This window comes from Triticum urartu, chromosome 1, assembly GCF_003073215.2.
Source record: "Triticum urartu cultivar G1812 chromosome 1, Tu2.1, whole genome shotgun sequence".
In the NCBI taxonomy this organism is placed as follows: domain Eukaryota; kingdom Viridiplantae; phylum Streptophyta; class Magnoliopsida; order Poales; family Poaceae; genus Triticum; species Triticum urartu.
Genome location: NC_053022.1, coordinates 17,562,051 through 17,634,139, shown reverse-complemented (window position 1 = coordinate 17,634,139; position 72,089 = coordinate 17,562,051). Strand labels below are relative to the sequence as shown.

Sequence of the window (72,089 nt, the reverse complement as noted above, 5' to 3'; positions counted from 1 at the left end):
TGCGTATCCTCGCATCATGAAATTTTATAGCATTCTGATCATATTTTCTACATGTTTCTGACCCATCTCTCTTTTAGAAAATAAGGTTAAACGATACAAGACTTCCTCCATTGGGATCGTATTCGAGGAAAATATCTTGCGGGAATTCTCTGTAATCCAATGCTGATGTAAGTACCTGTTGTATATCACTAATTTTTACATCAGCATGTATTTTGTTAATCTGCGTGAATCTAACCTTTATCTGATCTAAAATTAGTTGTAGAAAAATTTTAAAGGCGCCAATGTTGATTTTTGTAAGGAAAACTGCCTGGTAGTTTTGCATACTGAGTTGCACGAATGTACTATCTCATATCACGCACATTACTGAATTGTAGTGCTTCTCTGGTTGCCCATTCATTCATTGTGTCAATGTTGCTTTCGTATTACCTTACCTGGCTAATGATAGCTGTGCCATATTGTGTTAATGTTGGAAATATGCCCTAGAGGCAATAATAAAAGCATTATCATTATATTTCCTTGTTCATGATAATCATCTTTATTCATGCTATAATTGTGTTATCCGGAAATCGTAATACATGTGTGAATAACAGACACCAACATGTCCCTAGTAAGCCTCTAGTTGACTAGCTCGTTGATCAACAGATAGTCATGGTTTCCTGACTATGGACATTGGATGTCATTGATAACGAGGTCACATCATTAGGAGAATGATGTGATGGACAAGACCCAATCCTAAACATAGCACAAGATCGTATAGTTCGTTTGCTAGAGTTTTCCAATGTCAAAGTATCTTTTCCTTAGACCATGAGATCGTGTAACTCCTGGATACCGTAGGAGTGCTTTGGGTATACCAAACATCACAACGTAACTGGGTGACTATAAAGGTAGACTACGGGTATCTCCGAAAGTGTCTCTGTTGGGTTGACATGGATCAAGACTGGGATTTGTCACTCCGTATGACGGAGAGGTATCACTGGGCCCACTCGGTAATGCATCATCATAATTGAGCTCAAAGTGACCAAGTGTCTGGTCACGAGGATCATGCATTACGGTACGAGTAAAGTGACTTGCCGGTAACGAGATTGAACGAGGTATTGGGATACCGACGATCGAATCTCGGGCAAGTAACATATCGATTGACAAAGGGAATTGCATACGGGGTTGATTGAATCCTCGACATCGTGGTTCATCCGATGAGATCATCGTGAAGCATGTGGGAGCCAACATGGGTATCCAGATCCCGCTGTTGGTTATTGACCGGAGAGTCGTCTCGGTCATGTCTGCTTGTCTCCCGAACCCGTAGGGTCTACACACTTAAGGATCGGTGACGCTAGGGTTGTGAAGATATGTATATGCAGTAACCCGAATGTTGTTCGGAGTCCCGGATGAGATCCCAGACGTCACGAGGAGTTCCGGAATGGTCCGGAGGTAAAGAATTATATATAGGAAGTGCTGTTTCGCCATCGGGACAAGTTTCGGGGTCACCGGTATTGTACCGGGACCACCGGAAGGGTCCCGGGGGTCCACCGGGTGGGGCCACCTATCCTGGGGGGCCCCATGGGCTGAAGTGGGAGGGAACCCAGCCCATAGTGGGCTGGGGCGCCACCCCCCAAGGGCCCATGCGGCTAGGGTTTGGGGAAACCCTAAAGGGGGGCGCCCCTTGCTTGGGGGGCAAGCCCCCCCACCCTAGGCCGCCGCCCCCCTAGTAGATGCCATCTACTAGGGCCGGCGCCCCCCCTAGCACCCCTATATATAGTGGGGGAGAGGAGGGACTTCATACACCAGCCCCTGGCGCCTCCCTCTCTCCCCGTTACGTCTCTCCCTCGTAGTATAGGCGAAGCCCTGCTACTGTGACGCCCTACCATCCACCACCACGCCGTCGTGCTGCTAGATCTTCATCAACCTCTCCTTCCCCTTGCTGGATCAAGAAGGAGGAGACGTCTCCCGTCCCGTACGTGTGTTGAACGCGGAGGTGCCGTCCGTTCGGCGCTTGGTCATCGGTGATTTGGATCACGTCGTGTACGACTACATCATCACCGTTCTTTGAACGCTTCTGCACGCGATCTACAAAGGTATGTAGATGCATCCGATGCCTCGTTGCTAGTGAACTCCTAGATGGATCTTGGTGAAACGAGTAGGAAAATTTTTTTTCTGCAACGTTCCCCAACAGTGGCATCATGAGCTAGGTCTATGTGTAGTTCTTCTTGCGCGAGTAGAACACAATTTGTTGTGGGCGTAGATTTGTCAACTTTCTTGCCGCTACTAGTCTTATCTTGCTTCAGCGGTATTGTGGGATGAAGCGGCCCGGACCAACCTTACACGTACGCTTACATTGAGACCGGTTCCACCGACTAACATGCACTAGTTGCATAAGGTGGCTGGCGGGTGTCTGTCTCTCCCACTTTAGTTGGAGCGGATTCGATGAACAGGGTCCTTATGAAGGGTAAATAGAAGTTGACAAATCACATTGTGGCTTTAACGTAGGTAAGAAGACGTTCTTGCTAGAACCCTAAATCAGCCACGTAAAACTTGCAACAACAATTAGAGGACGTCTAACTTGTTTTTGCAGCAAGTGGTTTGTGATATGATATGGCCAAAGTTGTGATGAATGATGAATGATCTATATGTGATGTATGAGATGTTCATGCTATTGTAATAGGAATCACGACTTGCATGTCGATGAGTATGACAACCGGCAGGAGCCATAGGAGTTGTCTTTATTCTTTTATATGACCTGCGTGTCATTGAGAAACGCCATGTAAATTACTTTACTTTATTGCTAAACGCGTTAGCCATAGTAGTAGAAGTAATAGTTGGCGAGCAACTTCATGGAGACACGATGATGGAGATCATGATGATGGAGATCATGGTGTCAAGCCGGTGACAAGATGATCATGGAGCCCCAAGATGGAGATCAAAGGAGCTATGTGATATTGGCCATATCATGTCACATTTATTATTTGATTGCATGTGATGTTTATCATGTTTTGCATCTTGTTTACTTAGAATGATGGTAGTAAATAAGATGATCCCTCATACAATTTCATGAAGTGTTCCCCTAACTGTGCACCGTTGCGACAGTTCGCTATTCAAAACACCACGTGATGATCGGGTGTTTATTTCAGACGTTCACATACAACGGGTGTAATGTACAGATTTACACATGCAAACACTTAGGTTGACTTGACGAGCCTAGCATGTACAGACATGGCCTCGGAACACAGAAGACCGAAAGGTCGAGCATGAGTCGTATAGAAGATACGATCAACATGAAAATGTTCACCGATGTTGACTAGTCCGTCTCACGTGATGATCGGACACAGTCTAGTTAACTCGGATCATGTAATACTTAGATGACTAGAGGGATGTCTAATCTAAGTGGGAGTTCATTAATAATTTGATTAGATGAACTTAATTATCATGAACTTAGTCTAAAATCTTTACAATATGTCTTGTAGATCAAATGGCCAACGTAGTCCTCAACTTCAACGCGTTCCTAGAGAAAACCAAGCTGAAAGACGATGGCAGCAACTATACGGACTGGGTCCGGAACCTGAGGATCATCCTCATAGCTGCCAAGAAAGATTATGTCCTACAAGCACCGCTTGGTGATGCCACCCGTTCTCCCTGCAGAACAAGATGTTGAACGCTTGGCAGGCACGTACCGATGACTACTCCCTCGTTCAGTGTGGCATGCTTTACAGTTTAGAGCCGGGGCTCCAAAAGCGTTTTGAGAGACACGGGAGCATATGAGATGTTCGAAGAGCTGAAAATGGTTTTCCAAGCTCATGCCCGGGTCGAGAGATATCAAGTCTCCGACAAGTTCTTCAGCTGTAAGATGGAGGAAAACAGTTCTGTCAGTGAGCACATACTCACTATGTCTGGGTTGCATAACCGCTTGACTCAGCTGGGAGTTAATCTCCCGGATGATGCGGTCATTGACAGAATCCTCCAGTCGCTTCCACCAAGCTACAAGAGCTTTGTGATGAACTTCAATATGCAGGGGATGGAAAAGACCATTCCTGAAGTATTTGCTATGCTGAAATCAGCAGAGGTAGAAGTCAAGAAGGAACATCAAGTGTTGATGGTCAATAAAACCACTAAGTTCAAGAAGGGCAAGGGTAAAAAGAACTTCAAGAAGGACAGCAAGGAGGTTGCCGCGCCCAGCAAGCAAGCTGCCGGGAAGAAGCCAAAGAATGGACCCAAGCCCGAGACTGACTGCTTTTATTGCAAGGGAAGCGGTCACTGGAAGCGGAATTGCCCCAAATACTTAGCAGACAAGAAGGCCGGCAAAGCAAAAGGTATATGTGATATACATGTAATTGATGTGTACCTTACTAGTGTCCGTAGTAGCTCCTGGGTATTTGATACCGGTGCAGTTGCTCACATTTGTAACTCAAAGCAGGGGTTGCGGAATAAGCGGAAACTGGCAAAGGATGAGGTGACGATGCGCGTCGGGAATGGTTCCAAGGTCAATGTGATTGCCGTCGGCACGCTGCCTCTACATTTACCATCGGGATTAGTTTTAAACCTTAATAATTGTTATTTAGTGCCAGCTTTGAGCATGAACATTGTATCGGGATCTCGTTTAATTCGAGATGGCTACTCATTTAAATCCGAGAATAATGGTTGTTATATTTATATGAGAGATATGTTTTATGGTCATGCTCCTATGGTGAATGGTTTATTCTTTATGAATCTCGAGCGTAATGCTACACATGTTCATAATGTGAGTACCAAAAGATGTAAAGTTGACAATGATAGTACCACATACTTGTGGCACTGCCGCCTTGGTCACATAGGTGTCAAACGCATGAAGAAGCTCCATGCAGATGGACTTTTGGAGTCTCTTGATTATGAATCATTTGACACGTGCGAACCATGCCTTATGGGTAAAATGACCAAGACTCCGTTCTCAGGAACAATGGAGCGAGCAACCAACTTATTGGAAATCATACATACTGATGTGTGCGGTCCAATGAGTGTTGAGGCTCGCGGTGGCTATCGTTATGTTCTCACCCTCACTGATGACTTGAGTAGATATGGGTATGTCTACTTAATGAAACACAAGTCTGAAACCTTTGAAAAGTTCAAGGAATTTCAGAGTGACGTTGAAAATCAACGTGACAGGAAAATCAAGTTTCTACGATCAGATCGTGGAGGAGAATACTTGAGTCACGAATTTGGCACACACTTAAGAAAATGTGGAATAGTTTCACAACTCACGCCGCCTGGAACACCTCAGCGTAACGGTGTGTCCAAACGTCGTAATCGCACTCTATTAGATATGGTGCGATCTATGATGTCTCTTACCGATTTACCGCTATCTTTTTGGGGCTATGCTTTAGAGACTGCCGCATTCACTTTAAATAGGGCTCCGTCGAAATCCGTTGAGACGACACCGTATGAATTATGGTTTGGGAAGAAACCTAAGCTGTCGTTTCTAAAAGTTTGGGGATGCGATGCTTATGTCAAGAAACTTCAACCTGAAAAGCTCGAACCCAAGTCGGAAAAATGCGTCTTCATAGGATACCCAAAAGAAACTATTGGGTACACCTTCTACCTCAGATCCGAAGGCAAGATCTTTGTTGCCAAGAATGGGTCCTTTCTAGAGAAAGAGTTTCTCTCGAGAGAAGTAAGTGGGAGGAAAGTAGAGCTTGATGAAGTATTACCTCTTGAACCAGAAAATGGCGCAACTCAAGAAAATGTTCCTGAGGTGCCTACACCGACTAGAGAGGAAGTTAATGATAATGATCAAGATACTTCTGATCAAGCTCCTACTGAAATTCGAAGGTCCACAAGGACACGTTCCGCACCAGAGTGGTACGGCAACCCTGTCTTGGAAATCATGTTGTTAGACAACGGTGAACCTTCGAACTATGAAGAAGCGATGGCGGGCCCGGATTCCGACAAATGGCTAGAAGCCATGAAATCTGAGATAGGATCCATGTATGAAAACGAAGTATGGACTTTGACTGACTTGCCCGTTGAACGGCGAGCCATAGAAAATAAATGGATCTTTAAGAAGAAGACAGACGCGGATGGTAATGTGACCATCTATAAAGCTCGACTTGTCGCTAAGGGTTATCGACAAGTTCAAGGGGTTGACTACGATGAGACTTTCTCACCGGTAGCGAAGCTGAAGTCCGTCCGAATCATGTTAGCAATTGCCGCATTCTATGATTATGAAATATGGCAAATGGACGTCAAAACGGCATTCCTTAATGGTTTCCTTAAGGAAGAATTGTATATGATGCAGCCGGAAGGTTTTGTCGATCCTAAGAATGCTAACAAGGTGTGCAAGCTCCAACGCTCGATTTATGGGCTGGTGCAAGCATCTCGGAGTTGGAACATTCGCTTTGATGAGATGATCAAAGCGTTTGGGTTTACGCAGACTTATGGAGAAGCCTGCGTTTACAAGAAAGTGAGTGGGAGCTCTGTAGCATTTCTCATATTATATGTAGATGACATACTTTTGATGGGAAATGATATAGAACTCTTGGACAGCATTAAGGCCTCCTTGAATAAAAGTTTTTCAATGAAGGACCTTGGAGAAGCTGCTTATATATTAGGCATCAAGATCTATAGAGATAGATCGAGACGCCTCATAGGTCTTTCACAAAGCACATACCTTGATAAGATATTGAAGAAGTTCAATATGGATCAATCCAAGAAGGGGTTCTTGCCTGTGTTACAAGGTATGAAATTGAGCTCAGCTCAATGCCCGACCACGGCAGAAGATATAGAAGAGATGAGCATCATCCCCTATGCATCAGCCATTGGTTCTATTATGTATGCCATGCTGTGTACCAGACCTGATGTAAACCTTGCCGTAAGTTTGGTAGGCAGATACCAAAGTAATCCCGGCAAGGAACACTGGACAGCGGTCAAGAATATCCTGAAGTACCTGAAAAGGACTAAGGAAATGTTTCTCGTTTATGGAGGTGACGAAGAGCTCGTCGTAAAGGGTTACGTCAACGCTAGCTTCGACACAGATCTGGATGACTCTAAGTCACAGACCGGATACGTGTATATTTTGAATGGTGGGGCAGTAAGCTGGTGCAGTTGCAAGTAGAGCGTCGTGGCGGGATCTACATGTGAAGCGGAGTACATGGCAGCCTCGGTTTGGGTGAAGGAGTTCATCACCGACCTAGGAGTCATACCCAATGCGTCGGGGCCGATCAAGCTCTTCTGTGACAACACTGGAGCTATTGCTCTTGCCAAGGAGCCCAGGTTTCACAAGAAGACAAGGCACATCAAGTGTCGCTTCAACTCCATTCATGAAAATGTTCAAGATGGAGACATAGAGATTTGTAAAGTGCATACGGACCTGAATCTAGCAGATCCGTTGACTAAACCTCTCCCTAGGGCAAAACATGATCAACACCAGAATTCCATGGGTGTTTGATTCATCACAATGTAACTAGATTATTGACTCTAGTGCAAGTGGGAGACTGTTGGAAATATGCCCTAGAGGCAATAATAAAAGCATTATTATTATATTTCCTTGTTCATGATAATCGTCTTTATTCATGCTATAATTGTGTTATCCGGAAATCGTAATACATGTGTGAATAACAGACACCAACATGTCCCTAGTAAGCCTCTAGTTGACTAGCTCGTTGATCAACAGATAGTCATGGTTTCCTGACTATGGACATTGGATGTCATTGATAACGAGGTCACATCATTAGGAGAATGATGTGATGGACAAGACCCAATCCTAAAGATAGCACAAGATCGTATAGTTCGTTTGCTAGAGTTTTCCAATGTCAAAGTATCTTTTCCTTAGACCATGAGATCGTGTAACTCCCGGATACCGTAGGAGTGCTTTGGGTATACCAAACGTCACAACGTAACTGGGTGACTATAAAGGTAGACTACGGGTATCTCCGAAAGTGTCTGTTGGGTGACATGGATCAAGACTGGGATTTGTCACTCCGTATGACGGAGAGGTATCACTGGGCCCACTCGGTAATGCATCATCATATTGAGCTCAAAGTGACCAAGTGTCTGGTCACGGGATCATGCATTACGGTACGAGTAAAGTGACTTGCCGGTAACGAGATTGAACGAGGTATTGGGATACCGACGATCGAATCTCGGGCAAGTAACATATCGATTGACAAAGGGAATTGCATACGGGGTTGATTGAATCCTCGACATCGTGGTTCATCCGATGAGATCATCGTGAAGCATGTGGGAGCCAACATGGGTATCCAGATCCCGCTGTTGGTTATTGACCGGAGAGTCGTCTCGGTCATGTCTGCTTGTCTCCCGAACCCGTAGGGTCTACACACTTAAGGATCGGTGACGCTAGGGTTGTGAAGATATGTATATGCAGTAACCCGAATGTTGTTCGGAGTCCCGGATGAGATCCCAGACGTCACGAGGAGTTCCGGAATGGTCCGGAGGTAAAGAATTATATATAGGAAGTGCTGTTTCCGCCATCGGGACAAGTTTCGGGGTCACCGGTATTGTACCGGGACCACCGGAAGGGTCCCGGGGGTCCACCGGGTGGGGCCACCTATCCTGGGGGGCCCCATGGGCTGAAGTGGGAGGGAACCCAGCCCATAGTGGGCTGGGGCGCAACCCCCCAAGGGCCCATGCGGCTAGGGTTGAGGGGAAACCCTAGAAGGGGCGCCCCTTGCTTGGGGGGCAAGCCCCCCCACCCTAGGCCGCCGCCCCCCTAGTAGATGCCATCTACTAGGGCCGGCGCCCCCCCCTAGCACCCCTATATATAGTGGGGGAGAGGAGGGACTTGATAGACCAGCCCCTGGCGCCTCCCTCTCTCCCCGTTACGTCTCTCTCTCGTAGTATAGGCGAAGCCCTGCTACTGTGACGCCCTGCATCCACCACCACGCCGTCGTGCTGCTGGATCTTCATCAACCTCTCCTTCCCCCTTGCTGGATCAAGAAGGAGGAGACGTCTCCCGTCCCGTACGTGTGTTGAACGCGGAGGTGCCGTCCGTTCGGCGCTTGGTCATCGGTGATTTGGATCACGTCGTGTACGACTACATCATCACCGTTCTTTGAACGCTTCCGCACGCGATCTACAAAGGTATGTAGATGCATCCGATGGCTCGTTGCTAGATGAACTCCTAGATGGATCTTGGTGAAACGAGTAGGAAAATTTTTGTTTTCTGCAACGTTCCCCAACAGTTTAATTTGGTGTAGGCTAGTTGCCCAAATGTTCGTTGTGTCAATGTTGCTTTCCTATTATCTGACTTGGCCAATGATAGCAATGCTAGCGTGTTAATTTTGTGCAGGCTGCTGAAGATAAGAAGACAAACTCTGAAAATAGCAAGGCAACCCCATTGTTTCTTTCCAGTAAATCTAGGCCAGGTAATATGGCAATAACTCATGATTAATCTGTTTGTTCCCGTCCTAATTTATGTTATGATGCAGTGGTCGAGACACTCTCCACTATCAATAATACAAGCCTGCGAAAATCGCCATCTGAATCTGTTCAGTATCCTCTGTCTCGAATGCAACAGAATAAATGTATGTTTGTGAACCAATTAATGGCTGAAGCAATGATGGAAATGGTGGATGAATCAAAGGTGCAGAGTCGTGCGACACAACAACTGATCAATGTTTTCAGAGATAGTTTAGCAAAGTAGCAATAACTTGCCCACATGCTTATGGGCGTCATCTGTGCTGAGGTTGCAGATTGTGACGTTGTAGATGGTTAGGTTCTGCTCATTTATTTGCACTGGCATTAATCTTTGATTGCCCAATGGATGTAATTTCCTGTAATATATGCTGGAGGTGCAACGTTATTCCCTGTATGCCGTACCTTTGCTCGTCGTAATGGGCTCAAATTATCTATTTTGGCCTAAAGACATGAACGAACTTTAGTGGGCCCATTAAGTTAATGGGCCGTTACTAGGCCGAAAGTTGATGGTCGACCCTCTTACCTCCCGGGTCGTTAACAGGCCGACATCGAAGCGGGCAACAGGTGGCCCCAATTTATTTCACGGACCATTAACAGGCCGTTACTAAGTTTGGGCTACATATGGCCCAACTATACTATAGGCCTTTAGCAGGCCGAAAGAGACAGCGGGCTTGTACTGGACCCTGAAGAGCATGGGCCGCTAAGAGGCCGAAAGTCAGGTCGTATTGTAAATGGCCCAACTGTGTTGTGGGCCTTTAGCAGGCCAAAAGAGAAACCGGGCTGGTATTGGACCATAAAGGGCATGGGCCGTTAAGAGGCCAAAACTAAGATCCGACTACAAATGGCCCAACTCATTTATGGTCCATTAACAGGCCGAAAGGCACACATGGCCGGGAATTGGCCCAACACTTAAATGGGTCGCTAAAAGGCCAAAACTCAGGTTCGACTACAAATGGCCCAACTGATTTATGGGCCGTCAACAGGCTAAAAGTGACACCGGGCCAGAAATTGGCCCAACACTTAAATGGGCCGCTAAAAGGCCGAAACTCAGGTCCGACTACAAATGGCCCATCAGATTTATGGGCCGTCAACAGGCTGAAAGACACACCGGGCCGGAAATTAGCCCAACATTTAAATGGGTCGCTAAAAGGTCGAAAGATGTACATCCTGAAAATTGGCCCATCCATTAAATGGGCCGTTAACAGGCCAAAATCTCATCGGGCCGATATTGAGCCCAAATATACAGCGGGCTGTTAACGGGCTCGAACTGACGATGGGCTGCAATGGTGTCAAATCTTTAACGGGCCGAATTGGCACATATCGTATGGGCCGTGGGCTTAAATGGACCTGACACAAGTAGGCCTTATATGGGCCGGCCTGCTAATTTTTACTGGGCCGGCATTTTTCACCGGAACGGGCCACTGTTGGGCCGTGCCACGTGTCAACCTATCATAGGCGCATCCTGTCCGAGTGGATGACATATGTCCCAACGATGAGCCGACACGTGTTTCCTCTAGCCAATGATGATTTTACACGTGGAAAATCCCCATTGGTCGGGGCTGTTAACGGGTTATCGGATCCAAAACCCGACCCGATAGCTTAACGGTGTTCCGTTACGGTGGATGCCACGTGTCGGTCACCCTTGGCGAAAGCACTTCTGTGACGCGTGATTTATCGTCATGGAAGTGGACACTTCCGTGATGATAATTTTGGTAATGTCATGGAACACTTCTACGACAGCACAGGTATGACTATCTTGATTCTGTCATAAATTTGTCATGGATGTACATGCATGACAAAAAACGCGACCTACTATGACAAACACGTATTATCACAGAAGTATATTTTTTTGGTGATATGACTATGGTAATGTGTCTATCCTTTCTGGACTAACCCCTCCGGTTTATATAGACACCGGGGGGATCTAGGGTTTACATGGAGTCGGTTACATAAGAAGGAATCTACATAATCGGTTGCCAAGCTTGCCTTCCACGCCATGTAGAGTCCAATCCGGACACGGGTAAATTCTTCGGTCTTCATGTCTTCACAGCCCAATGGATAATAGGCAGGACGCCCGAGGACCCCTTAGTCCAGGACTCCCTCACCCGAGGCAATCCAATGGCCGTTGGACTGGGTCAGACATAGCCTCGGGTTATCCAACCCTTGAAAAATTCTCCAGAAAGAGTAGACCCGACGCTCTCTTCTCACATGGGGTGTGGGTATTATTTGGCTTTGCTTTTCTCAATGATTCCACACTATATCCATGCCGTATGTCCTATTTATAGCACGTCGTACCTATGACTGAAAAATAAGATATCCTTGGTGAAAATTAATGTGTCATCTTCTTTTAGCCTTTTAGGTCGGGGAAACACCGACTAAGCATATGCTTCAGTTCCATAGACATATACACCAAAAGCACACTCAAAACATAGTTAGCCATCTAATCACTATTGCTATTAAAACCAAAACCCTTATTAAAGGCACATGTCCTTTCACTAACCCTACATCACCGAACCGTAACCCCTGGGGTCACCGGAGTGACAGATGGAGTGGGATTGGGCTTGCGACCTCTGGGGTGAGTATATGTAGATTGGACGCCGCCTGTCTCCTAGGCCACGAGAGCAAGGGAGCAACATTTTGTGTCACTAGGTTCACTTAAGGAAAGATAACATAGTATTGCATTTATGCACATACTTCCACCTACAACTCCTTGTTTGCTTGTTGTCCAAGCATAGAACAAATATGGAACCCATGTGTGCACAAATACAATACATATGATGTAGAACAATTAATTAATCTGTTTATCGAAGCAGTGTCATTTCTGCATGGTTATATAAGGGCCAACATAAAGCAATTGCAGAAACTGGTATTTTCCTCCCACTTCTGCCTGTTTTCTCTCAAAACAACCTCAACTGCCCATAAAATCGTGTTTTGGGTATGCAATCACATTAATAATAAAATGTCTGGTAAATAACAGACTAATCTATTAGAATATTTATGCCCCATTGCAACGCATAGGCAATTATCTAGCGTGACAATAAAATACTATCAAGTGTTTATGGAAACATAGAAACAAGCACCACAAACAAGCGAGAGGAGAAGATAATTCAATGACAAACTACTAGTTGGCGCTTTGTACATTGTAGAGTTCTCTATTCAGTTACACCTAAACAGACTTATACGATCAAGAAAATTTGTCAAGCTATTTGCTAGATTCATACATACAAGTTTCTAGATTTTTATATTAATATCAAAGTGATAACCTATACATTCGGTGTTCGTAATGACACGATATAAAGAGCCAGTTAAGACATGCAGATGCTATAGAAACACACAAGCTAAAGGTTCACTATAACATGAGAAAAAAGGACTTGTAATGATAATATTGGATACAAAACAAGAAGAGATGTATCTAAATAAACATTGGCATGTTTTTATTTTTTTGTATCAAAATGGTTTATGAAAAAGAAAACTAAATTTAATCACAAGATAATTTATGATTAAATAAAAAAGTTCAATATAAATTGCTACTATAGAAACGCAAAAACTAAACTATCATTCTAACACCAGTAAAACAGGCTTGTAATAATAATATTAGATAGGAACAGAAAATATGTACTTAAATAAACAGGGCCATTTTTGTATTTTTTTGTATCGAAATGATATATATATCAATAAGAAAACTAAATTAAACACATGATAATTTCTGAGTAAATAAATGTCATCATAAACATGTGAGAATTCTCTACACCAAACAAAATTTCTAAAACTGAACATGATATTTCATTTTAAAAAGAGAAAATGTATTGGAATTATACTATTAGACTAGTATGACTAATAAAAATCTAAAAGATATAACTTTGTTTATGTCTCTAGATCTTGTATTGCTGACTCTTAAAATCATGTATTAAATAAATGGATACATTTTGTTACATAAATTACGAAAGAAAAAATGAGGAGGTTAATGCCATGATTTTCAAATATTTTCTATTTTGTATTGTAAGTTTCTCGCCGAGGATAATTCATTCGGTTGTTGTGGTTGGAATTTATTATGAATTTCTGACCAGATTGTCTATAGATCTCTATTAGATCATATTTCACCAATTTTGGATTAGGGGAGAATAAGATATTCATGACTACTGGCAGTTTTCATCATGATGCAACTTATGATCTTCCCATTGATATATTATATATCTTCGTATTTGTTATTTTTAGCTAAACAGGTGTAAGATCTAACCAATTTGGTTATATCAAAGACTGAAAAAAATCTAAATTTTGTAAAAATGCAAGATCTTCACATGTATCACTTTTTACGATACCTAATAGGTGGAATAGGGATTTCCGAGTCATTTCACATTAGTAAATGGTTTCCATTATTATACCAAACTATGGCCATTGCAAAGAAGAGAAATAATATTAGTATCTAATAGATCGAAAATGTTACAAGATTTGGATTAATTGAATCAATATAAGTTCATGACATAATAGAGTTTTAACCATGTTTTCGCTTGTGGTCTATCCAAAGATACTAACCAGAAATAAAAAGGCACTAGAAGTCATATCATGTAGCATCATTAACTAACTCCTTACCAATATCTATTGATGAGACTTGCTATTTTCAAAGGTCCAACTCTAGAAGAAGTTAGCAAAAACTAGGAATCTACTTACAACATTTAGTGCCTTGGGTTCGGAACCAAGAGATTGTCTTTGAGGAATGGCCAACTAGAGACCTACAAATCATTGGTTGATTGCACGCATGATAAAGTAATATGAGTTTCATGTCGTAGTGTCACATTTTCTGAATCAATGAGGTTTCCCTTCCTACTCAAGCTGCACCTCAAAAGATTTTCTCATGGGATATTTGGATTGGATGTTGCTTTTATAAAGTTTTCCTTGTCTCTGATTTCATAGCTATTACTAAATTTGTATAAGCATCAATCGATATTTGTAGATCCATGTAAATAAAGTTGTGGAATATGGAATGTGTCCACCACTTAAACCGGGTGGAGTAGTGATTCCGAAAAGTCCTAGAGAGGAAAAGAAAACAATTCAAATAAAAACCAATAGCTAGATTTCCCACCTTTGATTGTGTAGAAATCTTTGTGGGTGTTTTCTCGAACAAACACCACAAAAAGTGTGATAATGATGAACAACATAAGAAGCGCAACAGGCTTGCCTTGCCAATCAAGAGGATGAAAAGAAGTGAGGTCATGATAATGGTCCACAGAAAAAGAAGGGTGATAGTAACCATGAGAAACTAAAATAAAAAAATCCAAATATGGTTTTTTGCTCCCACGATGCCTTATTTAAAACTGGTCACTCGATTGGCAAATGTATTTGCATAACGCATCTGGTTACTTGCTACTGGTCACTTTAGTAAATAGATAAGTACTCCCGACATTTCAAAACAATTGAAGTTCTAGGTGTTTCCCAAGTCAAACTTCTTAAATTTGACCAACTCTATAGAAAATGTGCTAAGATCTACCACACCAAATACACAAAATACAGAAATATATGTCATACAAAATCTCAAGAGACTAATTTAGTGTTCTAGATGTTAAACCAAGTGGAGTAGTGATTCCAAAAAGTCCTAGAGAGGAAAAGAAAATTTTTCTACGAATGTAGAATAAAAACCAATAGCTAGGTTTCCCACCTTTGTTTGTGTACGAAACTTTGTGGGTGCTTTGTCGAATAAAGACCACAAGAAGTGTAATAAGAATAACCAACCTATGAAGCACAACAAGCCTGCATCTCTAATGAAGACAATGAAAAGTGATGTGATGATAAGGATCCATGGAAAAACGAAGGATGAGAATAACCATGAGAAACTGGAAAACAACAAGAAAAGTTCTTCAATATGGTTCTTTGAGGCTCCCATGATGCCTTATTTAAAAGTGGGCATTTGATTGGCAAATGTAGACATATAAGCATACCGGTCACTTGTTACTGGTCACTTGAGCAAATAGATTTAATCAGTATTCCCTTCTTTTCAGAATAACTGAAGTTCTAGGTGTTTCCCATGTCAAACTTCTTACGTTTGACCAACTCTACAAAAAATGTGCTATGATCTACAATACCAAATACACTTAATACGAAAATATATGTCATACAAAACGTCAATAGACTAATTTAGTATTCTAGATGTTAAACTGAGTGGACACTAGTAGAAAATGGGCCTTTAGTCCCGGTTCTGGAACCGGGACTAAAGGGTTGGGACTAAAGCCCAAAACCTTTAGTCCCGGTTCGCTTACGAACCGGGACTAAAGTGGCTCCACGTGGCCGCTGTCTGGGGCTCCACCTTTAGTCCCAGTTGGTGTTGCTAAAGGAATTTTTTTGATTTTTTTTATATTTTTGGGATTTTTTTAATTTTTTCCTAATTTTCAAATTTCTGAATTATCTAACAATTTAATCTCTAATCACCCCTCATCAGTGCTCAATTTAATCTCTACTATCTAATCCCCCCTCATCATTCCAAATCGTCTAACTTCCCGGCCAGTCACCCATCCTCTCACTACTCCAGCCTGAGCATGCTTAACTTCCAAGTTCTATTCTCCCTTGTTTCCAAGTCTGCACTTGTTGTTTTCTTGACAATAGTAAGGTGCTAATCCTATTAACCCTTAGGAGATGAACTTGAGCATGAAGTCACACATTTCACCGTTTTAGTTTGAAGCTATTATTTAGTAACACTAATATTTCTTGAATAAGTAGTTTGACCAGAGTTTGACCAAAAATTCAAAAAAACCATAAATTTGAGCATCACTTTTTCCCTTTTAGAATTTGAGGATTCTAAAAATTTGCAAAATGGCCTACGGTAGTCCAAATCGGATGCGGATTTTCGTGCTGAATATTTTGATATATTATACGTTTTTATTCGACATCGTATGCAAAAGTTATAGCCGTTTTAGTTTTTCATAACACTTTTTTTGCAAAACTTGTCCAAATGTAAGTTTTTTAATTTTCCTAACTAGTAGATGTAGTAACGTAACCACATCTCAAAGGATTTTAATTTTTTATCATATCTTTTGTTTTTTTCAAAACTGAAATGGCGATACAAGGGGCGGGGAGTTTGAACCCCTTTAGTCTGAGATGGTGTCCATCCAGTCCTACCGTCGACTACATCTGCTAGCACCGTCCCAGCCAGAGTCACAACTAAGGTTAACGAAGCGAGAGTCACGTTCTATTAAAGTGGAAAAAAGAATTACTTTTTAACTAAAAATAATTGAAAACAACAATTAAAGGACTAAAACAACCATATAAGCAAAGCAGTATACTGTTTTAATTAAAATCATAATTAAAATTATTCTAAAAATAACCAAATAAATCTTACTGTGACAATAATATGACATGTGACTAGGAGCAAAAAGAATTAAATTAAGAACTATTTTTAAACTCAAATCATTCACAGTCTAGGGTTTGAAGCAAATTTGAAAAAAAAATCATATTTAAATCATTCAAATTTGAAAACTAATGGCGTAAACAGAAACTATACAAAATTTTGAATCTAATGCAAAAAGAATCACTCAAAACATCAAATATCCTAAAATATATAAGCAATTTAAAATAGAAACTACAAATAGAAAACAAATGGAAAAAGATCGAGACCCCTTTAGTCCCGGTTTGAGACACGAACCGGGACTAAAGGGTAAGGTCACACGAACCGGGACTAAAGGACATCACACCCTTTAGTCCCGGTTCGTGTCTCAAACAAGGACTAAAGACCTCTAGTACATGTTTGAGACACGAACCGGGACTAAAGGGTGCGATGCCCTTTAGTCCTGGATCGTGTCTCAAACCAGGACTAAAGGTCCCATTTGAACCGGGACTAATGCCTACCCGACGCCCTAGCCGCTCGAACTGGGATGAATGCTCACATTCCTTTGAGGCTCCCACGATGTGTTATTTAAAAGTGTTCATTGGATTGGCAGATGTAGATGCATAATGCATGTCGACTACTTGTTACTGGTCACTTGAGTAAATAGATATAATGTGTACTCTCTTCATTTCAAAATATATAATTGAAGTTTTAGGTGTTTCCCAAGTCAAACTTCTTAGATTTGACCAACTCTATAGAACAATGTGTAAGATCTACAACACCACATAATACAAAAATATATGCCATAAAGTATCTCAACCGACTAATTTAGTATTCTAGATGTTAAACTGAGCAGCGTAGTGATTCTAAAAAGTCCTACAGAGGTAAAGAATTTTGTTCTACAAATGTAGAATTAAAAGAAAGAGTTAGGTTTCCCACCTTTCATTGTGTACGAAACTTTGTGGGTCCTTTGTCAAATTAATTCCACAAGAAGCGTAATAAAAATGACCAACCTAAGAAGCATAACAAGCTTGCCTCTCTAATCAAGACGACGAAAAGAAGTGATGTGATGATAAGGGTCCACGGAAAGAGAAGATGAGAATAACCATGAGAAATTATAAACCAATAAAAAGGTTCTTCAATATGGTTCTTTGAGGCTCCCAGGAGGCCTTACTTAAAAGTGGTCATTGGATTGACAGATTTTAGATGTATAACACATGTTGGTTACTTGTTACTGGTCACTTGAGTAAATAGATTTAATGACTACCCCTTTCAATTCAAAATAATTGAAGTTCTAGGTGTTTCCCAAGTCAAACTTCTTAAGTTTGACCAACTCTGTAGGAAAATGTGCTAAGATCTACAACACCAAATAGTCATAATACGAAAATATATGCCATACAGAATCTGAAGAGACTAATTAGTGTTGTAGATGTTAAACTGAGTGGATTAGTGATTTCGAGAAGTCCTACAAGGAAAAAGAAAATTTTACTATAAATGTAGAATAAAACCAATAGCTAGATTTCCCACCTTTGATTGTGTACAAAACTTCATGGGTCCTTTGTCGAATAAATACCATAAGAAGCGTAACAAGGAGGAGCAACCTTAGAAGAACAACAAGCTCTCCTCTCCAATCAACACGATGAAAACAACAACAAAAAATTCTTCAATATGGTTCTTTGAGGCTCCCGTGATGCCTTATTTAAAAATGGTCATTAGATTGGCAGATGTAGATGCATAAAGAGTGTCGGTTACTTATTACTGGTAACTTGAGTAAATAGATTTAAAGAATAGATTTCAAGGCCTCTACTTGGACTCCATTACTCTATTTCTGACCTCTGAAGTAAGAGAAAACTAGCACATATGCCCGTGTGTTGCAACGGGAAGCAAAATTGATGTGGCCATCAAAATGCCCATCAGCACGAACATCATCCTCGGAGGCAGGGCGACGCATGCCAAGGTGTAGAAGAAATTAATATCATGCTTTAATCGCCATTAACTGCGGTGGATGCATGTCATGACCATCGAATAAGTAGGAATGTTTTTTTTAACATCGGTAAAGACGCAAATGCTCATACATACGCGCATACACTCACCCCTATGAACGCACACACGCACACCCTACCCCTATGAGCACCTCCGAGAGACTGAGCCGGCATGTCATCTTGAAATTAAAGAAGTCACCGTAGGTGCCTCGTCGTCGACAGGAACGTCTCCTCCCACTAAAAGCGCATCGCCGGAAATCCTGAAATAAATCCAGGAATAATGCGAGCACCAGGACTTGAACCCCTGGTGGGCTGGGGATATCACTGTCCCTCTAACCATACAACCACATGTTGGTTCACAAATAAGTAGGAATGTTGGATGGTCAGTTTTCTTTTAATTCTTGCATGAAAGATTTTAATGCATGTCATAATCTAAACAGATGAGAGAAAGAAACAAAAATAGGACTTACAAACAAAATAATAATGAGATTGGCTCAACAAAAAGATAATGTATCCATCAAAACGCTCATCGACGTGGCATCACAACATCCTCGGATGTAGGGAGGCGCATGCCGAGTTGTATAAGAAATGCATATCATGTTTTAATCTCCATTAACTGCGGTGAATATATGTCATGACCACCGAACGAGTAGAAATGTAGCATGGTCAGCTTTTTTAAATCCTTGCATGCTGAAATTTAATGCATTTCATAATCTAAGAAGATGAGGGAAAGAAAAAAAGTTAATACTACAAACAAAAAAAGCATAATGAGATAAGCTCAACAAACCGGAATGAAGGGAGAGTTTGTGTTACCCCACACTTAGGTTATACTCCTTGGGAATGCATTTTGAATCGCTGGGCAGGTTGTGGTCTTGTTTCAGTTTCTGGATGAGCCCACAATTCTATTTCACTGCCTAAATCCACTTCGTACATTTTGAGTCCATTTGGGTTTGGTTTTGTTAGGTTTTAAATGCAAACGTGTTTGTATTAAATTGAACTTGTTTGAACTGTTGTGTTTTAAGAAATACCCAAACCACTTAATTTAAGTTCTCATATTTCTATGAACCCAGATAAATAATTACCGTTTCTTCAATTTTCTGTTTAATTTTGTAGTGTTATTCTGTTTAATTGAAAAAGCAAAAAGGAGAGGTCCATCAGCCAGCACACATTGGCCCAGCTAACTTTCCAGGTCGGCCCACCCACCCCCACGCTAAAGCAGCCAGGGAGACTGATACCGCTAAAAAAAGCCAGGGAGACCGATCCCCATTGAAGTCTCTCCCTTCTCCTCGTGTCAAAATTTCAGGTTTTGACCCTTTTGGAGAAGTTGTTCGAGATCTAACCCTCGTCTGCAAAAAAAATTGGGATCTGACCCCTTTTCCTACCACCAAGGGGCATGGCAGTAGGGTATAACAACCTGCCGCCGAGGTCCTTAGCAGTGGGGTTGCACGCCTTACCGCAAAAAAAAATTCTAAGTTTCAGACACAGTGCGTGTGCGCACCTACCGCCCGGCACCTTGGCGGTAAGGTTACACATGCTACCGCCATCCCCTGTGGCGGTAGGGATGCATTGCGCTGGCGTGGTCAAGTTCCTTACCGCCAGGAGCCTTGGTGGTAGGCTGCTATACCCTACCGCCATACCCCCTGGCGGTAGGAAAAGGGTCAGATCCTGATTTTTTTGCAAACTCGGGTCAGATCTTGAACAACTTCTCCAAAAGGGTCAAAACACGAATTTTAGCCCCTCCTTGTGTCTGGACGCCGTCACCTCCCCACCCACGGTTGCTGCACCCCTGCGCCTTCGTTGCCCCGCGACCGGTCCCGCCGCCAGCGACGAGTGGCTCTTCCTCCTCCACAGCTCCCTTTCTGTTTTCTGATTTGCAGCCACAAGCACACCAATTTGGTGACCTTGTTCCTCTTTAATTCCTCTATTTGTTGATTCTCTAGTCAGCTTGCTAATTTTCAGGCAACTCGCGATTGTATATAAATTGGTGTAATTTGATGAGAAAAGGCAAGGTGGGACTACTATAATTCGGCAGTGAATACTATTTCTAGCACAAGCATAACCTTCTTTTTTAGAATCAGCACAAGCATACCCGTTCTCAATTGGTTGTAGCCTTCGGGAAATTATATTTTTGGCTGCTCGGGCCATGGGTCCCACCCAATTGCATGAAAAAAGATGTGTGGACCCAGGACCACCCAGGTGCATATCTAGGCCCAATAAGGATGAAACTCAGCACGTTAGAACTAGAGATAAATGGGTCGACGTACAGACGAAACGAACGAAAATTAGGAAAATTTGACGTACGGACCAAACGGACGACAATTACGGTGGTAAGAAATGATAGCCCTTTTATTATGGTTGTAGCCTTCACGAAATTACTTGCGGACACACTTACATCTGAACTTTCAGGCATGTCACTCAGCACAGTAACCAGACAAGCTCAGCAATCTCAAAGGAAACATGTGTTCGCACACGAACACGTTACGTGTACCCTCGACGCCGGGGGTGATGCACCGCAACTCACATCGAAGGAGTCTCACCGGAAGCGCGATTCACAAGTCGACCGGCGAGAGCTTTTGAGGACCCGAAATCCTACACTCCCGGGAGGGACCCCATCGGCGAGTGCGGCGGCTATGGGCTGCCCTAGGTCAGCCAAGCCGCCCCTAGAGCCTCACGATTCGCAGCTCTCCAACACGAAGAACGACGAAGAACGAGGGAAGGACAAAACGTAGATGAAAAAGCTGTAGATGTGTTTGCGATTGTGTGTTGTTATTCAATCGGCCGTCACTCCTTAGATATATATGAGGCGAATGGACTTCCCGTGCAAGGAAAGGTTACAATTCACGTTCAAAACCCTAGTTTGGGTCCAACTCGGAATCCAACTTTTCAAAACGGTTCAGTTTACAACCTGGCTGCACCTTGCGGGTCATGTTTGAGGCAGTAAACGACCTTGGATGGAAACGAGTCCAAAAGCAATCTTGACAGTTTCGACGAGACAAACAATTTTTGTGTTGAACATTTTTTGATCAGAGGTCATCTTAAAGGTCAAATCGCTCTCACAAAATGGACTGTCACGCAAAACATCTGTTCCCTCGTGCTACCCATCAGACATGCGTCTCGTAGGGCGCGCCACATCTCGCCTCATGATAGGGCTGCACTCCGATTGCTCTAATTTTTGCATATGAACTCGGATTTGGATGATTTTTAAATTAGAATCGATCGTTTCGACGAGACGAATACAATTCGTGTAGATCATTTTTCCATACGAGGCGGTCTTGAGGGCGTAATGAGCCGAATAGTGTTCTAAATACAAAATCTCAGTATTTCGAACACAACTTCGGCCTTCGAGATGAGATCGGATGGCGATGGCCCGAACATCAAAGATGTTCATATCGACAATACGAAACTTTTTTATGTAGATCACTTCTCCATTTGAGGCCATATTAATTAAGTTCTTGACCGTGCCAAAATCTGGTGTCAACACATGCCCTCCTGTTTTTCGGCAAAGCTAGCGTGCCGAAAAATAACTTGTACCATGTTTGTTCTAAGGACGATGTCAACACTCCATCAGCCATTTATAGTTTCTTAGGGCGATAATTATATATCGGCCATGTTTATGCTAAGGGCGATAGTTATATATCGGCTGTTTGCATATCTAGGCTTCTTGCCACACACTTGGGTGATATTTCTTTAAATATTTGCCATTGAGAGCTCGAGGTAATAATGTGCCTTGTATGAATTCCACCAAATATGAGTTTTCAGGAACCACTCTTGTAATCTTAAAAGGACCTTCCCAACTTGGAGCCCACTTCCCGAATTTTATATCTTTTGAACCAATTGGTAGAATCACCTTCCACACAAGATCGCCAACTTGAAAATTGTTCAACTTGACCTTCTTATTGTAAGCTCTTGCCACCCTCAACTTATCTCTCTCTATGGCATTCAAAGCAGACAAACATTTATCGGCGACTTCATCAATATTGTCCATCATCAAGTTATAGAAGTCCACCGCCGATAAATCATTTTGTTTGGCTATTCTCAAAGCATTCAAATTCACTTCCACTGGTAAAATGGCCTCTTGACCATATACGAGCTCATGTGGAGTTACTTTTGTAGCACCATGCCTTGAGATTCTGTGTGCCCACAAAGCTTCGGAAAATAGCTCATGCCATCTCCTTGGATTATCCTCAATCTTCTTCTTGATGAGCTTGATTAATACTTTATTACTAGACTTAGCTTGTCCATTGGCTTGGGCATAATATGGAGAGGAATTGAGCAACTTTATCTTATATGATTCGGCAAATTCTCTGACTTGATGTGACATAAAGGATGAACCTTGGTCCGTAGTTAATGTTTGAGGAATGCCGAATCTATGAATAATATGCTCAGTTATGAATTGAATTACCTCTACATGCGTCATATTTTTTAGTGGTATTGCTTCAGACCATTTAGTGAAATAATCAGTTGCCACCAACACAAACCGATGCCCCTTTGAAGAAGAAGGATGAATCTCTCCAATAAAGTCCAATCCCCAACCTCTAAAAGGCCACGGCTTGATAATAGGGTGTAACATAGCAGCGGGAGCTAACTGAATATCACCAAACTTTTGATAAGCTTCACATCCTTTATAGTACCGGAAGCAATCATTAACCATTGTTGGCCAATAAAACCCAGCACGTCGTAGTAATCATTTCATCTTGGGAGCCGACTGATGAGTGCCACAAATACCTTCATGGACCTCTCCCATAGCAACTCTCGCTTGGTCCTCGTCCAAACATTTTAAAAGAACATCATCAACCGATCGGCGATAGAGACCATCATCTCTCAGTGTGTATTTGAAAGCCATACGCCGAATAGTCCTGTCCACCCTTTTACTACGATCACACAAATAATCAATAATGGGCTTCCCCCAGTCTTGATTTTCTCCTGCATTAAATATTTCATTAGTGGGCGAAACGGTGGGCTTCGGTTCGGCCTCCCCTATGTTGGTAAGACTAGACATCGGCCTTTGAGAAATATGAAACATGCCACGATCAACATGATAGCCAGATGCTTGTTGTGCCAACTCATTTGCTCTCCAATTGTCATGTCTAGATATATGAGCAATGCTAAAATAATCCAAAGTAGAAATTATATCTAGACATTTATCAAGATAAACATTAAGTGATTCGTCAAAACATTGAAAGACTTTGGATATTTGTTGCACTACTAATAACGAATCACCAAAAGCCTCAATATGTGTAGCACCTATGGCAAGCAACATCTCTAAGACGAATACAAATGCTTCATATTCGGCTTGATTATTTGTGCAAAAGTATTCTAAGCGGCATGAGGCTTAAAAAACAGCACCATGAGGAGATATATAAACAATACCAACACATTGGCCATTACTACAAACTGAACCATCAAAATATAATCTCCATGGTACTAATGAGACAAGGTTTATATCAATATCATGCTTTTCATCAATCCGATGCTCAACAATAAAATTAGCAACAATTTGGCCTTTCATGGATTTCAGAGATTCATAAGCCAAATCATATTCAATTAAAGCATAAGCCTACTTGCCAATTCTACCACTAAAAATTGGCCTATGCAACATGTATTTGATGACAACGGTTTGACAAGCTATAATGCAAGTACTAGGCACTAGATAATGTCTCAATTTTGTGCAAGCATAATATAAGCAAAAGCATAATTTCTCAATAAATGTATACCTTGTCTCGGCGTCTAATAAGCGTCGGCTCAAATAAGTAATAGCATGCTCCTTTCCTTCGGTCTCTTGAGTCAAAACAGCACCAATAACACCTTCCTCCGCTACAATGTAAAGTCTAAATGGCTCCCTGTGCCTGGGCGCTTTCATAACCGGAGGAGTGCACAAATATTTCTTAATCATATCAAATGACTCTTGCTGTTTTGCCCCCCAAGTAAAATCAACATCATTCTTTAACCGAAGGATAGGAGTAAATGCATCAACCTTCCCTGATAGATTGGTTATGAACCTCCTCAAATAATTGACCTTGCCAAGGAATTTTTGCATATCTCTCTTGCATGTTGGAGCCTCTACTTTCTGTATAGCTACTATCTTTTTGGGATCAATTTCCACGCCATCTTCATGAATAATGAAACCCAGAAACTTCCCATCCGATACACCAAAGGCACACTTCAAAGGATTCATTTTTAGCCCATATTTCTTCATTCTTTCAAAAGCCAAACGCAAATCGGCTAAGTGAGATTCAAAAGCATCTGATTTGACAACAATATCATCAATATAGACCTCAAGTATAACACCAAGTAAATCATGAAAAATTAAATTCATGGCCCTTTGATACGTGGCGCCGACATTCTTTAATCCAAAGGTCATCACTGTCCACTCAAATAAACCAAGGAAACTGGGGCATCGAAAAGCTGTTTTGGACATGTCCTCTTCAGCCATAAAAATCTGGTTATACCCCGCATTACCATCAAGAAAGCTAATGACCTTATGTCCAGAAGCATCATTAATAAGCATATCGGCTATTGGCATAGGATACTCATCTTTAGGTGTAGCTCTATTCAAATCTCTGAAATCAATGCACACCCTCAACTTGCCGGAGCCTTTCTTCTCTACTGGTACAATATTAGAAATCCACTCGGCATACCTGCAAGGCCTAATAAAATTAGCTTTAAGCAAATGACCGATCTCTTCCTTGATCCGGTCATACGTTTTTGGATTAAACTTCCTGGCCGATTGTTTGTATGGTCTAAAACTGGCCTTTATAGGTAAATGGTGCTCCACTAGCTCTCGGCTTAAACCAGGCATTTCATGATATTCCCATGCAAAGCAACAAACATATTCTTTCAACAGCTCGATCAACTTAGCCTTACGACCGGCTCTTAAATTTTTATTTACAAATGTCGGCTTAAGAATTGAACCATCTCCTATATCTATCTCTTCTAATGGATTGGCTGATGTAAAACCTTGTCCTAATTTATCCATATCATCTAACTCTTCTATGGACTCATACATATCGTTCTCATTGGACCGATATTCTACAAGACGCTTTTGTAACCACTCTGAGTTAGGATCCATTTAAATACATCAGACCTTGGAGCCGATTATCGCCAACCAGCTTTAAAGAAACGGGAACGAAACCACTATTTGGCGCTAAGAAAATCAAATTATGATAAGTCACGCCCCGTCAAGCAAGTAGCATTGGGATGTTGCCAATCCACTGATGCATCGGCCAAAGCAACACAAGCCGAATTATCCGAATGAATAACTTCTACCTCATCATCAACCCATTGAATTAAAAACTGGTGCATAGTAGATGGCATGCATTGGTTGCATGAACCCAATCGTGGCCTAATATCACATTGTAGTTACCTTGCACCTCGGCGACAAAGAATGCGGTAGCCAAAGTTTTGCTTCCCACCGTAAGCTCCTCATACATTACACCTTTGGCTTCAGTTTTCTCTTTTCCTTCAAACCCATTAAGCACCATGTTGGTCTTTATTAACTCTTCATCAGGAAGCCCCAATTTTTTGAAGACCGAATATGGCATAAGATTCACCACAGCACCACCATCGACAAGCATTCTAGCAACCGGCGATCCATTAATATGACCTTTAAGGAACAATGGCTTGAAGTGCGTCACCGGTTCTTTTGGCTTCTAGAATATAGCATTTTCAGGACAAAAATCTACCTGAGCTACTTCCCCTTCTTCATCTATAGCACGAAATTCAGCGGGTAAGTTTTACACCATATTAATATCCATACCTTCATGAACCGGTGTAGACTCGTAATCAAGCATTTCATCTTCTTCCTCAAGCATGTCCACTGACTCTAAAATATCTCCAAGTGAAGAGGAAGTAGTAGGCAAAGTGGACGATGTAATAGTAGCCGCATCGTCCTCCGTTGATGGTGTAGGTGTTGCTATGGTCAATGCAAAAGCTGCCATGTTTTCCTTTTGCTTTGGCCTCCAAACTTGTTTTGGGGGTACCATGGGACGACTTTCATTGAATAATTTATCCCTTAACTTTTCTGCTTCTTGTTCCTCCATCTCATGACTCCTCATGCGCTACAATATTCTTTTTTTCTCCTTGGTCAGACTAGAAGGACACCACTTAGGCTGAGTATATTTTGGATCCCTCGACTTGGCCTTGCTTGTGCTAGCTTCATGATCATTAGCCATGGGACCCTGCTAGACAGCAGCCACATCTTTATTAGAATCAACTGGATTATCAACAATAATCGGCTCTTTGATTGTTAATTCTTTAGTGCCTATCATAATAGTTTCAGCACTAGTATTCTTCTCCCTTTACTTGCTAGGCTCTGAAATTTCAACACTTGGTGATTTAGCATGCCACACTTGCTTGCCAACCCTTCCATGATTATCTTGCATTGGCCGATTGGCACCGTTGTACAAACGGCCTCTTGTGGGATAAGAGAGCCTCTCACGAATGGGCCTCCTTGATTTTGCCCGCCCCAGATGAAAAGCATAAGGGGCCATTGGGGGCTGCCCCCATCCTCCATTGAAACCACCCATGTAGTATGGCGCATAGGGGGGTGGCGCCATCCATGGTCCCGGTGCCCATGACCCATATGGCCTTGCATGGTGCTGAAATTCTTCCCGAGGAGGTGACCTTGAGCGCTTCAAATTTGATGACCGGTTAGAGCTAGAACCGGCCGCTTGATTGGCATACTTGGACAACAAGATATCAAAAGTTGGCTTGATTTTCTTGCGTTGTACTTTAGCCTCATTTGTCTTCCACTTGCCAACCTCTGGACTCTTGGGCTTAACAAATTTGACACGAGTGTTCTCTTGCACTTGTGGTTGCCCCCCGAGTATCGGATTCTTGATGGTGATCTTGATTATCTCCTTGCCATCGGGTTGCTTATCAAGCACAATTTGTCTTCCCAAGACCTTGTCGCTCTCCTTATTTTTCCTGGGCTCACCAATGACAATATTATTCTTATTAGCTGATTCGGCTATGCTGGGCCGAATTAACATCTTTTCCCCCTCCAAATCCATGGTGTTCATTGGGAAAGGCTGCTTATCAACTTGCATCTCAGAAAAATTCAATCGTCTGTCATTAATGGCCGATTGTATCTGTCGTTGAAAAACATTACAATCATTAGTAGCATGAGAAAAAGAATTATGATACTTGCAATAAGCACGCCGTTTCAGTTCTTCAAACGGCAGTAAAGTATGAGATATTCTAATAATCTTCGCTTGCAATAAAGCGTCAAATATTCTATCACACTTAGCAATATTGAAAGTAAATTTCATCTCTTCATCACGATTCTTATGAATCGGCTTTAAATCATTGCAAGTAAATGGTTTGGCCTTAGATGGCCAAACAAATTCAGCAGCATAAATATCACCCTCATTGTCCGAGTGGTCACTATCATACTCAACCATATTCATCTTAGGACGATCAGTTTTATATCTATGCACCTCTTTAAGATCTTTGCTTCGGCTTTCTTGAGCCAACGCCCTTTGCAAGACTTGGTTGATATTTAAAAACTCATGTCCTTCTAGCCTTTCTCTAATGTGAGTTCTCAAACCACTAAGAACAAGATCAGCCAAATCTCTCTCGGTTATCACCAAACTATAGCACCGGTTTTTTGTATCTCTAAATCTATTGACATAATCGGAGACCGATTCATCATGCTTTTGTCTAACCGATGTAAGATGTGATAACTTAAGCTCATTATCGCCACTATAAAAATGATCATGAAACTTTTGTTCCAAGTGAAACCATGTAGTAATAGAACCGGGTGGTAATGTAGAAAACCACGAGAAAGCAGTACCGGTTAAAGATAAAGGAAAATAACGTACTCTCCACTCATCTCGAGAACTTGCCTCACCTAATTGTGCCAAGTATTGACTAACATGCTCCCAGGTGGTTTTTGTGCCCTCTCCATTAAAATTAACAAAATCTGGAATTTTATATCCCGGAGGGCATTGAATTGCATCAAAGTATTCTGGATATGGCTTTTGATAAATACGGTTCCTTGGTAACTCAACTCCAAAATTCTCTCGGAGCATCTTAGCCATCTCCTCTCTAAGATTAGCTAGACCATCATCCATAGTGGACGATGAAGCTTGTGGCAGTAGCATAGGAGGAGTAGGGTTAGTAGTTGCATGTATGAATTGTGGCATGTAAGCCGAATTGTAATTCGGCAGTGATCTAACAGTGTTTGCTCTTGTTGGTAGGGTTTGGTTCGGTGTCACCACCGAACTTGGCATACTCATGATAGGATTAATGGATGTAGAAAAAATTTGATTTGTGGGGCTAGGATAAAAGTTCATCGGCACGGGAGGCGCCAATGAAATAGGTAAAGTTGGACTAGGGATTTCTGCGGTAGCAGGCACACCAACATTACCACTAGATGATTGAGGCCTACTATTTTTAGCATTACTATTTTCCAAGAAAATTTGGTATAAAAGATTATTGCTATCAGTAATGCGACTATCAATTTCAGCCCATACCTCGGGAGAGAAGGTATTACTTACAGAGGGTTTAACCTATTCATCATGAAGAGGAGGAAACTTGATTTCTCCAATCGGAGTGATATTGCCTTGGCGATCCTTCTTGAACTTAGCAAGGAACTCCTGCATCTTCTTCTCTTCACGCGCCTTCTTGTACTCCTCATAAGCTTGGCGATGTTCCTTCGATAACTCCTCAAAATTGGGCTTGATTATGTTATTGGCGTTGATTTCCGAGGGCTTGGGAATCTTGTCGTTGCCAGACATGATGGAAGATGATGACGACTGATCTTTAGTCCCGAGTGGAGTCGCCAAAAAGTGTGTTCGCACACGAACACGTCACGTGTACCCTCGACGCCGGGGGTGATGCACCGCAGCTCACGTCGAAGGAGTCTCACCAGAAACGCGATTCGCAAGTCGACCGGCGAGAGCTTTTGAGGACCCGAAACCCTACACTCCCGGGAGGGACCCCGTCGGGGAGTGCGGCAGCTATGGGCTGCCCTAGTCGGCCAAGCCGCCCCTAGAGCCTCGCGATTCGCAGCTCTCCAACACAAAGAACGACGAAGAACGAGGGAGCAAGAACGAGGGAAGGACAAGACATAGATGAAAAAGCTGTAGATGTGTTTGCGATTGTGTGTTGTTATTCAATCGGCCGTCACCTCTTAGATATATATGAGGCGGATGAACTTCCCGTGCAAGGAAAGGTTACAATTCACGTTCAGAACCCTAGTTTGGGTCCAACTCGGAATCAAACTTTTCAAAACGGTTCGGTTTACAACCTGGCTGCACCTTACGGGTCATGTTTGAGGCAGTAAACGACCTCGGATGGAAACGAGTCCAAAAGCAATCTTGACCGTTTCGACGAGACCGAACAACTTTTGTGTTGAACATTTTTTGATCAGAGGTCATCTTGAAGATCAAATCGCTCGCACAAAACGGACTTTCACGCAAAACACCTGTTCCCTCGCGCTACCCATCAGACATGCGTCTGGTAGGGCGCGCCACATCTCGCCTCATGACAGGGCTGCACTCCGATTGCTCTAACTTTTGCATACGAACTCGGATTTGGATGATTTTTATATCAAAATCGATCATTTCGATAATACAAAGACAATCCGTGTAGATAATTTTTCCATATGAGGCGGTCTTGAGGGCGTAATGAGCCGAATAGTATTCTGAATACAAAATCTCAGTATTTCGAACACAACTTCGGCCTTCGAGATGAGATCGGATGGCGATGGCCCCAACATCAAAGTTGTTCATATCGACAATACGAAACTTTTTTATGTAGATCACTTCTCCATTTAAGGCCATATTAATTAAGTTCTTGACCGTGCCAAAATCTGGTGTCAACAAGATGAAAACATTTTTTTTCTTATTCCAGCCATCGTCGTCGTGTTAACCGAAAGAAACAGCACAAGAGAAAAAACATGGGAAATGCAAAGACGAGGAACGACGACTCTCTTTTTGAAAGACAAGGAACGACGACTCTCAAGGATGGTTCAGTGCATCCTCTGGATGCAGCATCTCAGCCTGGAACATCAGGAGCCTAGGTCATCATCAGTTGTCCTTGGTTGGGTAGGAGGCCATCTTGTTGATGCCGCAGAGGCCCTCGCCCTTGCCGGTGCCCCTCTTCATCCTGATGTACCCCTTCTCGCCCCACTTGGCTCCCCACGAGTTCTTCACAATGATGTAGTCGTGCCCCTTGCCCTTGTCCGACCCGTACCCGACCGCCGCCACCCCGTGATCCAGATGCGCGCCGCACGGACCATCGAAAACCCCCTGCAGGAACCAGGAAAATGTTTCAGATTACAAGTCATTTCAAACATAGTTCAGAGCAAATGTTAAGAACAAAAGTTAGTCCAGTAGAAGGGTGTAAGTTGAAAAATGTCATCCAACGTGAGTATGCATGTGGGTCACATTTCGGTGACACGTCAGGCTTTTTTTCCATTGCCAGAAATATATGTTAATATGTATGCTTACCCCGCTGTAGAACTGGAAGTGCCTGCCGGAGGCCTCAATGGCGACGGAGACGGGCTGGTGTGCGAGCGCCTTGATCAGCGCCTGCTCGTCCTTTGCCGGCACGTCCTCGTAGCCGCTGATCGACACCGCCTCAGACTCACTCTTCTTGCCGTCGCCGCAGCTGCCTTCCTCCATAAGGTACGGATAGGCCTCCTCGGTGTGGAGGCCGCCGCTGGAGGCGATGTAGGAGAAGGCATAGTCCATCATACCGCCGTTGCAGCCACTGTTGCCGTCGACGCTGCAGTCGATGAGCTCCTGCTCCGATAGCGCCGTCAGGTTGCCCGTCACGATCGCGTTGATCCCCTCCACCGCCGCCACGGTCGAGAATGCCCAGCAGCTGCCGCACTGCCCCTGGTTCTTCACGTCCGTCACCGCGCCCTTCTTCCTCCAGTCAACCTCCTTCGGCAAGTCGTGGGCAGACAAGTCCTCGTACCTGAAGCTCCGGCTACTGCTCCGGCTAGCCGGAGGAGGGCTGAGGCCAAGGTAGGCGGCCTTGAACTCGTCGTGGGTGAGGTCGGCGAACTCATTGAGACCAAGCCAGTAGCTGGTCACCTCCCGGTTGATCTCGTCGATGAGCTTCAGGTTGTCCTTGAACACCTCGAACCGGTGCAGCTTCTCCTCGAAGCTCGCGTACGCCTTCTGGTGCTTGGCCAGCCACTTCTCGAACAGCTCGATGAGCCTGTCGTGCGACGACAGGTCCTCCTCCGAGTAGCCGACGATGGAGAAGTCGCTGTTGCGAGCCACGCACACGCCGACACAGAGGAGAAGAACAGCAACCGAGAGCTTGGGAGCCATGACTGATACCTTGAATAATGGAAGTGTTGGTTGCAGGATGGAAGAGACAAGAGAGCATGCAATGTATTTGTAGCCTCAGTTTGGGCATGCGATTGAATTGCTTCAAAGCAAAGGCAATGGAGGAAAGAGAGATGCAGTGCCTGCCATTGCCATTGAGTGTTTAAATTAAATCATGCCAAGGCTTTAAGCTTTGATCTCTGACGGCGAGACTTGGCTTCCAAGCATGTAATGCTGGGTGCAGAGCGAGCATCCCTTTCTGTCTGTGGTACCTGCAAAAAGTTTAGAGGAAACCTTATTGGTGCCTGTGAACCTCATTCAAAGCAAAATCTTAGTGCATATATCTGAAGTCTAAACTGAAGAAGGAAAGTGTACATGTGCAACCTGATGGTTGGATGAACTATCAGTGTCAAGAGATTGCCATAAGTCCTTTTCCATGTTAATGCATCGTGTTCTCAGCTAGCTGAACATAGCAATGTACAATGGTTTCTGTATCTGTTCACCAGATTGTTTCAGAAAACAGTAGTGTTGATTTCACTTTGAGAAAAAAAGGGTGTACCTTTTTGAAAAGATGTAAGGGAATGTTACCTCCTGGTGGCCACACTTGCTACTTGGAGTAAAAGAGGGGCATCAAGTTCATCATACATTGCAGGTGCTCATTTATCTTTTGCAGGCCATACAAAAGTCAAAACAAGCCAGATGCAGAGAAAATAGCAAAGGTAATCTTCTGTGGGCTGTTTCTATTAGATCCAGAGGAACATGGTCCTTCGGTGCAAAATGGAGTGCATACGTAGAGAGAAAGTCATAAACTGAACTAACATCTACCAACAGGGGCTCCAACCTTACCAATTTATGAATTCAAACACAATTATATATTCCTTACTCCATGTTATCAATACAGAGAAATTTTGGTATAATTTCAGTGCAACTCCTACTTGGTTCGTCTACTCAGAACTCCCGTGAGAAGTTAACCTTGACAGGAGGAATCAATATGAAACGGTGCTCTACTCTCACCACGGTAAGAATTTCATTACCGGTCCAGCTAAAAAAGGCAATTTCATCACCAAGTAAATGCTCACTCGGAGGACATGAAGATTCAATACAATGATACTACAGAATTATCATCCTAGTGCATCACTGCTGGAACATGTTGTTCAGTCTGTAACCATTCCACATAGCTATGAATCAACTACTAGTGTAGGTATCTCTGAATGCTTCTTGCCTCGGCTAGCTGAACATAGCAAAGTGCAATGGTTTATACATCTGTTCATCAGATAGTTTCAGAACAGTAAAAGAGGGGTGTACCTTTTTCAGAAGATGTAAAGGAATGCTATCTCATGGTGACAGCACTTGCTACTTGGAGTAAAAGAGGGGCATCAACTTCATCATACTGTGTCATGTGCTCATTTCTCTTTTCCAAACCATACAAAAGTCAAAACAAGCCAGATCCAAGCAAAATAGTGAAGGTAATTTTCTTGTTGGCAGCTTTTAGCTCTACACAAGTCTACAGGTACATATTTCTTGGGGGCAAAATGGAGTACATATATTCAGAAAAATGCATAGCTGAACCAACTGGAGACTTGATTTGACGAACTGTAACACAAATATATCTTTCTTACTTCATATACTTGGTTTTTCATTACAGGGTTGATAATTTTGGAAAGCATTGTTAGTAAAGCTTCTACTTGGCTCTATCCAGAGCTCCAGTAATTAGCTTACTGAACATCTTGACAAGAGTAATAATACATAAGAAGTGGTACTTTATTCAGTGCAAGGTATCAAGATCAACATCACCGGAAATATTATCAGCTAAAGGCTCACTCCAAAGATACATAAGACGCAAAACTCTGCGATACTACAGAATTGTCATTCCAGAACATCACGAGAGAGACATAACATTCAGTCTCGGCATATAACCATTCTACATAGCGATAATCAACATAGGTATCTCTGGATGGAGTTTGAAGCTAGCACCGCGGTAATGGATAGTAGCCCTTCATGTTGGCTTCTCGTAGCTGTTCTGATCTCTGAACTCCGCCATCTTACTTTTGATGTAATCTCCCATATTAGGCTGGATAAACATGTGTGTGGGGTCAAGAATGTGCACGATGAACTTCTCCGATGCGGGCATTGACGCATTCATATTAACAATGAACTGAGCCATTGGTATATCACTGGGAAACAAAAAAGATAAACCAGTGGATCAACTAAAACTGCAGAGTGATGGTATAATGAACAAAACAGTTGATCCTGTTGGGATTTGCGAGCTTACCAGGAGATGAACAGCCCCTTGATTGCATTAACCATCTTTCAATGTGCTCGGTACAGTAGAATATTACCTGTTTGGCAAACAGAACAACCAAGTCATTCGGAGTAGTAATGTTACTGAAACATATACAAACAATCTGACACATATCATGTAGACAATGGGGTTCTACAGTGGCACCAGGTGATACCATTTAGCCAGCAGCAGAGAGAAAACAGGGGAAGGAGGGGTGGAGGATCATGAGGCTTCATGGTGAAAAAGGACCAAAACTAAATGGACTAAGAGCAAAATGCTCAAATCACAATGGTAAGTGGTCTGGCTTCTTCTCTTTATTTCTCTGAACACAAGTACCAACTGTCTACACCTTCAGTCAGATTGGGACCATTAAAATGGAAAAAAGAAACCAACATGTGCCAGAGTTTAGGGTAACATAAACCCAACGCATGGATAATGCAAATGTGTTACTCCCTCCGTACCGAAATACTTGTAGTTGGGGGAACTTGTACTACAAATATTTCGGTACAGAGGGAGTACATTACATCGCATGGCACATCAGAGTTAAACAATCTGTCAGAATAAACGGTGCTACTTGGGGAAGGCAGCAGATTACCAGATTGGGCAGGCAAATAAAATCAACGCAGGACAGACTAGATAACTGAGTGCAAATTGTGCATAACATGTAAACGAACTACAAAGGCATCAAAGTTAAATTTGCCCAAGCAAAATCTGGCAGATCAGGGCACACACAGTATGCTACAAAATCAGGGCGTCCAGAGTAGATTCGCTGAATCAGGGAACAAAATTAAATTGACATCAACGGCAGCTTTACAAGCTCCAACCTTAATTTACAGCAACAACGATCGGTTGAAGGGTGAAGTGGGATTCAGAGCGACATCTAAGTGAACTGCGTGACCGATTCTAATTCCACTTCCCCAAAGAATGTTTGGTACTAGAATCAAGCAGTCAGGGTAGCTTCAATGCCAGTCTATCCTAGAAAAGATCCAAACCAGTCAAGATGAACGGATGTACAGGACAGTACAGTACAGGGCGGATCGCCGCGTCGATGTGGGATGAGCATCGGGCAGGGGTGGCACCTGGAGGGGGCGGGCGCGACCGCTGTCAGAGGAGAACCTCCTGGGCGCGAATCTTCCTGTCTTGGCGAGGGTATGGGGGCGCGGAGAAGGTCCGTGGCTCGCCGGCGGCGGCGGCGGTGGCGGTGGCGAGTTGAAGGGGATTCCCGAGCTGGTGGAGGAACACCTCTGCCCAGATCGAAGAGGGCTGGAAGGATGGGCTGCCATATGAAGCTATTGGGCCTATTATCCCTTCTGAAAGGCCTGAATTAAGCCCAGTAGTTGGCAAAGGCGGACGACACTCTCCAAGCAAAAGGCTCAAGGCTGGCTGTACGGGCCAGCCCAATACATCCACAAACTTTTTTATTAGGCAAGCACGAGCAGAAGGGTCCCCAGACTCACAAAAAAAAAACGAGGAGAATGGTGCTTTGTACTTGTCGGAGGGTCGCCATTTGTGGCTTATTAACCTGTATGATACCATTGTAGTTCCTGTCTACTTGATCGTTAATCAATAAAGTGCAGCATTTTAACCCTAAAAAACTCAGGATTTTATTTATTCAATATATTTTGGGAAATATATAATTGAAAGTTAGTTTACATATACATATACATATATATATATATATATGTATATATATTGTGAAATAAAAACACGTTTTCATATATTTGAATCGCTGGTTTGTACCATCCCAAACACGGTGTACCACGATTAGCTACTAAGGCAATATATAGAGGAACAAGGCTACATGATAGACTAGCAAGGCATGAGATCGAATTGGCATCAATGTTGAACTAACACCGGTGGTCAGGGTCGCACCTGGAGGAGGGGGGTGTTGGCGACGCAAGGGAAGAAGGAGGGGCAGCGCCGTCTAGATGGTGGGTGGATGGATGGGTGCAACAACCTCCGTAAGGGGAGAACTGAGAGTCAGGTTGTCTTGCGAAGAAGGCAACATGTGTATGGTTGATAGCTCGGCATTGAAGTTGTAATCTGTCCTACTGCGTGGCACAACAGGTTGGGGTCCGTCTGCAGGGACAGTGAGAGGAGGTCAAGAAGAGCTAATGTTGATAGGCCAAAACAATTTGTGGGATCATGAAACTTTATTCAGGGTTATTAAGTGGTAGTTACACGATCATGTGGCATTCTCAGCCCGACATGACAGTTGAAACCTAATGACAGAGAGAGTTTTGCTAATCTATCAACTTCAAAGTTGTGGCTTCTACCTTCATGACTGTATTGCACACCTCAAAATCATCCGTATCCTGGGAAATCACTAGAACAATAGCACCGTAGCGGCCTCCTGCCCCTACCTGCTTGGATGTCTTTTATTGCTTCCAAACAGTCTGACACAATTAATACCTTGCACAAGATCAAGTCATTAGCCAAGGCCAAAGCTTCTCGACACGCTAGGGCTTCCAGAACGGCAGGATAGGTCATGTTCTTGAATGGGATCAAGGACGAGCCTAGGAACTTGCCCTGATCGGTCTGGCACGTGACTCCCACTACTCAATGGCCACCATCGCTATACACCGCACTGTCAACATTAAACTTTGCAAAACCCTCTAGAGGCGCTATCCAAATAGCATGTGATTGATTCACATCTCTAGGCCATTTGGATGGTGATTTGTTTTGTTGGGTGCTCTGAATGTCACATATGAAGTTTTTGACTAAAAAGTGTGCTCAAAGAGACAACTGGAACTCTCCTTCATGAATTTATCTGCGCCAAGCGTGCCAAATTGCCCATAGTGTGACTACCATATCAATAAAATCATAATGTGACAATGTTTCCATCATCATAAAACATCCAATGTTTGGTGTGTGGTTCTCTCGTCTCAATCATGGATTCTACTACTTCGTAAACATTGAATATCTAGTGTGTCACTACCATATGAAAGACTTCTTTTTGCAGTATCACATTGACTCAGTCATTTCGAAACCAGGAAAAGAGCAGTGCCGACTCTCATGCTTTTACGGGGAAGCTAATGTGAGCCTAAGGTACAAGACTTGGACACCATAAAACATCTGTGAAGTGAGAGCACACACTAGTAGAAAAAGGGTCAAACGTGAAGCACATTAGTGCCGGTTTGATTTTGGCCCGGTACTAATGGTACCATTAGTGCCGGTTAGAACGGATTTGCATTAATGCCGGTTCGTGTTGAACCTTTAGTACCGGTTCATGGCACGAACCGGTACTAAAGGGGTGGTGGCAGGCTGGCGTCAGGCCGGGGCCCCACGATCACCTTTAGTACCGGTTCGTGGCACGAACCGGTACCTTTAGTACTGGTTCGTGGCACGAACCGGTACTAAAGGTACCGGTTCGTGCCATGAACCGGTACTAAAGGGGTCTGACCTATAGTACCGGTTTGTGACACAAACACAAACCGGCACTATAGGACAATTTTCAAACTCTACCCCCCTCCCCCCGTGTGTCGCCATTTCAGTTCTGAAAAAATCAAAAGAAAATGATAAAAACTTCAAAAAATAAAATCCTTCGAGAGGTAGTTATATTACTACATCTACTAGTTAGGAAAATTTAAAAACTACAATTTGGACATGTTTTGCAAAAAGTGTAGGAAAAATGTAAAACGGCTATAACTTTTGCATACGATGTCGGAAAAAATGTATAATATATCAAAAAATTCAGCACGAAAATCCGCATCCGATGGAGACGGCCTATGGCCTGTTTGGAATTTTTTAGAATCCTCAAATTCCAAAAGGAAAAAAAGATATGGTCAAATTTCAGTTTGTTTTAAAAAAATTGGTTAAATCTGGTCAAACTACTTATTCAAGAAGTATTAATGTTACTACATAATTATTCAAGAATATTAGTGTTACTAAATAATTATTTCAATTTTTTGAATTTTGGTCAAATCTGGTCAAACTATGGTCAAACTGTGGTCAAACTATGGTCAAACTTATTCAAGAAATATTAGCGTTACTAAATAATTACTGTTTTTTAGAATAATAGTTTCAAACTCAAACGGTGAAATGTGCGACTTCATGCTCAAGCTAAACTCCTGAGGGTTAATAGGATTGACATTTTACTATTGTTAGGAAAACAACAAGTGCAGATTCGGAAATGAAGGAGAATAGAACCCGAAAGTTAAGCGTGCTTGGGCTGGAGTAGTGAGAGGGATGGGTGACCGGTCGGGAAGTTAGATGATTTGGAATGAGTGATCCACACTTGAGCAGTTAAGAGAGGTGATTAGAGACTAAATCATCAAATAATTCAAAAAAAATTAAAAAAAAATCAAATTTTTTTTCCAAAATTTTCAAAAAAAAATTCAAAAAAAAACTTTTAGTACCGGTTGGTAACACCAACCGGTACTAAAGGTCCCCCATACCAGGGCGCGAGCTCACGCCACGTGGTGGCACTTTAGCGCCGTTTCGTGCCGAACCGGTACTAAGGGGGGGGGGGGCTTTAGTGCCCACCCTTTAGTGCCAGTTATGGAACCGGCCCTTACGAACCGGCGCTAAAGCTCCGTATTCTACTAGTGACAATACTTTGGGGTGTGCATTGGTGACTTTAATGAAGTTCTTTGACAAGAGGAGTTGTGGGGCACTAATAGGACATAGGATTTTACACTTCATAGCGGCCTGAACCTAGGTAAAATCATCATGTTACGTAGGTGGGATTCGTTCCTCTCTTTGCCCCTCACCGAACCAATAAGAGGAGCACCCAAAGCTCCTCGGTGTTGTGCAGCAAGCCACGACACATGTGTTGTTTTAATGAAGTCCTCACGCTATTTTAGTCTTCAGCCATGAAAATTTTGCATGTTCATTTTGATGCATGTCTGAAGAATTTTTCCTTAATGTATGGCATTTTGTGTTCATTTTGCCTGGCGGATCCTGTAGTCACTATCCTCATTGATAGTTTCAGATCCCAGGTGATTTTTTGTGGTTATGCATTGTCCTACTTTTGTCATGATGTATGGATTAATTTGAGAGAAATTTTGTTTGGAACTAGTCACAGGGGGTGGGGGTGTTGTGTTCGTAGAACATGGAAAAGCTAGATGAAGTTTTGTTTCAAACTTCATGGCAAAATTGCCATGCCATCATGCAGGAGAGGCACAACAATTTTTTTATGGAAACAAATCACATGTAGTAACTCCCTGGTTAGTACTAGGCCACATGGTAATTATATAGCTAGATAAATGTAAAGCATATGGCAAAATATGAACCATATCCACCTATATGTCAAGGTTCACCAATCCATAAGAATGACAACTTTTTATTTTAATGTGTCCCATGGCATTTCTAATAATGTGTTCCATGGCAATTTCTTCTGTTTTTTAACGTGTGTCCCCATGGAAAAATATATTGGTAGGAACATTTTTTGTAGATAGCATGGCAATTGTATTGTATATACCACGACATTCCTTTTTTTGATAGAAAACATGTGCCCATCGATTTTTCCATCTTTTCGGAAAGAAAAGAAATCCCCTAATTCTACTTGGGTGTCCATTACATTTCTGTTTTGGCAAAAGTTACCTTGTGTTCACTTGATAATAACAAGTTCCAAAACTTTTCATACATTTTATCATAGGTAGCATGATATCTTTATCATTCAGACATTGGAAAATCATTTACTGGATCATGGTAGTTTTATCATATAGAACATGGGAATATTATCTATTTCAGAACATCACATTTTTTATCATATGCAGCAGGGATTTTTTTAATCATTTGTAGCATGTCATTTTTACTAATTAGACAATGGCACTTTTATCGTGGCTAATATGGCATTTTTATTAAACATACAACAACATTTTTCATAATTAGACCATGGGATTTTATTTCATTTTTAGCATGGCATTTTTTATTTTATTAGACCATGTCATTTCATTAAATAGACCATGAAAATTTAAATAATTACACCCTGGCATTTTTATCATTTTGTAGCTTGGCATTTTTTATTTCATTTATTTCATGGATTTTTTATCAATTTTTAGCATGGCATTTTTATTAGACCATGGCATTTCCAATAATTAAACCATCATATTTTTATCAGTTTGTATCATGGCATTTTTAATAGACCATGGCATTTTTAATAATTAAACCATGAATTTTTTTAGCTTGGCATACTATTATTATTTTTATAACATGGCATTTTTATCATTTCGTAGCATGTCATTTTTATTACACCATGTCATTTTAGTAAGGGTTTTTATCATTTATGCCACTAGTTGTGTCCCACTACTCAGTTTTGTCATTAGAAGTTACAACTGCTCAAAAATGCCATCAATCCGTGAGATGCTTGCTCAAAAATGCCATTAGATATCTCAAAAATGCCATCGTTCTGTTAGATGTTTGCTCAAAAATGCCATTAGACATTGTTATTTTTACGTCAAACCCGTTGACCATGTTGTATGACAAAAATAAGCCTAGACCCACATGTCAGTTCTCTCTATCTCACAATGATATGTGTGGCCCCACTTGTGAGGAGTAACCAAGAAAATAATTTTATAGGAAAATAAGAACGCTGTTGGGATCAAGTGGGTCCCATACTTTATTGTAGTGAGATAGAGGGAGAGCTGGCATGTTGGTTCATAGGTATTTATGTCATTATAACATGGCAAAAGAGATTTGAGATCACAATAATGGTGTTTAGTGGCATTTTTGAGCATGTGTCTAATGAAGCGATGGCATTTTTGAGCAGTTGAAATTTCTAGTGGCAAAACTGAGTAGTGGGACACAACCGGTGGCATTACTGATAAAAACCCTTTTAGTAATTACAACCTTGCATTTTTATCATTTTGTAGCATGGAATTTTTATTAGACCATGATTTTTTTAATTGACCATGGCATTTTAATAATTTTGTAGCATGGCATTTTTATTAGACCATGGCCTTTTTTTATTAAATAGACTATGGTATTTTTAGCCACACGGTACTTGAGAGAAAATATTGTAGGAACTGTGGCAATTTTGTTGTAATTTGACATGTCATTTTTTGATTAAAAAACCTAGCAAACATCACAACATTTTATTTACTCAAAACATGGCCTTTTCTAGAGAAACTTTTTGCACTTAGTTCTCATGCCAATTTTTTGGGATTTGTACTTACTTTATAGATACACCAGCGATCAGTTCGTTTGCTGCCCCCGTCTCCCAGGGGACGTTTCCTAGTGATTAGGGTCCTAAGTCTAACACCGTTCATTTTTCCCTATCCTCCTTGTGATTCGTCTCTAATCAAGGATTATCAAGTGATTGAGTACTGAGATCCTAACACCGGTAAGCATATTTTTTTTGCCCCCAGTACATCATGCCAACGAGTAAACAATCAAATTACGCACTCCTACATCAGGTTAAGCTAACTAATGTCAGGAATCAATAGTACGGCACGCTTAGCGGAGTAGTTGCACATGGTGTGGATCGACTCTGCGTGGGTGGTTGCTTACAGGCTAAGCTTGGGAATCCACCTAGTAATTAACGTGATCTCCCCGTCCATAGAAAGCATACATAAAATCACGGCGACCTCGGATGCTGTAATCGGACAAGGGCAGACCGTCGCCCGCCCTCTGGGACCATGATATAGATGAATAAAGGGCATATGCGGATATTCTGTGTGCGTGCAGGTGATGCCCGTCATCTGGTCTATAATCATCATTGCCTGATTATACATACGATTATGTCCATTGCACGCACGAACAGTTATCTATCTAGTATATAAAGATAAAAGACGAATGAAGCTGAATGAAATTTGTGCTAGACATGAATGGCTAGCAAATTCTCAACCATTCAGATACGATGATTTGTGGCACTTTAAACTTTTACCGCTCCTAATTCAGATCCCATGTGACCCAGATGGACCCTACAGGGCATCCATTCATACATTCATTCACATTGAAAAGACAGAACCAAATAGAATCTGTCTAAAGCTACAACCTTAAATCTCTTCTATGTTTCAAACAAGCAACCAGTCCACAGATATTCCTGCCGCCTCTTTCCTCTCTCTCTCTCTCTCTCTCTCTCTCAAGCATTTAAAGGAGAGAACCAAGCCAAGGCCAGGGGACAACACAGGGCCGAGAGACCGAGTTGTCGACTGCCTCAGTGGAACCTCTCTTCTCTTTCGCGGGAGAAATCCAAGGGGACCAAAGCGGAGTCACACGGTGCTCTCGTTTGCGTCACGCCAATGGTGAAGGGGAGGTTCCTCGGCATGTGTGTGCTGCTCGTGGCAGCTGCAGCGGCTGGCGAGGGCAAGGGGGAGAGGCAGGGTGTTCCTCTGCTAGACGTGGGGAGGCTGGAGAAGTTTGTGGACGAGCTACCGGACATGCCAGTGCTGCGTGGGTACGGCGTGGCGGAGCGCGGCAGGCTCATCGCCGGGGAGCTCATCATCGGCATGTACGACACCATATGGGTACGTGTACACGAACAACATATTCTTGGCCTTTTTTTTTGCATGGATCTGCACATAAGATCTTAAGAATATAACATCGAAGTCTCAGTCGACTGAGATTTACCAATTCCGTTTGTGTCGGCATCTACTATGGTGACGATGGTGCACGCGTGGTGACGCCGCCCATGTCCTAGTTTTCATTCAGTATTCTTTTCTTCATATATCTCGAGGTTTTCATTTCAGAAACGAAAAAGAAAGTATTCCATTCATTAGACAAGAAAAAAAGACCTGGCTTTAGTGCAGATACTTTCTTAGTTTCATGCATGATTAAATGGGATTAACCAGAACTTTGAAACCAAATGAATAAGGTTTCCATTTTTTTTCTTCTAAAAATTATGTGCCAAATCATTCCTCCTGGATTAAGTCCCACCACTTTTTTCTTCCAAAACCAGTTGCCATGGATTTCCCCCCTGAGCAGTTCAAGGCCACGGTGGGTGGGTGAGTTTCAATGCCGCCGCAGGCAGACGACAACTTCGCTACTTCTGGGTCCAGCATCGTCGAGGCATTTTTCCCGGAAACCCGCTCGCATGGACCTCGCCTCCGACTAGTTCGAAGCCAATGCGGGTGCACAAGCTGAAGGCCGTGCGGAGGAGCTCGAGGTGCGAGTGCGGCTGTCAACCATGGCTTGCATGCTTCAGTTGCGTCGGGACCACTCTTTCAGTCTTTTTCTCTCTCTGCTCACTTCTTCATCGAAGTGCCCGACTCTTCTGCAGGCTACACTGACACATTTGAGGCATTAGCTTTTGATCCAAACTGGCATCCGAGCCTATCTGGTCTCCGGGGCAGCGCTTTTGGGGCTAACCATTGGCTATGCCCTTTGGGTGGCGGCATGTGTGGTAGGCATGCGCTGATCCACATGATTCAGCAACCGCAAGTGTGCGCAGTCAGTTAGGATTCTCAATATACGGTGCTACTTTCTTTCTAAAATATAAGACACATTTTAATTTTTCTAGTCTTCATCACATAACTTTTACTATGATTTTCACTTATTATATGTGCATTAAATCCGTATAAATATATGTACATGAAATACAGTTGTTTTGCAAGACAAACACGACATTCAAGTTGTGCATCAAAGATCATGCAAAGTCAAGCCCCGGCCCTTTGACAATTTGTCTGAATTGCATTTTTTTTATTTCTCTCTTTGTGGACAGAAATTCCACCGCGACCTTCCGGCGACGCGGGTCTTCGCCTACGGCGCCAGCAGGGAGACCGCCACTGTACCGGGCCCGACCATCGTGGCGATGAAGGGGGTGCCCACACACGTGACGTGGACCAACCACCTCCCGCCGGATCACATCCTTCCATGGGACAGATCGCTCGCTGCCGCGGGGCTCGGCAACGGCACCGGGGTCCCCACCGTCACCCACCTTCACGGTGGCGTGCAGCAGTCCAGCTCCGATGGCAACTCCATGGCGTGGTTCACTTCCGGCTTTGCCGCCACGGGCCCACACTTTTCCTCGCCGGCGTACGAGTACCCAAACCAGCAGCCTCCGGGGAACCTCTGGTACCATGACCACGCCATGGGCCTCACCCGCGTCAACATCCTCGCCAGCCTCCTCGGTGCATACCGGGTGTCCGACCCGGCTGCCGAGGCGCCCCTCGGCCTCCCCTCCGGCGAGGAGTTCGACCGGAACCTCGTGTTGTTCGACCGTGACTTTAAGAGCGACGGCTCGCTCTTCATGAACGCCACGGGGAACAACCCCAAGGTGCACCCGCAGTGGCAGCCGGAGTACTTTGGCGCTGTCATCGTCGCCAATGGCAAGGCCTGGCCTTTCCTCCGCGTGCGGCGCCGGCGGTATCGATTCCGCATCCTCAACGCCAGCAATGCACGCTTCTTCCGTCTCTCGCTCTCCGGTGGCCTCCGCTTCGTCCATGTCGGTTCCGACTCTGTGTACCTTGCCAGGCCGGTGCCCACGAAGGAGTTCCTGCTGGCGCCGTCCGAGATCGCGGACGTCGTCGTCGACTTCGCCGGCGCCAAGGACGACGCGGTGACCCTGCGGTCCAACGCGCCGACGCCATACCCCGGTGACCTTGACGAGAAGGCTGAGACAGTGGCGGTGATGAAGTTCCTGGTCGCGAGGAAGCCGGAGCATGACCCATCCACCATGCCGGCGGCGCTGATGCCGTGGTACCCGAAGCCGGACGCGCGGGAGGCGGTGGTGACCCGGCACATCGCCATGTACAAGTACGCCAAGAAGGGCACGGACGAGCCGACGCACATGTACCTGAACGGCGTCCCTTACACGGACCCGGTGACAGAGTCGCCGCGGGAGGGCACGTCGGAGCTGTGGGAGGTGATCAACCTCACCGACGACGACAACCACCCACTGCACGTGCACCTGGCGGTCTTCGCCGTGCTGAGGCAGAGGTCGCTCCAGCGCGTCAACGAGTTCAGGGACTGCATGCAGGGGAGCGCGAGCAGCGGCGCCGGCGGCCGGAACGACGCCCTCGCGTGCGGGATGCAGCGGCACCTCGCCGGAGGCCGCACGCATGTCGTGCCGCGGCAGGAGCGCGGCTGGAAGAATGTGTTCAAGGTGCGGCCCAGCACGGTGGCCACGCTGCTGGTGCGGTTCATGCCGCTGGAGGAGCCGTCGGGGAAGAGCGGCCGCTTCCCCTTCGACGTCACCGCCGGCCCCGGCTACGTTTACCATTGCCATGTAAGCATCAAGCAGAAAACATTTTCTGCATCGATTTAGTTTGTAAAAAATTGTGTTTATTGACATTTGTCCTTATTTGGACTGCAGATTTTGGATCATGAAGACAACGAAATGATGAGGCCGATGAAGATTGTTCGTTAGCTGCATCAAGGATCTGAAGGAATTCTCTTCAGCAACCTTCAAGGCTTCAAGCACGTTCGTCGGCACCTTAATAACTGGCCCTTAGCTAATAACTGGCCCCTATGTAGTTAAGGTCTAATTAGTTAGGATTGTAAAAAACATATGGAGTGATGACTCTGGGAGAAGCTGGGGAAGAGGGCGATTTTGGTAGAATCGTCCAAAAGAACTGGCCCTAAATCTTGTATGAACTCAGTTAGTCTTTGTACTTTTTCTTCGGATTGTATCTGGAATACTCGGTGTAACTTTGTTGCTTAATAATAAAGTGCCTACTTTTAAAAATAGTATATGAAGGCTATTCCTCCTACTACTACTATACTCAAGCTAGATTGGTAATAATTGAGATAGTACATATCTTGGCCTTGCCATTTGCGAGGCTCATGTCAAGCAGCCATGGCCCATGGCAGCAGAAAATTGCAAAGGCTTGGACTAATTCCATAGTCTGTGAGAATTTACAGCGTGGAGTGTAAATTAGCTTCTGTTTAGCAGCTCTAATTGTTTCTGTCTTCAGAATGACGCAAGGTGCTTGAGCCAACCAATTTTTGTGGGCCTTTTTTTTTTACCTTTTCCCTATTCTACCTTTGGCTTTAGATCTTCCACCTTTCTTTTGATGAACCAAAGGTGCAGCAAGGCTAGCACTGACAAACAATTACAAAAGGGCATATGCATGTTCAGAAAGTGAACCAAATTGGTAACAAAAATAGAAAAGAAAAGAACACAAAGGTATTACAGTCGCTCACCTTGAACAAATTGGATGCAAAGGTTCTCTGATTCAGTGGCGTGGTTGCAGCTTCTCCTCTTCCTTCGGTCCTGAAGCCTCCGAAGTACTGAGTCCACCTCAGCGAGTTGCTCCGACACAGCACCACGGTCACAACCACCGCTCCATGCGCCGCAACGCAGCTGCCCCATCGTAGCCGTCGCCCTAGCCACCATCCCGCCGCAGCCACTACGCTGCGGCAACGCCGGTGCACGGGCACATTTCCTTACTTTACATATGGTTGTGGGTCAACAAATGAAGAAGGAAAGCTGGGATATACCAGATCGGGTACTGATGTCGAAAGCAAGTCACCACCACCAACAACGGTGCCTCCTCCCGTCCTAGGCAAAACAAACACCACAAACGAGCTGCATGTTGCTCTGCTTGATGCGATGGAATTGGAAACGCACACATACGACGTACAGTACGAGCCCTTCCACGCCCAGATTCTAGCCAGAATCCAGAAAAATGGCCGAGATCCAAATCCACCCAAAAAACGCATATGCACCCTTTTCCAGGATATCCATCCATATCAATTGAAGAATCGTCCGATCTTCCTCATGCCAAAGCACCTCGATCGGTGATAAAATCCATTAATTTGATTCAATTTTTTTCTCTTATACTGTAGGAATAAATATTTGAATTCAACATTATGTGAACTCCAATTTCCAATCATATATTTTTAAGGGTAAATTAAAATAAAAAAGTACCTCCTCGATCTTTTCCCACTCCCTCTCTATTGCATGGGTGAAATATGTAGTATTCTAGAAAAAGATGTACTTTTCAGACCAATTTTTATGTGTAGAGGAAAGGGGTGTGGTTTCTTCTTGCGGGCACAGAGACTGTTTGCCTGCCAGACCAGCACGATTTTCATCAGAAAATAAGAAGCTAGAAAACTCGCATATACTGATATACACAAGACAACTTGCTTTCATAGTTAGAAAGGAATACGCCTGCTGGTCTATCCACATTGAGAATATTTTTTATTTCCCAACACATTTTAAAGATTTGTTCATAAAGATTAAAGGTGTTCACCATAAGCAATAAAAAAATCATCAATTGTTCTATTGTTTCAATTGTACAGGAAAGTGTTATGTCAATCTTAGAAATGTGTTTATACATACCGGATTTGGTCATCTAGAGGGAAGAACCAGCATTTGTTCCCTGATAAAAAATTATGGAACAGTGCACAAATCTCACATCGCACCGACGGTTCTAGATAACTATTGAGAAAGAACAAGTTTTAATACAACTGAGAATTAGTAAGCCCATGTTCTTGGTGCTAAAAAGGCACGCAAAAGATGTATCAACACATGTTTTGATAGAAAAACAAAACTTAGGGGCTTGCCTTTTTCATTGTTTGGATAAAAAGGAGCCTGGTTGGTTGTTGGCACGCACTGATCTGAACAAAGCTGGCTGTTGAATTCTTGAAATTATATACAGCAACGGCCACTACGCGTCCTCGCTTTTGATTGCTGTTCAACATCCAACCTCGTTTACGGCATAAATAAACACACCCATTACGTACTTTCATACAGAGGGTTATCTATGTACGTGTGCAAGTTAGTTAAGCTCAGCCCACACCTACTACTCTTGATGTGAAGGATATATGGCTAGAAGGAGGTACGACTCCCGAGTGGGAGGAAGTGAAGCTTATCAATGGCTACGCCATGCTTCTGGCGTACATGTGGTTCGCCTTCAGAGGCATAGGGTACCTGGTGGTCACATGGACCACGGTGGTTCTTCTCGGCGGATTCGTCTCCAACATCGACAAGGATGATTTCTGGCGTCTCACGCTGATTATCCTTGTGCAGATTCTCTGGTTAGTATACATCTTCTCGTCTCACGCATCTCTAATAATAAGAATGCTCAATCAAGTACAAGGGCCCGTTTTTGGGAGAGTTAAGATAACTGGTCGAGAACGATGGTCGATCGACACCACCTCGACTAGCTGGTCTGGTCGAGAACGACGGCTGGTCAATGTGGCCTCGACCACATTAGTATTTGTGTTGAAGCAAAGTTGGGCGGAGCCAGTTAGGTAGCTGGGTGTACATCTGCACATCTGCACAGCCTTTATTTGTGCCAAAAAAAAAATCAACATCTTAGGTGTATACAATTCTATGCAGCACCTTGTTTTTTTTAGACAAGTATGCAGTACCATGTGGCTATAAGGATTGACAATGTAGTTTCATTTAGCCCAACACCAACCTTACCATTTCCCTCAAAAGCCCATTATCTAAGCACAAAGCCCACCCGATGACAGCTACAATTCCCCAATCGATTGGAATTTCCCCAACCTTTCTAGAGTGATTGCAACCACATCACCTTTCTTTTGATGAACCAAAGGTGCAGCAAGGCTAGCACTGACAAACAATTACAAAAGGGCATATGCATGTTCAGAAAGTGAACCAAATTGGTAACAAAAATAGAAAAGAAAAGAACACAAAGGTATTACAGTCGCTCACCTTGAACAAATTGGATGCAAAGGTTCTCTGATTCAGTGGCGTGGTTGCAGCTTCTCCTCTTCCTTCGGTCCTGAAGCCTCCGAAGTACTGAGTCCACCTCAGCGGGTTGCTCCGACACAGCACCACGGTCACAACCACCGCTCCATGCGCCGCAACGCAGCTGCCCCATCGTAGCCGTCGCCCTAGCCACCATCCCGCCGCAGCCACTACGCTGCGGCAACGCCGGTGCACGGGCACATTTCCTTACTTTACATATGGTTGTGGGTCAACAAATGAAGAAGGAAAGCTGGGATATACCAGATCGGGTACTGATGTCGAAAGCAAGTCACCACCACCAACAACGGTGCCTCCTCCCGTCCTAGGCAAAACAAACACCACGAACGAGCTGCATGTTGCTCTGCTTGATGCGATGGAATTGGAAACGCACACATACGATGTACAGTACGAGCCCTTCCACGCCCAGATTCTAGCCAGAATCCAGAAAAATGGCCGAGATCCAAATCCACCCAAAAAACGCATATGCACCTTTTTCTAGGATATCCATCCATATCAATTGAAGAATCGTCCGATCTTCCTCATGCCAAAGCACCTCGATCGGTGATAAAATCCATTAATTTGATTCAATTTTTTTCTCTTATACTGTAGGAATAAATATTTGAATTCAACATTATGTGAACTCCAATTTCCAATCATATATTTTTAAGGGTAAATTAAAATAAAAAAGTACCTCCTCGATCTTTTCCCACTACCTCTCTATTGCATGGGTGAAAGATGTAGTATTCTAGAAAAAGATGTACTTTTCAGACCAATTTTTATGTGTAGAGGAAAGGGGTGTGATTTCTTCTTGCGGGCACAGAGACTGTTTGCCTGCCATACCAGCACGACTTTCATCAGAATAAAAAGCTAGAACAACTCGCATATACTTTTTTTTTGAAGTAAACTCGCATATACTGATATACACAAGACAACTTGCTTTCATAGTTAGAAAGGAATACGCCTGCTGGTCTATCCACATTGAGAATTTTTTATTATTTCCCAACACATTTTAAAGACTTGTTCATAAAGATTAAAGGTGTTCACCATGAGCAATAAAAAAAATCATCAATTGTTCTATTGTTTCAATTGTACAGGAAAGTGTTATGTCAATCTTAGAAATGTGTTTATACATACCGGATTTGGTCATCTAGAGGGAAGAACCAGCATTTGTTCCCTGATAAAAAATTATGGAACAGTGCACAAATCTCACATCGCACCGACGGTTCTAGATAACTATTGAGAAAGAACAAGTTCTAATACAAATGAGAATTAGTAGGCCCATGTTCTTGGTGCTAAAAAGGCATGCAAAAGAGGTATCAACACATGTTTTGATAGAAAAACAAAACTTAGGGGCTTGCCTTTTTCATTGTTTGGATAAAAAGGAGCCTGGTTGGTTGTTGGCATGCACTGAGCTGAACAAAGCTGGCTGTTGAATTCTTGAAATTATATGCAGCAACGGCCACTACGCGTCCTCGCTTTTGATTGCTGTTCAACATCCAACCTCGTTTACCGCATAAATAAACACACCCATTACGTACTTTCATGCAGAGGGTTATCTATGTACGTGTGCAAGTTAGTTAAGCTCAGCCCACACCTACTACTCTTGATGTGAAGGATATATGGCTAGAAGGAGGTACGACTCCGAGTGGGAGGAAGTGAAGCTTATCAATGGCTACGCCATGCTTCTGGCGTACATGTGGTTCGCCTTCAGAGGCATAGGGTACCTGGTGGTCACATGGACCACGGTGGTTCTTCTCGGCGGATTCGTCTCCAACATCGACAAGGATGATTTCTGGCGTCTCACGCTGATTATCCTTGTGCAGATTCTCTGGTTAGTATACATCTTCTCGTCTCACGCATCTCTAATAATAAGAATGCTCAATCAAGTACAAGGGCCCGTTTTTGGGAGAGTTAAGATAACTGGTCGAGAACGATGGTCGATCGACACCACCTCGACTAGCTGGTCTGGTCGAGAACGACGGCTGGTCAATGTGGCCTCGACCACATTAGTATTTGTGTTGAAGCAAAGTTGGGCGGAGCCAGTTAGGTAGCTGGGTGTACATCTGCACATCTGCACAGCCTTTATTTGTGCCAAAAAAAATCAACATCTTAGGTGTATACAATTCTATGCAGCACCTTGTTTTTTTTAGACAAGTATGCAGTACCATGTGGATATAAGGATTGACAATGTAGTTTCATTTAGCCCAATCAACCTTATCATTTCCCTCAAAAGCCCATTATCTAAGCACAAAGCCCTCCCGATGACAGCTACAATTTCCCAATTGATTGGAATTCCAGAGTGAGGCAGCTAGGTTGTGTGCCCTTTCTGCCAATGGTTGACCAGTGGTATTTTTTTCTATACACCCAAATTCGGAATCCTGGCTCAGCCCATGTCTTGCAACCACCAGAGTTTAGAATTTCCTGAACACAACAATCCGGTCATCATCGAAACATCTTAAAGTTTGGAAAAATTTGAAAACATTTCCTTTGGTAGAAAAGCACTCAAATCGACTGACCAAACTAGCGGATATCGAAAATATTTAGGATGAATTTTGTTAATTTAATTTGGTTGAGATCTAATCTTATAAGGTCAATAATATTCCGATGCTCGTCAAAATTAACAAGCTTCATGGATTTCTTTCAAAATTTGAACCATGGTCCATGGCTATGACAAGGAGTGGAGTCTCGGGTGCTTAGCCACGGGAGGATCTGTTTGACATTCCACATCACATCTTTTCTTTGTTTTTGACATCACATTTAAAACACGTGTGCTGTACTACTATCCAGTCTTCATTCCATGTTGGATTCTCCATCGGGAACTACAATAGGTATAGGTAGAGTTTGAATTTGAAAAAAGAAGGTAGGTGAGGTTTGAGGCTAAAGCCCATAGATAGGTAGCCCCTTTCCGGGGCGGGCCTTAGGCATGCCATGGAGTGGGCCTTTCCATGGTGGTTTGTGATTTTACATATTAGATACCTTTTCGAGTGTAAAACAAATACGTTTTCAAGGCGCTTTGTTCAGTTTACTCACCTCGGAAATGACTTTTTCTGCGACGTCTTCTGTATGCATGCCAGCCTGAAGTGTTGTAAAATATTGGCAGAGCAAACCCTGCTCTTAACAGTCATAGCCCCTGCACACATAAAACGTCAATTTGACAGCCAAAGTGTTGGAAGCACAACATAACGCACCAGTTCATGCACATCACGCGCATGATATAAACATCAATTCATCAACCAATTTCATACATCACATAAGCAACAAATTTAGTACAATACAAAGAGTATTGTGGCGGTATGCCAATATATACAGTAAGGAGCATTGATGAACTCCTAGGGTCAATTTTGGTAGTAACATTGTCGCGTGGAAATGACTTTATAGGATTTGTTATCAATGAAGACACTAATTGAGAAACAATAGTGTTCAATTATATCATTCAAATAATAGATGAAGGGGAGTCTTGGCGCAATAAAGTTGTTGCCTTGTGACCATCATGTCACGGGTTCGAGTCCTGAAAACAGCCCCATGCAGAAATTTGGACTATGGCTGCATACAAGAGACTCAAAGTGGTTGGACCGTTCCTCGGACCCGATGCAAGCGAGAGTTACGTGCACGGGCTACCCCTATGTCATTGATGCCAGCATAGTCATGTTATATGACACCAAAAATTCATGCAAGGGAGACTGTATAATAGCCGGATTACAAACCGTTGGATAGTTAGAAGATAGTAAGGGTTAATAGATAAAGAAGGCTTCCTAAAAATCATGTAGTCAATCTTCTGTCGACATGTGAAGGGAATATTGAGACGATGGGGCATGCAGTCAAACTTATGTGCAGCTTCGTCTATCATCATATAAACTGATTACTGAGACACTTCAAAGGAAAAGAGTATTATTTTTGTCATGAAAAGTATTTCAAAATTATGCACTTTAATTTCTAGGAACATATCAATATATAGATAACATTCCAAGTTGCAGCTTGAAAACTCTAATTTCACAAGGAGGGAGTAAATGAAAGAAGGCGAGATCTAGACAAAACAGAGAAGAAATTTTCATTGCTTAGGGAGAAGAGAGTCTTCTTTTATGTTCCAAACGTATAGTATGAATATCTGTAAAATTAAAAATGGATCCAAAAAAACTCCTAAAGATGTCGTCCTCACAAATACGTATGTTTTGTTGCTTAATCTTGTTTCACATCACTTGCTTATATATAGACTGGCATGTATCTAACTTTGAATGCGCGTACAAACATCATCAATGTTTCATTCGGTGAAAGGATGACTTCTGCTGCTAATCTGGTCTGGAGCCTGAGGGCGGTGAAAATTTTAGTGACGCCCAACCGGCAGCTGGCTGATAATGCATACGGTAATCGCCAGGTACTGGCAGTCGTTAGGGAAGTTATTGCAGCGGTGGTAGTGCTGGTTCACGCTGTGGTATTGTCCTTCTGCCTGAACTTTCTGCAGTTGCTCATGATCTGTGGGCTGTTCATCACCATCTGGATATCGGTACGCGGTCTCATGGACCACGACCATTACAGCGACAAGCCTGAGGAGAGAACAAACATGGATCCAGCGCATACTATCTTGTACACCATGTGTGTGGTCCAGGGTGCATTCTTCCTTTATAGAAACATCTTGTTGCTTTGGTTGAGGAGGGTAGTGAAACAAGTGAGCCAAGCTTACGGCTTCCAAGATGGTGATTGTGCAATTTCAGGCTACTTCTTCGAAATCAGTAGGGGATGCTCGAAGAACCCATCCTCCGTGAGAGGAAGGAACCTCGTCACGTATGCTGTAGAACTCGTGGAGTCCAGCTCGCCCCTCGGTGGCAACTGCCTTTCCGGGATATTGATACTGGACAGACTACTCACCCGGCAGCATTCGGACAAGATTAAAGCCCCTAATTTGGTCAAACGAGAAAAAGGAAATCAGCGGCAGAAGCTATCAGATTTAGAGGGCAATATTGGAGCTTCTTTGGTTAAAATGGAGAATAAAGAGGAGAATAATCAGGAGAGGAGGGAGAAGAAGAGGCAGGGGAGGAAGTGGTGGCAGCAGCATCGTCCTCGAACAGAAGAGGAGATCATTGTGCAACAGCGCAGGGTGATCAGGCAGCTGATCGGATCTACATCTTCTGCTCACATTCTGCAGAAACTGCTTCATGCACTAGATTCAAGCCACTCATATGACCAAAAGAAGAGGGAGGCCGCTGCTAGGATAGTGGAGCACGTCGCCAGTGGGATTCGTCTGGAGCAGTTCCCCCAAGGGATCCAGTACATATCTTCACTTATCAACACCTTCGAAGAATACCAACGGCTCTTACCACACCAATCATCGTCAAAGAGAAATGAAGCAAGTGTGGCAACCCAGCCACTATCGTCGAAAACAAACAATGGTCAATATCAGGAACAAGGCAGGTGTAGCAGCAGTAGTGGCACTTGTTTATCGCCATCAAAGTCAGAGTTGGAGTCGGAGTCGGAGTCAGAATCAGAATTACCCTGGGATAGCGACTTGGACATCTATGCATGGTTATTTCCCAAGACTAAGAAGAGGAACGGAAATACCAATCCGTTCCACGGCTACAAAGAACTGGTGCTAACTGGCCTGCGTATCCTTTGGAGTCTTGCAGACAGTGCGGACAACTGCACAATCATAAGCAAGACCAAAAATCTTGTCTGCAAGATCATGGCGCCTGTTAGCTACGACCTAGTGCACCGCACACATCATAGTGCATGGTCCACTAGCGTAGTTGAGGGATCGCTGAGGGTGATGCTCCGGCTCGTGGCCGCGGAGGGAGAGACTAGGGTCAAGCTGCGCCGGCAGATCTCGAGCAACAAGAAAGCAATCACCACAATCGGAAGAATCGTCAAGTGTGAAGAATGCCAGGGCAGGGAGCTGCAGATGAACGCCATGCAGATCCTTACGCAACTATGTATGGACGAAACTGAAAGCAGAGGAGATTTCATTAAGATGCTGGTAAGCATTAAAGACAGTATAACCGAGCCTAAAGCGAGCTCTCTCAGCGATTTGGATTTCTGGCCGTCCATTTTCGTGATCTAAACGTTTCTGACCGTCAGATCTAATGTGTAAAATCATCACTCCCTCAACTGGCCCGGCTGTCCTATCCTATGGCCTGCTATTCCAGAGGCCGAATCCAAGCCATGTGGTAAACTGGGCCGGTTATGCCACCCATTAATCTAACACCGTCGTTCTCGCTCGACAGGGGATGTGGATCGTCCGCTCATTGTGCTCACTGCTCGCTGGACAGAGGAGGTGGATCGGTGACAGGGGAATCCAGCCGCCCCCGACGCGCGCGACGCGCTCGAGCAGGATGGTGAAACGCGCGAGCCGTGCCGGTCGACGCAGGCGAGCCGTGCCGGTCGACGCAGGCGATCCGTCCAGGTGACGGCGTGATGAGCACGCGATTTGGGCGAATCCAGCCAACATGCTTGAGCGGGATCCAAGACAAGCGCGCGGCGCTGCCGGCCGCGACCACGATGACTTCGATCCAGCGGCGGACCGGGCACTTTTCATACTGTTCATCTCTCTGTCCACGTGTCCTGCCAGAGTTGATTCCAGCCGCTAGCACCAACTCTCCAGCTTGGGTTCGTCCACTAAGAATTCAATCACCGGCTGCTAGCACTGCTCTCGGCCAGATGGTTCGGCAGCCTATGTACCTACAGGAAAATCCTCCTTCTCGTTATGACAGAGATTTTTCTTGGGGTTTTAATGTGTGCAGGCTACGGGTGACAAGCCGGTGGTTCCATCAGTTAGAAGTGAAGCGTTTCTTGATCTCTTTTCTCTGTCAGGTCAAATTACAATAATATTTTTCTAATGCGATTTGGAAAGTTTTATCAAATCCAGTGAGCAAATGAGACTGCAATACTTGGTTTGTGCTCTAGAATTATAAGACTTGCTTATAAGTCCTGCTTATCTTTTTCATGTGAACTATAATTAGTAGATGAAGGGCATGTTCTGTACCATGATTTATGATTTGGCTTGGCACATAAGTGACATCCAAGAGAGGATATTCTTCTAACTTTACTTTACAATGTGAGTATATCCTACTCTAAATTTCTCATGTTCAACCGGCAGAATCTGCTCTATTTTGAGGTTTCTATCATTATTTCCAAACTGTGCACCTAAGCGTAGGATAAAAGTATTCAAGTTAAACAAGTTGATATTTGATTATCAGGCGATGAAGTAGATTCATAATATGTTGACTGGTGCAGTACGAAAGTGGACAAAAGTGATTTTATTGGGATCCAGCTGACGCATTCGAGCGAGATCCAAGTGAAACGTGCAGCATTGCCAGCCACGATCATGACCTGCTCGAGTGGGATTCCAAGATGACTTACCTGCCAGCGGAACCCAGCGTCTAGGGATCGCAAAGGTGAGCAGTCACACATCCACGAGGTTGCTTCTCTTCGAGTTCATCGGCCGCCTTGGGGTCCTGGGTAACTTGTCCTGGTAAGCTCCTCTGCAACACCACTCCCCTCGAGCCAGGCACGACGTTTGATCAACACGCGCCTCCACTCTCCTATGGGCTACAGCCGTAGCTTCTTCCCGCAACCCACAAGGCTGAATATCAAATGATTGTCCATTTGTCGTACTACAAAGCAATGCGCAAGTATAGAAAATTCAGCCAAATAATTATCATGTCATGCTCACGCTAAATCACAAACACACTGGAGGTGCACCGTCAAACAAAAGTAAGTCCCAATACATGCCAAAGTATACACATCTTTCTGTCTAACATGGCAGTTTGAGAGACCCATAGCTTCTGGTAGAAAAATTGGAGAAAGACATACATATTTACTGGAAGTGTTATTCATGTCTTACATGCTTGCACATTAAATTGTAGTTTATGCTAGCTTAATTTGTAGTTATGTCAGTAAACACACACTTCATATGTTCTCCCTGTGCCCAAAAAACCTTATCTTTAAGACCAAGTGCATATGCATCATACAATGATGGGAAGTGTTAGAACATGTAGCCAGGTAGGCAGGTGGTTATATTCATCTGGCCTGCCGTGGTTCTGGGATGTTTGCTCCTGCTGAATTGTTAATTGTGTAGCAGTAACCATATTCTCGAAGCAACTTGTGTATAGAGCACCCAAAAATAAAAATCAACATAGACTACAAGTGTCGCTGGACTGCATCTGAAACATATTTACGGAAATTTATAGAGTAAATAGAATGGAATTCATCATAACTCACACCGCAGTGGTTTACAGTTGGTTCATGAATGCAAATAAATAGATTCGAGTATGTCTAATCATTGCAGAACCAACTAATATTCAGTCAGACAATATATTGTAGTGATTATTAGTGCTTAGGTAACTTATGGTATAATTGATGTTCAATATTACTTCATAGAAGATCATAATTTTTCTGTATTTACCTGCTCAGTTCATTTATATTGCAATCAACTATACCAAAAGAATCTGTCAATCTATAGTGGTACTGGAGTATATAGAAACTGATTAAATAGTGTTGCTAGCACTAAAATGGCACAAAGAGATACAGAAAAAAAAAACACTTCTGAGGTGATCATGACCATTGTGTAATTCAGAAAGTTGATTATGTTACTTTTATGTAGTGTATCTTCCATGGTGACATAATCTCTGTCAATGTTTGTACAGCAAAGCATGTACTAAGTTCTTTGTTGAATGAAGCCTACAGTATTCTGAGTCTACCAGTGAAGCCTTTTTGTGGTTATATACAATATCTCATTTTTCTAAGAGGCTGACATATATTATAAAGCGCCACAATAATTGAAGACCAACAGGAACCGATTTTTTTGGGCATACTTTAAGTGCAACCACACTGCAGCTTCTCAAGGTATGCAAATTATGTCCTCTCACACACCCCTTGCTTAATCTTTCAATTATGTCCAAAAGATGGGTTCACCAAGTACAAAGTTTGTCTTACCGTTGTTAGCTCCCCATTTCATTCTCTACAGAGCTCTCTCCTTAATTGTAAGACTGGATATTCTTTCAAACACAAAATATAACACATCTGAGGTTCAGTTTGTTTCTACATGGCAGTATCATCACAAATGATAGTAAAAAAAAAACCGATAATCGCATCATATAGACCAGACAATGTTCCAACTCAGATAGCTGCCCTTATTTATCAATATTTTATTGTTTACTTTAGTGTTAATGAAAATTGTCTTACTGGAATCCTTCCATTCTCTAATATCCAATTTTATTGTCAAGCATAAATCCATATTTTATTCTCTACAGGGCCCTGTCCTTAATTGTAAGACTGGGTATTCTTTCAAATATAACACATGTGAGGTGGAGTTTGTTTTCTTATTGGCAGTAGCATCACAAATGATATGTAAAAAAACAAATCGACACTCACATCATGTACCAGACAAGACAATGTTCCAATTGAGATAGCTTCCCTTATTTATCAACATTTTATTCTTGACTTCAGTGTCAATGAAAATTGTCTTACTATAACCTTCTGTTCTGTAATATCTTATTTATTGTCAAGCACAATTTTTCTTTTTAGTTCCTTGTTGCCTACACAAGATCATCTTTTGGGTGCAGGCTGCAATTGTTTAGAAGACATCAATAAGAAATGGAACAATTAGAGAGTAAAAGTCCGATGACCAATACCGACTAAGACATATGAGCACATTGAAAATGTTGTGATAAATTATCAGCTACATATATTTATGTTGATTTCGGTGTCCATATACTTATGTAAGCTCCTACCATTCTATTGTAGAAATAGACGGGCGCAGCAACGCGCGCCATCGATGATCTAGTCTTTGTTAATGGTGATACTAGTGACGGGTCCATCAGAGGTACTGCAGGTAAAGGACTGGTGCTGTTTTTTGGGAGCAAAAACGTTGCCACCATCTTCCCCAAGGAGAACGATGCCTCCGACTTTGCTGGTGCTCTGGTGAAAATAGTTTCAGATGATGAGATCAACACATGCAGAAAAACTGCAGCAGAAATTCTAGAGCATCTATGTATTCATTACAATTGGAATGATGATTCCCCGCAAAAAAAAATTGGAATGATCAATATCTCGGTACACTCAAGAATGCCATGACGGGTGTGATGCCAAGGGTACGTGCATAGTTGTTTGCATATTAATCTATGTTCTTTCTTTCTTGGAACGCATACATGGAAAGTGAATCTCCTTCCAGTCAGTTATTCATCATTCCCCCTTTGGATTTTTAGATAGCTTATCACAGGTGCCATGTGCTCAGCTATTCATTCATTCCCGTTTCATAGCAATGGGCGCATTTCTTTGCATTGCGTTTGATTTGTTACTTTTAACTATTCTTAATATGTGCACTCTATTGTTATAATCATTGCAGGTGCTTAGAGAAATACTACTTGGTTTTGGGTCGACAGGAAAAGCAGGAAAACCCACGTATGCCAGACCAGGTACCGACGTCGAAAGCCAAGTCGCTGTCGATGGTAATGCTGTTTTAGAAGTAAATGTCAGTAACAACAACAACAACAATACTTCATCGTCTCGGCAAAACCAACACCACAAGTTGCATCTTGCCCTTCTGTCCCTCTGTGTGACGGCATGTGAGAAATTACACCTTGACGTCAATGCAGTTTCGCCGGGAGAAGGAGACCAAGGAGATCGAGGAGAAGGTGTCGCATTCAGGTTTGCGACGAAGTTGGTACAGTTAAACAGGGATCTCATGACCGCCGACAGCCTGACAGTGATGAAGCTTACGACCAGAATGGTGATAGCAACCATGAAGAAACACATGGTGGATGGTCGCAGCACCATCGCCAAACGAGCTGACCTGCAGAGCCTCATGGATTTGCTCTCCAGCGTTTCAGAGGACATGGTGGATCTCGAGAGCTGCATGGTTTTTGCCACTGGAACAAGGACAACGACAATTCCTGACAACACTGAAACCCTCGAGTCCATCGTTAAACTGGCATCGAAACTCCACGGCCAAATTAGGGGCCAAGACTCTGAAATAGAGCTAGCTAGCTAGCTAGCTAGCTCTCTCAGAAGAAACAAGCTAAATTATTTGATATTGATTTGCTTCAGACTTTCTTTTTAGACCTGTCGAACTTGTACTATACGATGGTGTACTACTTCCTCTATTAACTTTTATAAGACTTTTTAGATCACTACTTCAGTGAAAGACTTATAAAAGTTTACAGAGGGAGTACATGTGTCATGGGTCGGTGCATTTACATTTCATTTCTTTGGTTTCAAGTGATGGCAGTTTCTTTCACAAAGTCAGTGTGCTACATATCTACTTATTCCAAAGTTTGTTCACTGCAGTTGCGATGTACCCAATGCATAGATATTCCAAATGTCTTAGATCAAAGAATTGAGCAGGGTAAGTTAACTATCTTTGAGATCAAACTTGGTGTTAACATTTCAGTAGTCCTATTTGTATTTGGTAAAGGCAACAGATTAGGCACGCTGGTACAGTCAGTGTAGCAAGTACGAGGGCGTACAAAAAATACAAAGTTCCACACGTAATATCATGAATGAAAAATTCCTGCAGTAAATTTATGAATCAGGAACAGCTTGTCACAAAATGGCATCAAAGGGAGATTATAAGTGCCAACCAAATTAACACAGGGCATGTTCAGGTGAAGTTGGGAATTGAACAAGATTTTCACAGCAAGTGAACTCTAAAACCATTATAAATTTCACAGCTCCAAACAATATACTGACGCCGAACTATTATTGCACTAAAATCACAAGTTTCAACTTCATTTCGTATAGAAAAGTTCCGTTATGTGCGTTGATACTGTTCCAGTAATGCTACTACTTCATAATATGTTCCAATAAACACAACATCAAATTCTGAATTTATCTAGAACAGGATGCGTAAGTACTCTGAAAATTTGGTACAGGTCTGGAGGATTTGGAACAGATCTGCTGGGCAGTGTGGGCAGGGTTCGCACCTGGGCAGGAGGCGCCGCCGGTACGAGAGGGAGCGCCGGAAGGAGAGCCGGCTGCGGTGTCGGAGTGGAGGCAGCGACCGCCGTGAATGTACCTGGGCCGCCACGTGCGCGTTTTTTTTTGGACCTGTGTGAGCCGGTGGGCCTTTTCCGAGGGAAGCCGAAAGAAGAAGAGGAAGAAGAGACGGTGAAAGAAGGAGACCTTGCTACTGGGCCAGCCCCTTGTGAAGTGCTTAGTTACACAGGTTTGCTTCACATTTCTTTTTCTCTTACGTTTTCTAATTAGTTTTCGAAAAAAATGAGTGTTGTATTTTTAAGTGATATAAATAAATACATAACTATTCCAAAAAATATATAATATATTTATAAAAATAATGTTTTTATTTTAAAATTTTATATTCGGAAAAAGTTTGATGTACATTAAAAAAATAGTTTTCTGTATATGGAAAAAATGTTCATCATATATGAAAAATAATGTGTATTTAAAAAATGTGCATTGTATATTAAAAAATCAGTGTGTATTAGAAAAATGTTTATAGTAGAGAAAACTATAAAAAGGAAAAATAGGGGGGGGGGGGGATATGAGAAAAACTAACCTAGAAGAGAACTGTTATAGGACTTCTACCCAGTAACCAACCATGCAACTCGCTCCAGCCTTAAGCCCAAGGCCTTTTTAATCGGATAAGGGGCATGTAGCAGTCCGGACTGTCGGATGTTAAGTATGATCAACGGATGCAAGCATTCCCTTCTTTCTCTCTCGTTTTCTTTCACCAACATGTGGGGGCCAACCTTAGCTTCAACCTCTCGACGTGGGTAGCCATGGCCGGGCACGAGGATGGTCTATATGGGTTGCTGGCACTTGACTGCATAGAACGATGGTTGTGGGGCAGGGGGCCACTGGAACCGATTGCGATAGCAAGGTCTTACTCCGGCTGAGGCACATGCTCGACCAAAATAAGTGTGCGTAGTGGTAATGATCGAGTTAAAGGGCTCTCTGGCCTCCTGGAGAGCCCAGAAGCACATCCACCTGCTTGGTGATATCTCCTTTTTATTGATCCGGTATTGGAACTAAAAAGAGTATCCCACACCTATCTCCCCAAAGATGACCCTGGGTTATCGAACCCACGAGAGGAAGATTACCTTGAAGCAAAGTTCTCTAGCAAACTTTTGCCAAAGTGTCAAATCCAGCTTTTGACTGGATCAACAAGCAAATAGTGATTCAAACTCTTATAATAAAAAGAAGGTATAGGGATAAGGTCTTAATGCTTACAACCATGTATTGGTGTTGGGATAAAAAATGATATTGGTTTGAACTCGGGAAGTCACCCATCAAGAGGTGCTTGCTTCGTTTAGAATGGGGGGTGTGTCCAAATAACATCCTGACCATTACGAGTCATGTATCAAAAATCAGTTGTCCTACCGAAGGCCGTACCCGTCTCGCGGGGTTGCCTCCATAATTAAGATAGTAATATCAGACAAAAGCTTTGGTATTCAATGACTACACCTCATGAATCCCCAATGATATGATCCATGTTACCCTACTAAACCTTACCGTCACTGGTGTTAGGTATAACACTTCACGACCCTTTGCTCCTAACCTCACCGGTGCTCGATCTCTATGATACTAGGTACTTGCAGGGATGAAGATCGTGGACAAGACAAGGGAAACTTCACGATACAATTTTATTTTACACATACAAGATGTTGTGTCAAAGACTTTCATTGATCCCTTCACCAAATACCTCGGGTTGCAAGGCTCATGCCTCACCCCATACATTACCGGACTACTCACACATGAAGATCAGATCACGAGAAGAAATCATTAAAGAACGCATCTTGAGATTGATTGCAATATGTCTTACAGTGGATGCATTGTGAGATGCACAACTACAAATATGAACTAGATGAGAGAGGGCTATGGTGGTGGAGATGTCTATGGAGGTGAAAATGGCGGCAGCTAGGGTTTATGAATGGAGATGATGATGAATGGGTTGTGACCGTGCTTGACGCTCCTCCTCTGCTCGTTCTATTGATATTTCGACGGGGTCCCCTTAATAAAAGTTGTTATGGTGGACGAGCTGCCTCGGTTTCCATGCCAAATATGACAGCTCATACAGGTGCAAGCGCCCGCATGGAACGCCGTCTTTTGCTCTAGAGGCCTTCTGGCGCCTCCTGATAATTTATTTCTTCTCCATTTTCCTTCCTTCCCTTTATCCCAAGTGATATCTTCCCTTTATTTTAGCCTATTTCCCATGGAAAAATATCAAATAGAGGATTTGTGGAATCGTTTGCATTCATTAGTCATTAGTGGCAATATCGAAGTGAATATCTCTCTTTTAGTGAAATATCTTGGTTGAAATGAGTGTAAAAATAGCACTCATCACTCGGCATCGACAAGCACGAGCTCTAGCAGCGGCATCTAGGCGGCGGCGGTAGTGACGAGTCCATAAGCACGATAAGGGAGCTAGCTAGAGGTCGAACTCCATCTAGAAATTAATGGGAGGAAGCAGATTTCATTGCGGTTCTAATGTACCAGAAGGGGAGCTTGGACAGTGGCGAATCAGGCTTCAGCGGCAAACAATGCATCCAAGGAAGGCGACATTGATTCGCTCGGCACAGGGTATGTCAAGTTGAATCCGGTAGTGAAGAGGTAGAGGGATAGGAGTTGGAGCTCGAGGACATGCTCATGTGACTAGGGGAGGCCTTTGGTCATGCATACAATGGACAAGGGCGTGCTCTGGCTAGACATGTTCATGTGGCTAGGGGAGGTTGAAGACGACACATTTAAGCAGTCCCACATGCCAGGAACTAAACCAAGTAATGTTCACACACTACTACTACACATAAGGCTACTACTACACATAGGTAGCAGTAGCGCGGGGGCCACACCCGTGCTACAGCAAAGTATTAGTAGCGCATGTGGCCCCCGCACTACTACTACCGTATTGGCTGTAACGCGGTAGTAGTAGCGCGGACACCTGCACTACTATTAGCCATTTAACCCGCGCCATATCTAGGCCTTTTCCTAGCAGTGCTGAAACTCAACCAAGTAATGATCAATGACTATAACCTCACGGAGCTCTTTGTTTGAGCTTTTGTGAAGATGGGGTGGAGGGAGGAGGGGAAAAATGAGGAAAGTTAGGCCATGTGGGCAAAACTAAGTAGTACTAAGGAACCAGGGGTACGAAATAGAAAACCCAAGTAAAAATAGAGGAGGAAAACAAATGAAATTATAAATAAGGCTATAAAAATATTTTATATATATATATATATAATAAAGTAAAATAGGAAAGGAAAGGCAATGGATAAATAATAAATTAGTGAATTCAAGTTTTTACCCCTACTTTATCATTTTTACTCTAGTTTTGACCCATGCTTTATCATTTCAAAAGGGGTAAAAATTGTCAAACTTTTACTTATTGGGGTGACCCCGTTTAAAAAATTGCTAAAGGGTAAAAACTTGGAAATTCATAAGTATGTAATAGAAATAAGGTTATAAAAAGTAAAGAAGAAAAGAAAAAGATAGATAAAGCAAAAAGCTAAAGTAAATATAGATCTGGATCAGGGCAGAAGAGTCCTTGGCTAAAGCCCAACACAAAAGGAAAAGAAGAAAAAGAAACACTGTTGAGCAGCCCAACGTACAACATCGACCGTTGAGCCCGCCGGGTCCTTTAATTTGCTCCCACGGCGGCGCCCCGCCACTAGTAGAAAAAGAGTCAAACGTGAAGCACATTAGTGCCGGTTTGAATTTGAGCCGGCACTAATGTGTACATTAGTGCCGGTTCGTGGCGGCGATCAATAGCACCGGTTCGTGGCGAACCTTTAGTACCAGTTCGTGCCACGAACCGGTACTAAAGAGGCTGTGTCAGCCTGCGGTCAGGCTATGGCCCCACCATCACCATTTAGTGCCGGTTCGTACCACGAATAGGTACTAATGAAGTTATGGCAGGCTGTTTTTAGTCCCACCTCGCTCCCCTAACAAGCCTTTTACCACCTTAAATATGTTATTTCTCAAACTATCACAAGCACTTGGTCTTCATTGAACTCTATGTGTAGAATTTGTGGCCGCAATATGAGTCTTCATCGGTTTAAAAATCATTGATGACTCATATTGGCAATTCAGATTGTACACACAAAGATCATTGATGATCAAAGTATTTTTGATGTTATAAGATCATATTGACAATTTAGATTGTAAAGAAATATAAGATCATGATCTAAATGCTCTTATATTTTTTGCATTCAGTATGCACCATTCAAAACGACGCCATCAACTTTCAACCATTTCTACCTTCATTTGCTATTTTTCATGCATTCAATGATTTGTTTTGAGAACTAAATGACTTGGAAATTGAAAAGCACTACAAATGAACTCTGAAAAAGTTGAAACTTGGCATGGTATCATCATTTCACCCACATAGATTGTTCAAAAAAGTAGAGAGGGTTACGGCAAAAACTGGATGCACTTCGTTTACAAACTGGACAATCTCTTTCGAAGTATTCAGGTTTCTGACGAAATTAAACTCATCTGTTACAAAGGCATTTTATTTTTAAACTAATTACAACTCCAGACTTTTTGTGCATTCAGTATGCACCATTCAAAGCGATGCCATCAACTTTCAACCATTTCTGCCTTCATTTGATATTTTTCATGCATTTAATGATTTGTTTTGAGCTAAATGACACTAAATTTTGTGCAGGCAGCGCACCACCTTTAGTACCGGTTGGTGGCTCCAACCGGTACTAAAGGGTAAAGGGTGACCAGTACTACAGTTTCTTAGTAAGCTGTTTTTTAGTCCCACCTCGCCAAGAGAGAGGAACTAGGAGCGGTTTATAAGCCCTGGGTGCAGAGACGATGAAGAAGAGGCTCAATGCACACGTTGCTTAGCTTCAAGCCTTTAGGAATATGGTAGATTGCACGGAGCTATGCACAGTGCAGTTTACACTATTCCGAAAGGCTTGAAGCAAATTAACGAGCATTGCACCTCTTTTTTATTTTTAATAACTTATTACAACTCCGGACTTCTTCTGTTATGGCAAAAACTAATTGCACGTTGGCATTTCTTTTTTTAAACTTTGGTTATAACTCCAGACTTTGACCATCAAGTTTTGCAGAAAAGAAAAAATAGCAGAAAAGAAAAAAAAAACTATAGCTGAAAAGAAAAAAACTACTTAGAAATAAATAGAAGAAAATAAATATAGCAGAAAATAAAAAACTACTCAGAAATAAATAGAAGAAAAAATAAAGCAGAAAAGAAAAAAATATATTTCCTATTTTTCAATCGTTTACAAAATGACCGTGAAATTGAAAATCACTACAAAATAAACTCTGAAAATGTTGAATTTTGGCAAACTAGATGAAAAACTACTCACAAATAAATAGAAGAAAATAAATATAACAGAGAAGAAAAAACTATACAAAAAACTACGCAGAAATAAATAGAAAAAAATAAAGCAGAAAAGAAAAAAAACTATAAAAAAATTGGGGCGCTGCCCTGTGGGCCTGCTAGGCCACGGGCGTGCAATTACATGCCCTAAAGGCCCAGCAGACTCACAGGGCAGCGCGCAGAATTTAGGCCCACAAGCTTGCTATATAGAGGAGTTCGAAGAGGTAGCCGCGGCTGGGTTTATAAACCAGTGCGGCTGCCCTTCGCCCGGCAAGGTGGGACTAAACTTTAGGGTGACAGCACGAGGCCTTTAGTACCGGTTGGTGGCTCCAACCGGTACTAAAGACCACCCTTTAGTACCGGTTGGAGCCACCAACCGGTACTAAAGGCCTGCTCTTCCCGCCTCTTGGTCTGGCCAAAGTTGGCCTTTAGTACCGGTTGGTGGCTCCAACCGGTACTAAAGGCCTCTCTTATATATACAACACTTACGAAAATTCAGTTAAATCTCCCCACTTCTTTCGTCTCCAACCTCTCGCGCGCCGCTTGAACCCGCCGTCGTCGCCGCCCGTCGCCCGTCGTCGTCGTCGCTGTCCCCGCCGCCGCCCGTCGTCGTCGCCGTCTCGCGCCGCCGCCCCGAACGCCGCGCGCCGCCGTCCGTCGCCGTCCCGCCGCGGTCCCGTACGTCTCTCGCTCTCGCATATCCGCGCCGCGCCGCCGTCCGTCGTCGTCGCACCCGGCCCGTACGCCGGTGCCCCCGCCCGTACGTACGCCGCCGCCCCCGCCCCATACGCCGGCGTCCCCGCTCGTACGTACGGGGCGGCGGCGTACGGGGCCGCACACATGCACACATACACACACATATATACGTACACACACATACACACACACATACACACACACACACACATTTTTTTACTTATTTTCTGTTTTTTAGAAAAGTTAATTAGATGATCGAATGTTAGATGAATTAGCTAGATAAAAAATTGTCGAACTAGAGATTTGAACTAGTTGAATAATTAATATAAGTAGTTTATTTTTAGTAAGAAAATTGTCGAACTAGTTTATTTAGGTATATGAGATTTGAACTGGTTCAATAATTAATATAACTAGTTTATTTTTAGTAAGAAAATTGTCGAACTAGTTTATTTAGGTATATGAGATTTGAACTAGTTCAATAATTAATATAACTAGTTTATTTAGGTATATGAGATTTGAACTACGGTCACATCTATAATCGAAAGATGGTAAGATTTTAACTATTTGTCCTTAATTAGTGCATCTTTTTACATACATTATTTTTGAAGCTAAACTTTCATTGCTTAGTATATTAATTACTATACGATGTTCTTCAACATGGACTACCGATGACAGTTGTGCCTCAGTGGATCGAGACTAAAGGTGACATGTCAATGGTTAGCTTACGGCCAAGATATTCTACATTGCACATGAGTGCATTCAGGATTTTTGAAAGCGAAGAATGCTTAATAGTGAAAGATTGGAGCAAAATTGTTAACGATCGCAGAGAAGTACTAGGGGGCAGCAAGGAGAAGCGCAACCCAAGATTAGGAGAAAGATTCATCTGCATGCTCCAGTATGATGAATCAGGAGAGCTATACATGTTCTATGCTATTCTACCTGAGAGGGAGCAGCAGGAGTAGCTACTAGTTCATGCTCTTAATTAGTACTTGTCTCATGTCCGTGTCCTGAACTTCGATGTTGGTGATGATTATGTTGAACTCGATGATATATTTGCTTCTGTTACAAAGTGAATGTTTCCTCTTTAAGCTAGCTAGTGTTGGTGATGATTAGATAGCTAGCGGTAATGACTATGATGATTAAATAGTGGTAACTAGACGACTACGATGATTTTTAGCTAGCTAGAGTTTATTTATTTATTAATATGCGATGATAATGATGATGATGATGACGACTACAACTCATTATAACGTAAAACAATCCTAAATTAAATTGATAACACAAATTTAATTAAAAAATATAAAATAAAACAAAAACCCATAAACATTTAGTACCGGTTGGTGTTACCAACCGGTACTAAAGGGCTCCCGGCCCCCGGAGCTGACTCGTGCCACGTGGTTTCCCTTTAGCACCGGTTCGTGCTGAACCGGTACTAAAGAGGGTGGAGGGGGGCCTTTAATGCCCACACTTTAGTGCCGGTTACTAAACCGACACTAAAGGGCCTTACGAACCGATGCTATTGCCCGGTTCTGCACTAGTGCGCTATCGCTGTAGGACATACCCATACTCTGCGTGCATGCATGCTTTTACTCTTGACAGACGTGAAGAATGGGTAGGCTGGGCCAGAGATACGACTCCGAATGGGAGGAAGTAAAGCTTATCAATGGCTATGCCATGCTTCTGGCATACACGTTGTTCGCAATCAGGGGCATAGGCTTCCTGGTGTTTACATGGAGCACGGTGGTTCTTCTCGGTGGCTTCGTCTCTATGATAGACAAGGTGGATTTTGGGCGTCTCACTCTGATTACCCTCATACAGATACTCTGGTCAGTATCATCTCTTCTCGTATAATACATCTTTACTATAGTGCTTACTTTCCCCATAATTAAGTTGGTCCGTTGATTTTTTTTATATACTTCCTCCGTTTCTATTTACTCTGTACATCAAACATATGCATATGCATGATCGGTTATTTTTAATCCCGTTGTCTAGCTTCCTTCAGTCTACATGTTCTTTTTTAGGGTCCTGCAGTCTACATGTTCGTAGGGTTTAGATCCTTGTGTCCTAACTCGGCTTCCTAGGTGAGATGGAGATCTTTATGCCCTAACGCAATCCCACGCCACTTTTACTTGTTCTAACGCTCAAAATAGATGATTTGAGGCTTTTAAGATGTGACTTTTTTTACAAAAAATATCAGATTTATTATAAAAATTCATCGGAAGTACAAAGCATCCCAAATATAATAAAAATTACATCAAGGCTCATGGATAACCGAACGACCATTGTGGCCGCCAGAATGAGCCACCGACAAGCCGTTGTCACCACTTCCATACTGGAGCCGGCCTAACCTTATTGATAACGGTTGAAAAGTCTTCGTGCACGTGCCCAGAGCCGGTCCTGAGATTTCAGGGGGCCAGGGCGAAACTATAGTCCAAGGCCCTTCGGGACCCTTAGTATAAATGTCTAACTAGTAATAATCATGCGTAGATATAATTGTATCAAAGAAAACATTTAAGCAAAATCAGTGTGCATATCACATAATGTATAACATATTACCTTCAAAAATGTCTCCTAACATTCTGAGATGCAAAATCGCTAATGATTGTATCAATATCAGTTTCATCAAACATTTTTTTCTCAATGCATCAAGTTGCCAAGCCATTTAACATCTCTTGCAGCATTGTAGATCTCACCTAGTTCTTCAATAATTTCAACTTTCTGAAACTGAACAATTACCTTGCTGAAATTGAAAGGAACAATTAGCTTTTACAATTAGCACAAAGCTAATTAACACATTAGATTAATTATAGAAGACCTTCATCTAATATTATCATGACATAATTTGCTAGGGCATAATATAGTGCCTTATCTCTGTAATCTAATTCTAATCTGGCTATGTGTGCTAAATCCTCAATGATTTGATCGCCCAGCCAACAATTCCCTATTGACCAGTTGATTCGGGAATCAGCAAAGACACATAGCCAGATTGGATTATAGAGATAAGGTACTTACCATATTATGCCCTAGCAAATTTCAGGAATCAGCAATTCAGCATTAGAAAAAAAAAACAGGAAGAATAACACTAGAACAGGCGAGGGCAGATGACAGAGCCGCATACGGCGCAAGGAGAGACGTACCAGTTGCCTGCTCGTCAGAGGCCGGAGAGACGCACAGTTGAAGACGGCGATTAGACGAATAACTCGTCAGAGGCCGCAGAGACACGGAGTTGAAGACGGCGATTAGACGAACAGCGGCCAGCGGAAGAACGATCGAACGATCCGAAGGAAAAGGAAAACGTGAATCCAGCAATTCCTTTCCTTTTTTTTTGAGCATAAAAGCTAGGCTTTATTCATTTGTTGGTATTGCTACCGGTATTACAGAAGTGTCATGTGGTAGCCCCAGCCAAATATGTTGGCCATGAACCAACTTTACAGCATGCCTAGCTAGTTTATGAGGCTCAAATACTCTAGATTCAAACTTAAAACAACAAGAACTAAAAGAAGATTGCCACGAAGTTATCTCTTTCACCACTCCACCGTAGTTTCCACCTGATTTTTCTTTGATATGTTTCACTACCTTTTGACAGTCCGACGCAATCACTAAATTCTGAAGCCCCAGATCTTCAGCCAAAGATAAGCCTTCTCCTTTCCTGTGCACGTCGTGCTTCATGTGCACGTAATGTGCCTGTACGAGGTGGAAACATGGGCCAGGCCACACCTCTCGTTTTCTTTCCTGTACGCTGAGGGCTGAGGCGTCGCTGGGTTTGGAAATCCCTATTCGCCGCTCGCTGCGGCAAAATGTCGGGCTACCGCACAGGGCAGCGCAGCGAGCGACGAACCTGGGCCGGCCCACTTATACATAATGCGTCCAACCGGTTTTGGGAACCTTCTAGAAGGTTCCCTGAACCGCTTTTTTTCCTATATCGTTTTTTTCTGGTTCTTTTTAGGCTTTCTATTGTTTTTCCATTTCTCTTTTTTGGTTTCTGTTTTTTTTACTTTTTTGTTTTTTGTTTCATTTTCTTTTTCAAGTTTATTTTTCTTTCTCAGAACTTGTTCGCAATTTTACAAAATGTTTACGATTTTCTTTTTTATTTCTTTTCCTTTTCTTCTCTTTTTTTCAAAAAACAATCAAAAAAAAAATAATTTTTGTTCGTGTTTCCAAAAAATGTTCTCAACATTCAAAATTTGTTCTTGTTACACAAAAAAGTACAAAACTTTTGAAAATCCGAAAATGTACCAGATTTTAATTTTTTGTGCACATATTAAAAAAAATTCGCGCTTCCAAATTTGTTCGGCATTTTTCAAAATTGTTCTGCGCTTTAAAATATGTTCTCAAAATTCAAAAAATGTTCATACTTTAAAAAATTGTTCGCGCCTCCAAATTTGTTTAGGATTTTTCAAAAATGTTCTCTGTTTCAAAATTTGTTCTCAAGATTCAAAAAATGTTTGGGAATTGAAGAAAATGTTCCAGCTTTCTTAATTTGTTCACAAATTCAATAATAGTTCATATTTTTTAATTTTGTTCACAAATTCAAAAAATGTTCTGGAAGTTTTAAAAAGTAAACCTTTTTATTTTTTGTTCACAAATTCAAGAAATGTTCCCTGTTTTTAAATTTGTTCACATCATCAAAATGTTCCTGTTTTACAAAATTTGTACGAAAATTCGAAAAATGTTTTTATTTTGAAGAAAGTATTCATAATTTCGAAAAAAGGACTGTAGTTTTTAGGATTTTTTATGAATTAATGTTTAACATTAGTCTCTCTCGTATACGTGTTTAACTCTCCGGCTGCTAAGTGAACATCAGATGGTCTTTGTTGCGGTGGTTTGCACGGCAGGCCAATTGGTGCAAAGTTGTGTGTTCGAGTTACAGCGCTAGCGCGATTTCCTTTTTTGCGATTTGATTTTTCATCTCGGGAACGTGCCGTCGCGTGCCATTGCGAAGTGCCGGCACTTTGCCGCAGCGAGCGGCCTATAGGAGCTCCCGCTGAGTTTGTCTTCGTTTTTTCCCCTTGAAGTATACGTACATTTTTTTAAGGGAATGAAGTATACCTACGTTACTACGTACAGATAACGGGAGGGCCCCTGTCATTTGCGGGGCCCGGGGCGGCCTCCCCGTTCGCCCCCCTAGGGCCGGCCCTGCACGTGTCCATAAGGACCAGCGTTCGGGAGCCACGGGCGTCGCCATTAAATACTTGAATCGATTTGAAGAACCTGACATAAAATTTCATTGTTGCGTATGCACGACAAGAAACACTAACCTTGCCGCTCCGAGGAGCTGACAGGAATCTATGCTGAAGC

General features: G+C 42.8%; 4 protein-coding genes across 5 annotated transcripts; 2 read left to right on the top strand and 2 right to left on the bottom strand.

Moving 5' to 3' along the window:
* Positions 1-30,517: 30,517 nt before the first annotated feature.
* LOC125543271 (cysteine protease XCP1-like) lies at positions 30,518-32,029 on the bottom strand. Its single transcript, XM_048706572.1, has 2 exons — positions 31,146-32,029; positions 30,518-30,944 (listed from the first exon to the last, which is right to left on the bottom strand). Exons 1-2 carry the CDS (start codon positions 31,977-31,979, stop codon positions 30,723-30,725), a joined length of 1,056 nt encoding a protein of 351 aa, XP_048562529.1. The 5' UTR covers positions 31,980-32,029; the 3' UTR covers positions 30,518-30,722.
* A 1,687-nt stretch (positions 32,030-33,716) lies between these two features.
* Positions 33,717-35,525, bottom strand: LOC125540621 (general transcription and DNA repair factor IIH subunit TFB5-like). Of its 2 annotated transcripts, none has more exons than XM_048704305.1 (3): positions 35,287-35,525; positions 34,249-34,315; positions 33,717-34,150 (listed from the first exon to the last, which is right to left on the bottom strand). In XM_048704305.1, exons 2-3 carry the CDS (start codon positions 34,281-34,283, stop codon positions 33,973-33,975), a joined length of 213 nt encoding a protein of 70 aa, XP_048560262.1. In that variant the 5' UTR covers positions 34,284-34,315; positions 35,287-35,525; the 3' UTR covers positions 33,717-33,972. The 2 variants fall into 2 exon arrangements, with proteins under 2 accessions (XP_048560262.1, XP_048560207.1); XM_048704250.1 differs by having other exon boundaries at positions 35,337-35,524.
* A 6,903-nt stretch (positions 35,526-42,428) lies between these two features.
* On the top strand, positions 42,429-45,633 carry LOC125540518 (multicopper oxidase LPR1 homolog 2-like). Its single transcript, XM_048704166.1, has 3 exons — positions 42,429-42,668; positions 43,862-45,367; positions 45,455-45,633. The coding sequence occupies exons 1-3, from the start codon at positions 42,444-42,446 to the stop codon at positions 45,506-45,508; spliced, it is 1,785 nt and encodes a 594-aa protein (XP_048560123.1). The 5' UTR covers positions 42,429-42,443; the 3' UTR covers positions 45,509-45,633.
* A 4,735-nt stretch (positions 45,634-50,368) lies between these two features.
* On the top strand, positions 50,369-59,950 carry LOC125543264. The gene is made up of 3 exons (XM_048706560.1): positions 50,369-57,634; positions 58,535-58,881; positions 59,136-59,950. Exon 1 carries the CDS (start codon positions 53,019-53,021, stop codon positions 54,849-54,851), a length of 1,833 nt encoding a protein of 610 aa, XP_048562517.1. The 5' UTR covers positions 50,369-53,018; the 3' UTR covers positions 54,852-57,634; positions 58,535-58,881; positions 59,136-59,950.
* Positions 59,951-72,089: the final 12,139 nt, after the last annotated feature.

Excerpts from the sequence above, each read along its gene's own strand:
- LOC125543264 (XM_048706560.1), top strand. The coding sequence starts at position 53,019 with ATGTATCTAACTTTGAATGCGCGTACAAACATCATCAATGTTTCATTC.
- LOC125540518 (XM_048704166.1), top strand. The coding sequence starts at position 42,444 with ATGGTGAAGGGGAGGTTCCTCGGCATGTGTGTGCTGCTCGTGGCAGCT. Across the intron at positions 42,669-43,861 it reads GCATGTACGACACCATATGG|AAATTCCACCGCGACCTTCC; the intron begins GTACGTGTACAC and ends CTTTGTGGACAG. Across the intron at positions 45,368-45,454 it reads GCTACGTTTACCATTGCCAT|ATTTTGGATCATGAAGACAA; the intron begins GTAAGCATCAAG and ends TTTGGACTGCAG.
- LOC125540621 (XM_048704305.1), bottom strand. The coding sequence starts at position 34,283 with ATGGTTAATGCAATCAAGGGGCTGTTCATCTCCTG. Across the intron at positions 34,151-34,248 it reads AAGGGGCTGTTCATCTCCTG|TGATATACCAATGGCTCAGT; the intron begins GTAAGCTCGCAA and ends TTTGTTTCCCAG.
- LOC125543271 (XM_048706572.1), bottom strand. The coding sequence starts at position 31,979 with ATGGCTCCCAAGCTCTCGGTTGCTGTTCTTCTCCTCTGTGTCGGCGTG. Across the intron at positions 30,945-31,145 it reads ACTTCCAGTTCTACAGCGGG|GGGGTTTTCGATGGTCCGTG; the intron begins GTAAGCATACAT and ends TGGTTCCTGCAG.